At 36.6% G+C, this 53718-nt stretch overlaps 1 protein-coding gene across 1 annotated transcript; it reads left to right on the top strand.

Moving 5' to 3' along the window:
* The first annotated feature begins 6686 nt into the window (after positions 1 to 6686).
* Positions 6687 to 43897, top strand: DSG4 (desmoglein 4). Its single transcript, XM_023207493.2, has 16 exons — positions 6687 to 6863; positions 14981 to 15016; positions 16539 to 16670; positions 18560 to 18715; positions 19067 to 19211; positions 20843 to 21009; positions 21246 to 21380; positions 22297 to 22482; positions 29427 to 29698; positions 31050 to 31189; positions 33614 to 33832; positions 36630 to 36926; positions 38100 to 38239; positions 38393 to 38456; positions 39886 to 40121; positions 41804 to 43897. The coding sequence occupies exons 1-16, from the start codon at positions 6816 to 6818 to the stop codon at positions 42569 to 42571; spliced, it is 3141 nt and encodes a 1046-aa protein (XP_023063261.2). The 5' UTR covers positions 6687 to 6815; the 3' UTR covers positions 42572 to 43897.
* Positions 43898 to 53718: the final 9821 nt, after the last annotated feature.

Genomic DNA, 53718 nt, shown 5'->3' with positions numbered 1-53718 from the left:
GGGCAAGGACTTCATGTCTAAAACACCAAAAGCAACGGCAGCAAAAGCCAAAATTGACAAATGGGATCTCATTAAACTAAAGAGCTTCTGCACAGCAAAAGAAACTACCATCAGAGTGAACAGGCAACCTACAGAATGGGAGAAAATTTTTGCAATCTACTCATCTGACAAAGGGCTCATTTCCAGAATCTACAAAGAACTCAAACAAATATACAAGAAAAAAACAAACAACCCCATCCAAAAGTGGGGAAAGGATATGAACAGACATTTCTCAAAAGAAGACATTCATACAGCCAACAGACACATGAAAAAATGCTCATCATCACTGGCCATCAGAGAAATGCAAATCAAAACCACAATGAGATACCATCTCACACCAGTTAGAATGGCAATCATTAAAAAATCAGGAAACAACAGGTGTTGGAGGGGATGTGGAGAAATAGGAACACTTTTACACTGTTGGTGGGATTGTAAACTAGTTCAACCATTATGGAAAACAGTATGGCGATTCCTCAAGGATCTAGAACTAGATGTACCATATGACCCAGCCATCCCACTACTGGGTATATACCCAAAGGATTATAAATTATGCTACTACAAAGACACATGCACACGTATGTTTATTGCGGCACTATTCACAACAGCAAAGACTTGGAATCAACCCAAATGTCCATCAGTGACAGACTGGATTAAGAAAATGTGGCACATATACACCATGGAATACTATGCAGCCATAAAAAAGGATGAGTTTGCATCCTTTGTAGGGACATGGATGCAGCTGGAAACCATCATTCTTAGCAAACTATCACAAGAAGAGAAAACCAAACACCGCATGTTCTCACTCATAGGTGGGAACTGAACAATGAGCTCACTTGGACTCGGGAAGGGGAACATCACACACTGGGGCCTATCATGGGGAGGGGGGAAGGGGGAGGGGGGAGGGATTGCACTGGGGAGTTATACCTGATATAAATGATGAATTGATGGGTGCTGACGAGTTGATGGGTGCAGCACACCAACATGGCACATGTATACATATGTAACCTGCACGATATGCACATGTACCCTAGAACTTAAAGTATAATGAAAAAATAAATAAATAAATAAATAAAAAGAGCATTAACTATAAAAGAAAGAATTGATAAATAAGGACTGAAAATAAGAGTTTCTAGTCATGATAAGAACTCATAAAAAATTTAAAAGATGAACCACAGAATGAGTTCAAAATATTTGTAATGCATGTAACCAACAAATAATACATGGATATGCATAACGTAGAGCACTAAAAATTATTTTTAGCAAAGAGAACAATACAGTTTAAAAAGGGGGAAAACACTTTAATATGAAAATATTAAATGTTTATATTGATATTTAATATTAATAACATTAATTAAATAATTTAATGTTAATATTAACAATTAATACTAATAACAAAGGAAAAAATCCAAATGACAATAGACATATGCAAAGATGCCTAACAGCAATAATCAGAGAAATGCAAATGACATATAATACTCATCCTACAAATTGGCTAAAGTTTAAAAGTCTAAGAATGCTTTTGATATTGGTGTTGGTGAGCAAAGAAAACTCTCCTTAAACTGCTGATGGGAGCTCAGTTGGTATTCTCTAGCAGGTTAAAAAGATGTTAACTTGGCCGGGCGCGGTGGCTCAAGCCTGTAATCCCAGCACGTTGGGAGGCCGAGACGGGCGGATCACGAGGTCAGGAGATCGAGACCATCCTGGCTAACACGGTGAAACCCCGTCTCTACTAAAATACAAAAAACTAGCTGGGCGAGGTGGCGGGCGCCTGTAGTCCCAGCTACTCGGGAGGCTGAGGCAGGAGAATGGCGTGAACCCAGGAGGCGGAGCTTGCAGTGAGCTGAGATCCAGCCACTGCACACCAGCCTGGGCGACAGAGTGAGACTCCGCCTCAAAAAAAAAAAAAAAAAAGATGTTAACTTATGACCCAGAAATTCCACACCTTGACACAACCTAGGGAATTCTGACATAAAGGAGACATGAGGAAGGAAGCAGAGATGATGTGATTGCTGGAAGGAGGACATAAGCCAAAGAATGAAAGCACCCTCTACAAGCAGGAAATAGCAGGGAGATACATCTATTCCTTAGAACCTCCAGCAGGAACAAACCTTGCCCAAGAGTCATTGTGGACTTCAGACCTCCAGAACAGTAAGATAATGAATTTGTGTTGTTTTAAGTCACTAAGTTTGTCATAACTTATTACAAACTTCTGTATTGTAACAAGTTATGACAAATAAACTAATACAGAAAGCAGAATTGTTTATAGAAACCTATCCTATGCAAAAACAAAATCATTATCAATTGCAAAAAAATCCAAACAAATTCAAAAGAAAAAAACAAGTGAATTGTGACACATATGACAGAGGCTCATTTCTCTCATATACAAAAGTATATGAAAGAACCAGCATTAAAGACATCAGCAGCCCAGTGGAAAACCAGGAAAAAGGAAATAAATATTTCAAATAAAAAGAAATATAAATAATCAATATCTCTCCCCAGCCCCTGGCCCACCCCATGAAGAGATGCTAATCTTATTCACATTAGAAAAATGTTCTTGACTGGGTGACGTGGCTCACGCCTGTAATCCCAACACTTTGGGAGGCAGAGGCAGACAGATCACTTGAAGTCAGGAGTTCAAGACCAGCCTGACCAACATGGTGAAACCCAATCTTTACTAAAATTACAAAAAAATTAGCCGATGTGGTGGCAGGTGCCTGTAATCCCAGCTACTCAAGAGGCTGAGGCAGGAGAATCGCTGGAACCCAGGAGGTGGAGGTTGCAGTGAGCCGAGATTGCAGCACTGCACTCCAGCCTGTGTGACAGAGGGAGACTCTGTCTCAAAAAAAGAAAAAAGAAAAATGTTCTTGTTTACCTGGTGCCATTTCTCCCTGGGCCACCCACAGGGCCAGGTGATTACCCTGATTCAATAATTCTTCAACTTCAGCCTGCCACCCCAGAATTACCTAAAGAGCATGTTAAGAATGAATAACTCTAGATCTCATCCCCAAAGATTCTGATTCACTAAATTTGGGGCCAGGAAATCTGCATTTTCTACATAATGGCCTAAGAAATATATTTCAAAGAATACTGCCTACCTTTTGACCTTCCTATTGCTGTATTTCTTCTTCAGACATCCTGAGCTGACCAGATTCCATAGTCGAGGAGGCCAGAAATATGACGAACAGCATCAAAGGTTAACCATGTACATGATACAACTTTGTCATAAGAGGGGCACTGCCAGAGTCACTGAAGGAGTCAGAGTGACATCTCAGTAATTATCACACAGTAGAATGGCTGCCACTGTGGTCATCGGGAGGCAGGAGGTAAACTAAGATGATATTTCCGAGATAAGTATGTAGCAAGTATGCAATAAGTATGTAGGTAATACGCTTTATTTAATATAAAGTTAGAAGCCTTGCTATTCTGTCTCCACTTATTTGGAATATATCCTATATCTGTGAAGTCACAGAGATAATCAACAAGGCATCTCTGTCAGGATGTAAGTATGATTTTAGGGTATAAACTAACATAATCTTTACGAAAATAACATCACTAGGAAACTGATGTTTAATCTCTATGATTTCTAACACCCACTAAATAACCTGGTTGGCCGGCCCCTTGTTGCCATACACAAGTTACCTTTAATGAGGGGACAGAATGTTTATCTTCAGTGTGGTAGGTGAACAGACATGTATTCACAGCAATTACTCTAGGTCAAAACCTTGACAAGCCTTGTTTACCTTTTGTCCCCTGCTCCCCAGGCCCAGACTAATTGAAAACCCTTTGCTTGTGTCAGCTCTAGAAACAACTTGTGCTGCATTTGACCAACATACTTTAGGACCATAAATATTTTTTAAATTTCCTTTCCCCTAACTCCTGCTTTCAAGAAATAGAATTGTCCTTGGATACTTGAATAATATCCAGTAGTAATCCTAGACTAGAATAATTTGATGGAAAAGTTTGCCCTAATGTCATTTCCACAATATCTTTGCCTATATAAATTAAATTTCTGTTTTTTAAAGAGAACTTGTATTGGTACATATTGAATTTCTTACCTTCTATAGCATTGATTTGAAAAGTACGTGTGTTAAAGCTCTCACTATATTCTATGCAGATGTGATATGGACAATAAAGGTGTCTTGCTACTTTATACAACATTACAGAAGCATAAGAACAATAATTAAATATCAATAGCATCCCTGAAAGTCAATGTATGGTTTCATCTGAGCAAATGAAATGTCACTGGTTTGACATCAAAAATAAATACTATAAAAAACTTACTAAAAAATATTCTGCTCATAGAACCAACAGTTCAGTAAACTCTAAAGTATGGGAAAGTCTTTTAAAGCTAATAGTGTTAAACCATCAACTACTTTGCCTTTACATACATAGCTAATAATGAAAAGTGACTTGGTATTTATACAAACTGACTTTGAAAGAGGAGATGGAATTCTTGCCTGTCTTTGGCCCTAATAAACCATACAGCCTCTCTGGACTATCACTATCACATGGGTAGGAGAGAGGGAGGATAGGAGAGATTGGATTATATGATCTCTGTGATTATCTTTAAGCATTAATGTTTTGTGCTCTGTTTCTATAATGACTGATACTCTTCAAGAGAAACAGAAGTAGCTACTCTTTATCTACACAAGCTGAGAACCATAGCCAAGTTTTGTCTTTGAGAATTCCACTGTAAAATCATTCCCTGTGGGAAACAGTAGCTCACACCTGTAATCTCAGCACTTTGGGAGGCCAAGGCAGGAGGATCACTTAAGCCCAAGAGTTTGAGACCAGCCTGGACAATATAGCAAGACCTTGTCTCTACAAAATATTTTAAAAATTAGCCAAGTGTGGTGATATGCATGTGTAAACCCAAGTACTTGAGAGGGTGAGGTGGGAGGATCGCTTGAACTCAGGAGGCAGGGGTTGCCGGGAGCTGTGATCAGAACACTACTGCACTCCAGCCTGGAAAACAGAGCAAGACTCTGTCTCCAAAAAAAATTTGAAACAAAAGATCATTCCCACGTATCTCCAAGGAGTAAAAAGAAATGAAATGACGGGGCTTCAGGTAGTCACTCCTTAGTTATTGAAGAATCTTTTAAATATGCTCATGATTATAATCTGTATTCAAATTCTGGATACCACTGAAATCAGGAGTTTCAAATGGAGAAAGCTAGAGATACCCACATAAATGATCTAGTACCTATTTCTATTGTTTCCTGTTTCTTTTCTTTAAAATCCATCCTATAAACAGCATTCAACTAGATAGAAAATCTTATATTTCTGAAGAAATCATTTATAATGTAAACAAAAAGTAGAAACCTTTGTGAAATATTTCCTTCAAACACAACAATAGAGAAGAATGTTGTTTTTCCCTTGTGAAAAGCAATGTCACATAAGGACCTAGTGTTGTTTCATTAATTCTCTTAAGCAAATTAAATCATCTAATTCAACATGACATGAAATAATGCAAAAATAAATTCCTTTATCTGTCTTCCAAAAATGCTAAAACTACTTTTCTCAAAAAAGTAAGCAATACTTAGAATACACTCTATTACGAGGGTCAACCTTGTTTCTGAATTACAGTGATGGGATAGTGAAGACAGGAAGCAGTCTCCCTTTGAAATTCTCCAACCAACATGTATTATCTATAAATCAGAGAACAGTTAACTGCATTTTCTTTTAAGTTTATTGATGTTGCTGCCAGCCTGCAATTTTTGTGTCAGGATACTCTATAACCTGTTTCAAACCCATACCAACAAAGGAAAAGGGAGACATGAAAAAACGGAAACAATATTCAAAAATATCCAGATCCCACTCTGGGCTTTTTTTCATTAAATTCTCATGTTTCCAACTTCAGTTTCTCCTTGATAAATGTTTGTGATGGTGTAAAATGTGTTCTTCACCCACACTATGTACTTTTTATCAGCGGTAATACCATGAGAAGTGAGAATGCTATATTGTAGTTACTTTAAAATGATTTTGTAAATATCATATTTTTTGACTGAATAAGGTTTGACTGAATAAGCAAGAAAGAAAATGCCAAAGTATGGAAACAAACATACTGGTACTAGTTAAATAAGAGTTCCTTCATCTTAACTTTGTTATTTAAGAACATCTTTAAAATTGAGAGTGCAGTTCAACTACAAGACATTTTAAAGAGAGAAGCAAGAATCAACTGAATTGAGACGAGCTTCATTATTCTATCTTTCTTCCTATACCATACTTGAGGCCTGATGACTTTCAACAATGGCCTCTGCTAAAAGTATCATTCCTTGAAGTGGGTTCTGTAGTGGACATGTGTGTGTATGTGTTGTCAGTATATGTAATTTTGCTTTTACAATGTTGGCAGTAAGAAGCAGCCTTCTAATTTTATTCAGCATGATGATAGGCCCTAGCATTTTAATTATTTTTTATGTTGTGAGTAATTTATTATTCATTGGCTATCTTCCCTGTAAATCTTGTCCTAGCTCTATAAGGTTTTTCTTTGGTGTCCAACAAAGGGTTTCATTGCAATAAGAATCAAGGTGTGTCTAAAATCTTACCCAGAGCCCAAACAATGCCAGTCTTCCAGACCAGCCTGAGAGTTTGGGGTGGGGAAACAGAGTCATTATACAGTATCTTCATCTCTCTGCCCAGAGCACCAGAGTTATCACCCATGCCCTCCTAAAAGGGTGTCTCGAAGCGTATTTTGCTGTAGAGCAGAATTCGGAACCAAGAAGACAAGGGCTCAAATTGAATCTCACAGGATTTGTACACAAGAGAAACCCAAAGGAATGGATTGGCTCTTCTTCAGAAACTTTTGCCTTTTGATCGTTCTAGTGGTAAGTAGAATTTAAAGAGGTGGGAAGGAAATGCAGCCTCAAGGTCTTGTCTCTGTCAGCGGACGGGCTTTCTACATGGGATTTATTCCATTTTTAATCCCCTTCCTACAAACAGAGTTCTAGAAGTCCAGCCTCTGTTAATTTCAAACAACTCTCTGTGCCTTGAGGAACAAACTGCCATGGAGAAGCAGGATGAGAATCTGGCTGAATTAAATTTATATGCCCTCAGAGACATAATCTACTTCACTTTAAGTGCTAGGACTATTTTAAAATTTTTAATTGGAAATAAAATTCATATTCTATGGTCATATAAATAAATCAGATAGATTGCTGTGAAAACTCCCAGTGCAAATGGGTTCTAAATTTGAAGGGAAGTTAATTGAGCCCATTTCTTTTCAACAGTTATCTCCCTATGAGTTTCTTTCAAAGTGGAGGAATGATAGCCATGTTGAAATTACATTGCAACTAATGATGAATATTTAAGTCATGAAAATTTTTTCCAGTCAGATATTGCTAAAGAAATATGAAGCCCAGCCATCAAGACGAACCTTTTCTCAAATTATTAATACATTCCTACAGACCAGCAAAGAAATATTTAAATGACTTATTTCTTTACAGTAAACATGGCATTTTGGATATTATATTACTTTCCTCTAATCTGTGGGTGCTCAAGGTGTGACATGATTTCCAGAGAGGCAGCATACATAGCAAGTATCCTATCCTAGAAAGAGAGAATTCCAACTCCAAAGAAGAACAGAGTTCCAGTTGGCCAATCACCAAACTATGGCCAATTCAATTAGAAAAGTTTTGTTTAAAGAATCAGTTATACTAGACTAGACTTAAGTCTACTGATGATTAAATGATAGAACAATTCAGTCCAAATAGCTGAGAAAAATAAGTGGGAAGATAAGAGGACAGGATTATTAGGAATTGTACAAATTTTTCAAAGTAAATTAAGATGAGCGCATTATAGTTGGCCACACTTCAATCTCCCAGCAGTATCCACATTAGTGCTACAACCTACACTTAGAAAATGATTCCCATCCTATTCTTAGGCAAGTGGCAATTATACCAGACTCCTCTGAACATCAGTTGTGAGAAACAGAGAATAGCTAGGGCTGGGAGAGATGGGAGCACATCATTCTCCAGTAGGCACAGTGAGAGCTACTCTTCTGGAATTCACATATCTAAACTTCAAGAGCAGCACAGGAGCCAAACACTGCCAAAGGACACACAACCCCAAGCTCAAAATGGAACATGAGAACAGTGGTAGAATATTGCATCCTCTGAGTTTAGGAGACAGATTATTAAACAAGACAATTTTTGAAAAATATTTTTAAACTTAAAAACACAAGCTAGAAGGGCAATATTCTGTTACAATGATCATTATTTATTTACTGCATAAAATAAATGTTACTAAAAGAAGAGGCAAGAATCAAACTTGGTCTTCAATAGAAATAGTAAGTTATTAGTATATACCTCTTGTTACACTTCTACTGAGTTTTTCATGCTTTGACTCAGATAAACTTTTGGTTTTCTGTAAGGAAAACTGTATGTGTCAAGATTTTAGAGGCCACTTCTGAGCACTAAATCTTGCCTCCCATTGCCTTCTGCACAGGCATGTTTTATGATAATATTATTTAATTGAAGAGTTAATTATTCTCCTTGATCTTGAAAGAGTATTGTATTTCAGACTCAGGATCTTTTTTGGTAGTATTTATTTATTTTCCTTGGTAACACTAGCGTTTTTAATACTTAATTCCTCCTACTCCTCATTGATATTGAAGTCTTTGTGTTTGACATTTCATGGTAATTGTGAAAAAGTTCTTTATGTATTTTTTTCTTTATGCATGTATAATAGATCCCTTACCATATCAATCAATAATGTCTGGAATTGGGAGGTAGAGACTTCTAGCATGTTTCAAAATTGAAACAAATACAAGAATTGTTTAAGGAGAATCAATATGATGTTATAGATATTATAAGAAAGTAGGCATGCCTACTTGTCTTTAATTTCCTGAACTTGAACTCTGCCCCTTCTTCATTAACTAAATCAAAGACTTTCTGGGGCATCGTTGCAGCTTACACTAATGAGGGTGTGGCAGCCTCTCAGAGACTCCCAGGTACTTTGTGTCAGCTACATCTCAACCGCAAAGAGTACTTTAAACAAAGTTCTGACTGGCTAACCAGTAAAAGGTACTCAAAACTCTAGATTACAATAGGCCATTGATTTTATCACGAGTCATTTAGCATTTTCTTCCTAAGGATGCTTATCGTGTTCTTCTCCTATAAAACAGATAGGGGTGGTGAGGGACAATCAACAGTGAATCGAGACTCAGAGGTCCCAGGTTTGAATCACAGCTCCTCTTCCAAGTGGCTGTGTGACTTTGGCAAAAGCACCCACTTTCTCAGGGTTTCCATTGATCTCATGTGAGAATATATGGTTAGACATGATGTTATTAGGTTGCTTCTACTGTAGAAAGTCTGCAATTCTAAAATTATCTCCACTGAATGCTTACATAGTAGAAGTTCATTTCTGGCTCATAAATAGTTTTCATAAATTTGGCTGGAGAATCTGAGGATTTAGGTAATGCTACGGATTGTATAAATTTTATAAGGAAGGAATCACTTAAAGCAGGACAGTTATTAGAAGAGGCCTATATTATATAAAGTTGATAAAGTCATAAAAGACAATAATTTATCAGATAAGAATTTTTCTCTATGTGTGGTGACCATTCATGCTACACATGAGATGTAAACACTTCCATTAAATAGTCTGATTCTTGGAAGTAAAGAAGGTAGGTGGCTAAATATAGCTATTATCTCATTGCAAGTTGAGAGCAGGCATTAAAATCTGAAAACATATTTAAAACTAACTTTGCCACTAATCAATTTAGTTCTCTCATGCACTCAAATATGTTATTCTAAAACATGGAACAGAAATTTGTTTTTATTTACCTGTCAGGCAAATTTCTAGAAATATGATGGAGAGAAAAACACCTTATCTGATTTGGTTTGATATTTGTACTAAACAGAATACCCTAGATTGCTTTAAATGATCGGTTTCAGTACTGCTTATTACAGAAAGAATGTACTCATCACCCCAAAGGTTACATCAAAGTAACCCTCACCTCAATTATTGTTTTGTTGATATAAGTGGCTAAGAAATTACTAAATGTATTTTAAATCAGTGGATAAGTTTATATTTTTTGCCTTCAAATTTCTGCAGAGTCCATGGTGAGAACCTTATATAAAAAGTTTTATATCCCAAGAGATATCTGGTATTACCATGACCTATAACTTAGTATCGTTTTCTCAAGAATATCTACTTATTGACTTGCAAGATAGAAATTCTGCCCTAAAAAGATTTCATGGCCCTTGGGATTCCACAACCCTTTTCCTTTTTGAAAGATACTTTCTTTGTGTGGGGGAGAGCTTCTGGATCCTGAGTGCACAGTCCGATGACTCTTTTCTAGTTCTTAAGTATCCAGGAAGGTGTTCCTTATAGAGCAATGACACCGTTGTTTAAGCTGCAGTAATGTTTCCTTCCCTTCCCCAAGTGGGAGCACAGTTGGAATTCTTCACTTGTGGAAAGCAGCTCTGACTACAGGGTGTGTGACAACAGTGCCTGGAGGGAAATCTTTAGACATAACTTGCATGAGAAATGTTTGCCCTTCTTTTCTACACAGAAAATTACATGGCTTACAAACTAAAACGCCATTATTGATACACCTTCAATTATAAACAAAAGTGGTATAATTAGGCTTGAACTTGGCAACTGTACCGTAGACCTAGTAGGATGGTAACTGCTTTACTCAATTGTTATTATAAACATTATTCAGGCAAGAACTGCTTATTAATAAGTTGGTCCTACATATGCGGATGACTTCAAAACTGACTACTTACTTCAATAGCCTTATTCTGTAGCTACCACTTTAAATACACTCAGAATGTAAGAGAATAATATCTATTCCAATATTGCAAGAAGCATATATTATATGACTTAGAGTCTACATATCTTATGGAAAATCATCGTATTCTCTCTAGAAGTAAGTATTAAAAGAGAAAACAAGACCCATAAAAATTTCTGCAATTTTCTAAAAGTTAGATGACAATACAGAATGGTATATCCTATTATTCTTCTCTGGAATATATACATTATTACAGGTCAAAACTTGTCTTGCACACAGAGAACAGTGTCTGTCACATGCTTTGTCAATGAAAATGTTTCAATGAATGAATGGATTTAGTTTCTAACTTATCTTTCTTACCAAGTCACTTCATCATATATTTCCCACCCACATGTTGATGAGCAACTTTAATATGGTTAGTGAGCTTTAAAAAGAGCTTGACTGTTTCAAATTGAGACGAGGTGTTGGTTCTCTGAAGCTGCCAACCACTACATTTCCATTCTAACACCTGACATTAACAAAACATTTCACAGTTAACAAAACCATTTGAAGAGATTACAAAAGTCTTGAAAGGTAAATCTTACAAATTAAAAAAAAAAAAATGTTCATGGGATAAATTAGTCAGACAGCTCACAACTGGGACAGTCAGGATGTGAATCCAAAACTCTTTCCACTCTGCCAGCATTGACTCCATTCCCCTTTTGGGCCAATGCCCAACACTATACATTCTTTCTTTACATTGCCTAATTCATCCCAATATCTTTTTTTATTTTCCTGCTTGCCTCCTGTTTTAACATGTCACTCTTTCTAGGCCTGTGTCTTACTCTTCATTTCTTTCTCAGAAATTAGCACAGACATAAATTTTAGTTTCTTTTTTTTTTGTGAGATGGAGTCTTGCACTGTCACCTAGGCTGGAGTCCAATGGCACGGTCTTGGCTCACTGCAACCTCCGCCTCCCGGGTTTAAGCAGTTATCCTGCCTCAGTCTCCCTGGTAGCTTGGGATTACAGGCACCCACCACCATGCCCAGCTAATTTTGTGTGTGTGTGTGTGTGTGTGTTTAGTAAAGATGGGGTTTCACTATGTTAGCCAGGCTGATCTCAAACTCCTGACCTCATGATCTGCCCGCCTCAGCCTCCCAAAGTGCTGGGATTACAGGCATGAGCCACTGCACCTGGCCAAATTTTAGTTTCTTAAGCATTTCTATGTTTCCAGTAAAAGTCCTGTTCAAGTTTTTGCCATTAATGCAACCTATCGAAAGGACATCCAAAAATAAAGGGAAACAGGAAACTGTCATCAACCAGGCCCAGAGAGACTGTAACACACTTAGGATACCACACATCTCTCTGGGTTATGTTTGCTCCCTCAACAGCACGTGCCTCCAACTCCCTTTTCTAGTACTTTACCATTGTGATGACTGGCTCAGCCATTTCCATTCTGACACGTCTTTTACTCAGGGCCTCAGGTCAAGCCACATCAGCGGATGATGCCTAAACCACATATTCCTCTGAAAACATGACTTTCGGGATGGTCCAAAGGTAGTGAGTTGTCTCAACTGATTGTTCACAGTCACTTGCAGGTCAAGCTCCTTGTTCTATTCTTTCCCCTCTGTCTCACTATTGCACTTGATTGGTCTTAAAAAAGAAAAAATTTTAAAAAGACTTTTGTAGGCAAGGAATTTCCACAATTACCTAGGAGTCCACGACTACTTTTCACAGTTTAACTGAGGTTCATACAGTTATACTATGCTATGCAATTTAGGAGGCTGATGTCATTCCATGCTTCTTCCAAAACACTTATTAACAGGTGTTTCCTAGAAAGTGAGGGTTCCTGATAGGGCTTATGATTTCATAGGCCCTGGGAGTAATACCTGGCAAGTTCCTTCTGGGAGACCTGTACATAAAGTGACAGGATTTGGAGAGTGTGGCTTCTGTTACCCTCATCCTTAGAACCAGCTGAGCAGGGAGCAGAAATACCACAAATGTACTATGGAAGCACAGCACAGGTTCTGCTAGATGAGAACCCTGGGTTCTAGTGTTCCACTTCCCTGCCCTGAAAATAATTAAAAATAAAAAATTCAGGGACAGCCAAAGGATGAAAAGGGGCTTACACTCAAAAATTCTCAGAGTTACTTCAGTTGAGCTGGGCTCTGTAGAAAGGATAAGACCAAGGTAAAATGAACTCAAAACTCCTCATCCCTTTAAACTACAGACAAGTCTGCTTGATGTGGCTACTTTCAAATCCTTAAAAATGATAGACTAGTACTTTTAGATGTCACAGGGCACTATGAACGTGCCCTTGAAATCACAGAAGAAAACTCTTCCTTCATTCTTCCTTCCTCTTTACAAATGTACTGAGCATTTGCTGTGCCTGTCACTTCCACCTTGGTCATTCTATCTGGATCAGAGTCTGAAACAGGGAGAACCCAGGGGATTTGTCCAAAACCACACTACTGAGTTCTCGTGCCCACATGTCTCAAGAAATTTTTGATAAAACACATTGTTTTTTATTAGGCCAAATTATAATTTAAGGCTACATATCCACTATGAACTATAAATCATTGAACTTCGAAATATACATGTGATATCAGCTTAATTGTTACTATAATAGTCTTCAAATTGGGACACGTATTTTGCTGAATGCATATTCCTTTAAAACTCTAGTTTTAAAACTCTAGTTTTATTCTAGCATTTTCCAGATCCTCAACTTCTAGTCTTTCTTCAATTCAATCTACCTCAGCGTGCACCTGAAGTTGAGGTATCAAGCTAGTCCTTCTCTCCCAGATCCCCCTTAAAAAATCACACCTCTCAGCCATGGCAAACATTATTCTGTTGCGCTCCAGTAGATTGTGAAATTATCTGGAACACTAAGGAATAATGGAAAATATTGACGTCAGTATTGAGAAAGAGAGTTAATTTCAAAGCACTTAACAAATCCTTTTGCAAGTCATGATTTTCAATTATTTGTCTTCAACAAAATTAAAAGAGGACCTAAAGGAGTTGTCAAATTATACATCATTAAAAAATCATTTTGATGATAAATTGCCTGATAGATTTAGGTCATGTAATTCAGAATAAGTTTTAAGAATTTAATGACTCTGCTACCAGAAAAAAAATTCCAGTGTCATCTGTTAATATGAACAAGTTTCCCCAGTTTTTACAACTGAAAGACAAAACCAGACAAAATAGAATTGGTTCTGAAGCTTGTTTAATTCTAATAATAAGTAATATTTATTTATGAACTAATTTTTCTAAAACTTCATCCCCGTGTTTGCAATGCACTTCCAATAAAGTTTTACTTTTCATATTTAATTATATTGCATTGAAATTTCGATATTTGCATTTTGTTTGCTCAACTGTGAGCTAAGTATATTTGTAAAACTAATCCAATTCAGAGAAAAAATGTTTCTTTACACTTAGAGTTTCACAATGACAGAAATTTCAATAAAATAAAATTTCTATTCATACCTGTATTTTCATTACAGACAAGTATGCTAGACTGCTCAATAAAAACCTTAAAATACATTAAAATATGTTTGAAGCTTGAAAATATATTCCAGTAGATGAACCTATGGAAGGAATAATTCATCAATAGAAAGGTGATATAAGAGTTCAAGGAGCAATAGGAGTAAAATAAATTCCAACTGACAAAGAACTTATTCATCTGTTTTTCTAATGGATGGCACTGAGCATCAGAGGGCAATAGCATGTAGATTCTTGCATCTCCCACAGCTCCTCATACGTTCCCTCACCTTCTAGCAAAAATATTATTGACCATTTCTGGAACATCCGCTGACCTAGAGCCTTTACAACTGTGTTCTTGTTTCACTCTGGCTGAAATGCTCTTCCTCATCAATTCCTCTTATCAAACTAGCTTCATTCTGCAGAGTCCTTTCAAATCCCTACTCTCCTAGGAAGTCTTCTTGAAATTCACTTGGATAACTTGAGTTGCTTTCTCTATCCTCCATCAAGCCCACTGAGGTATCCTAACCTGCTGTATAGACTTATGTGTTTGTCTTCTCTAAAATGTAAATACTTTGGAGGGCAAAAAGTCTATTATTCATTTGTGTTAGCCATATTTATTTCATATTATCAACAAAATGTATATTTATAAATGAATTAATGAAAGAAATTGTCCATGTTTTTATGACATGGCTTCCTCTAAATTATGCAGATTTATGCTAATGTGGTATCTTCTATTAAAACAGGTGGTGATGGAAGTAAACTGTGAATTTATTGTTGAGGTAATGTACAATAAAATTATTTTCTCAATTTAAAATTAAAACACTGAATTTTGTAATGTGTTATATATAAAAATCAGAATATTTGAAATTGTAATTATCCAGATAAAAGTTAAGAGAAAGAATCTCTGGTGAACTGAAATAGCAATGGCAAAGCCCAGGCTCCCAAATCTCTATGCTCTTACGGCATGTGTTTGCAACAGCGTGTTGTCTTAGTAACTCCTGTTTATCAAACTATATGAGTAGTTAACTTATTTATGTTTTCCAACCACTAGCAAAGCAAAAGAAGCAAAGTGACACTTTAGAGTGGGAAGAGACTGTTTAGACACATTAGACAGAAAGATAATTACTGGTTCACCAATGAGAAAAAGGACAAACATTCAAATTGTATAATCACAGCTGAATGGAAAACATACAATCTGGTGCCATTTACAGTGGAACTCAGGACATAGAGCTGCTGTTCTCTATCTCTGGCAGAGCTTTATTTTATTACAGTAGTTAAATTTTCCTTATGATCCTCTCAAGTCATTGGAAAAAAATAAAATTACTTTTCTCATCTTTTTGGTGAAATAGGGAATAGGTGGTACATTTCAGTAAGTTGTATCAAAATGGGGAAATAATGTAAATACCCTGGTTGTAATATACGCTTCATTCAGTGAAACACCTCCTTCCCAAAAAGTGGTAATTAAATGAAGCTTAGCCTGAATAAACTTATAATCACCTGTGTTTCAGGGGGTACATTAGGACTTACAAAAATAAACACACACATATATATAGTTTATGCATATATACACATATGCTTGCACATGTAGTGACATTTCTAATCTCATTAAGAGTATGAAATTCTTAACTATACATCAACAGTAGCAACTTAAGGCTACAAAAGAAAAACCATATAGCAAGCACAGATACAAATGACAACATTGCAAAGCCTTATAGGTGTCCATGGGATTATTGGAGGAATCATCGATTCCTCCAATATTAATAATATGTTTCTAATTCCCCAAAAATATATTTGGGTGCTTAGCCACAGTGGTGTCCTTATCAACAGAAGAGAAAAAGTCTCTTCTCTCTTTTAGGTAAGCACAACTCACCAGCACAACTTTTATGTTATATGGGATGTGCATACATGGAGCAATGATAATCTTCAAACTCTGCAGACTATAAATTCTGGTGAAAGCTCAATGAAGCGTGAGGTAGGCAAGGCTCCTATATGGTGAAGATAGATTGATAAAAGGAAAACTGCCCAACTTATACAGTATAGCACACCATGAGCTCCTCAAGTAGCTAATCAAATTTGTTTCACTAGAATCAGATAACTGGAACCAAGATGATTCCAAAAGGAGTGGCAGCCAGGGGTAACCAAGCTGTATGTATCCAGAGTTGTGAATTCGTGAAAACGTTCTCTGTTCTTCAAATTCAATATCACTGTTTCTTCCAAATGCACCTTACAATATTAAATAAATGTCCTTTCTAAGTAAAATTGTTCTAACACTGTAAGACGCCCGAACCATTTTTGCTTAAGGTGAAGGAATTTGACATTGAAAATGGCACTACAAAATGGCAAACAGTCAGACGACAAAAGCGGGAGTGGATCAAGTTTGCCGCAGCCTGTCGAGAAGGAGAGGACAACTCGAAGAGGAACCCCATTGCCAAAGTAAGTGACGAAGCAAGCTGATGACAGATGCTTTTGCAGAGCAGGGAAGCTTTCAAATATTTCCAAGATTTGCAGCCTTCACTGCTCCACAGTTATTTTAGAAGACAGAATGTGGTCATTTGCTCCAGTAGCTGAGCCTCCCTGCACGATTTGAATATCATGTGCAGGGAGGCTGATGTGGGGCAGGCAGTCAATGCAAGTGATTCTAGAAGAAAGAACTGGATCTCCAGCACAACTGGGCTTTGTTCATCCATTTGTGTTCTGCTCATTATTGCTTGTCAATGTCATAGGAAGTGTATTCACTTAATGACAGTCTGAAGACTGGCCCTCCAGAAAGTCAAGCTAAGTTTACTGCACTTGATGAATTCACTCCGAGAAAGTAAGGATAGTATCAAAAGTTCCCACCAGATCTCCACACCCAGAAAATAAGAGAGTCTTAAAAGACTTTCACAAATAATGCCTACTGAAAGGAAGGAGAGTTAAAGAATGTGTAATACATTGATCCACGAGGGATGGGATCCACATTAATAGCTTCATTCACTCTTTCTGGGCATCTGGATCTTGAACAGTAAACTCATCTGCAGAATTCCCTCCTTCCAGCTTTACATTAAAACGCAGTAAGCATCAGCAATGATGATACAGATACAACCTTAGCTCAAGAAAACAGATTTATTCTCTCTCAGATGTTTTCAAATTGGAGGGATGCTTTTAAATTATTATTTTCATTCAACTCATAGTGGTAGCTTTATGTTATTCCACTTATATTGCATATTCTTTTCTTTATCTTTGCATTTTGGGAGGTTCTTAAGTTTTCTTCTATGCAAAAAGGGCCTTTGATTAGAGTTGAGATAACCCAAGTTCTATTTCCAGCAGTCTTTATTTGACTGTGAATGTGCGGGTAACAAATCTTACTATTTTACTGAATGCTCTTATCTTTAGTATATAGGTGAGATTTCAAAACTGTTCCAGTTTAAATTTACCAGCAATAGATAAAAAAGCTACTAAAGCAAAATCTATGTGGCAGAATATTTGCCATAAAATCTATTTGGCAGAAAAGTGGTGCAGTATGTTTACATTTATAAAATTATTACCAATATCTCTAACCATTATAGTTCTCTGATATTCTCAATTTATAGACCATTTTGACTAAATCTCAGACTCCAGCTTAGGTAGGGTACTTATTAATATGACACAAGTTTTTTTAAAAAAAATAGTAAAGATTGTAATTTCTTTTGTGAAGCTGTTTCTGTGTATGCTAAAAAATCAGAGAATTGAACAATGTGTTATTAATAACAAACCTAGCATCAAGTGTGTATGTTGTACACATTACCTCACATAATTCCCGCAACAAATCTGTGTGATAGGTGATATTATCCCCATTGTAAGCTGATCTGAGCAAAGTTAAATAAATTTTCCAAGGTCACACAGGACTAATTCATGGTGCCAGGTTTCAATCCAAAGCCCATTTGGTTAAGAAACCCATTCCTGGCCGGGCGCGGTGGCTCAAGCCTGTAATCCCAGCACTTTGGGAGGCCGAGACGGGCGGATCACGAGGTCAGGAGATCGAGACCATCCTGGCTAACACGGTGAAACCCCATCTCTACTAAAAAATACAAAAAACTAGCCAGGCGACGTGGCGGGCGCCTGTAGTCCCAGTTGCTTGGGAGGCTGAGGCAGGAGAATGGCGTAAACCCGGGAGGCGGAGCTTGCAGTGAGCTGAGATCGGGCCACTGCACTCCAGCCTGGGCGGCAGAGCGAGACTCCGTCTCAAAAAAAAAAAAAAAAAAAAAAAGAAAGAAAGAAAGAAAACCATTCCCTTCTCATTCCACTACACTCTTAAGTATTATCTACTATAAATTGAATCACAAACCTAGCTATTTTTCTCATAGATTCGATCAGACTGCGAATCGAACCAGAAGATTACATACCGAATTTCTGGAGTAGGGATTGATCGACCACCATATGGGGTATTCACCATTAATCCTCGCACTGGGGAAATTAACATCACTTCAGTGGTAGACAGAGAGATAACTCCACTTTTCTTGGTAAGTCACAGCCGTATGTTTTGATTTGTTCATATTAGTTTTCTTCCCTTTTTCAAAAAATATTGCCTTAAGATAATGGATTACTTTTGATAAATCATGGTAGACTGAACCCAAATAGAAGACTTGAAGGAATGGAAAGAGTGTGAAAATAAAAGTTTCTAGTTCAGGATTCTCTGGTGTGTTGCATGTACATGTAGTCAAGTCTCTTGATCATATTTAAAGTATTTGACTGTACTACAGTCTGAATTCGCTGGAAAAAAATGTTTCTTTGCCTATTTTCTGATATATTTTCAAGCATGTTACTAAAATTCCTTTGGTGGAAAAAGACAGCTTTTTTCCAACTTTCCACAGATCTATTGCCGGGCTCTGAATTCACGGGGTGAAGACTTAGAAAGGCCTCTTGAGCTTAGAGTCAAAGTTATGGACATAAATGATAACGCTCCAGTCTTTTCACAAAGTGTATACACAGCCAGTATTGAAGAAAATAGTGATGCCAGTAAGTAGAATGACATTCCTTCTCTGTGTCACAGCGTATCTACTTCTCTTGGTCAAAAGCTTTAGAAGACTGACATACAGGAAATGTAAAGGACAGAAAAAGTTACACTTGTATTTTGAATAAACCCCACATATTTTAACTTATAACTGAGCTAGAAAAGGAAATCTATGTCTAAAATTACAAAATAAAATATCTTCTTACTTGCGGAAGGTCCCTACAGGAATTTAGCAGGTGCTTAGCACCTTCCCTAGAGATTGTTACTGGGCACATGAACAACTAAATCCAAGTGAGCAAACTGAGGAATAAACCAGGAATGTTTAAGAAGGCTCCGTTCTGGTCTGTTACTCAAAATGTTTGGCTGACCCACACCAGGTAGAGCGTGATGGTGCAAGTACGTGCAATTGTACCCACCAGATCATTCACTAAGGGTAATCATTGATCTTCACAGACTACATAGCAAACTACATTCTATTCTCTCATTTTCTTTCATTTTTTTCCATTCCACTTAATTCCATTTCCAGTTCTAATACCCTCTGTCTTTCCTTTATATTAGTTCTCCTGAACTTCTCTCCTTCCTATTCTTATGCTTTTCTTATATGGCTACTTTCCTGCCTCTCCTCTCCCTTTGCCTTCTGACCTTGATTTTATGTCCTGCACATGAATATCAGTTTGTTCCCCAATCCTCTAATGTCCCTTTCCCTTTCAAATCTATGTCTGCCCATATACCTCTAAACAAATTTCGGGGGAAATAATAGGAAAAATAAATTTCAGGAGAAAAGGCAGATAAAGGTAAACACAAAATATTTTTTTAAACTAGGATGGTCCTCCCATAGAGAGGCAAAGAGATTTTGCCTAGAAGAGTGAAAGTCCAAAGTCCATCTTTGATTACTCATGAACACACCTCAAGACAACATTGGTGAAGGACGAGAAGGTGAAACCCACAACCAAGTCCCCCTGCCTAGGAAGCAAAGAACATCAAGGACCTGACAATTCTGAAAAATCTGTCCTGTAGATTGATGTCCCTGGGGATTTGCCTAGGATACCTATTCTTTCTACCTATGAGTAGTTAGGAACTTCTTGTATTGCTATGGACAAGTCTTCTTTTCAATAATTATATATTTGTGACTGTTTGGTAAAATGCTATCTTCCAGTGCAACCAAGAGTAATTATCTGCTTTCTGGATAAGTGGCAATTAAGAATATAGGTGTTCAATAAATAATTACAATGTTGAATTTAATTAAACTATAATCTTAATTAAGCTTTTGAAAATGATTTCACAAGACCATGGCAAAAAATAAAACAGATAAAAATCTGTTTATTCAGCTTTCTGATAAAGAATCTATTGAACTTCTTCTTCGTGCTTTAAAGAGAACTATGTTTTGCTACTAATTTAGCATGTAATCATTTAAGGAGTGCAAGTACTTTTAAAACAGTAAAGGGTTTTATAAAGTAAACCACAATCATTTTTGTAATCACTGGTAGAGCTGAAAGTTATGGTACTATATTCCCACGGACAACTCAAACAGAGAGAATTCAGGAGAAGATCAACCACTCTGTCTTCTTATGCCTTATGATTTGCTGAATTTATTCTAAGAGTCCCAACCATTCTCCACCTCCATTTCTATTTCTAGATGCATTGGTCGTAAAGTTATGTGCCACAGATGCGGATGAAGAAAATCATCTGAATTCTAAAATTGCCTACAAGATCGTCTCTCAGGAGCCGTCAGGTGCACCCATGTTCATTCTGAATAGGTACACTGGAGAAGTCTGCACCATGTCCAGTTTCTTGGACAGGGAGGTAAAGCCTTCTGTGAATGAATAAGAAATAAAAAATCCAATTTTGAAAAGACAAAGATAAAATGATCTATGTGTACCCTTACTCCAATATAAAGGAGGGAAGGAAAATAATCCATTTTTAATAAAAATTAAAAGCTCAATTATATAAATAAAGGAGTAGAGAAATAATGGCATTGAATGCATTGGATTCTATTCAAGACAAACCTAAGTCTTACATTCTTTTTCATCTTGATTAAGCAACACAGTATGTACAACCTAGTTGTGAGAGGCTCAGATCGAGATGGAGCTGCAGATGGACTGTCTTCTGAGTGTGACTGTAGAATCAAGGTTTTAGATGTCAACGATAATTTCCCCACCTTAGAGAAAACCTCAGTAAGTTTGTATTCTTATCATCCTTTTACCACAAGTGTCAATAATCAATTTGCTTTCATGCTGGCTCATGAGCCTGGTTCTGTCCTATGTATGGACATACTCAACTTTGTTGTGGAAACTTTGGAATTTCTTATGTATAGTAATATACCTTCAAACCGTATATTTGTCTTTGACTCACTACTCCAAACAAGCCTTCTCTGTGAAAGCAACGAACTGTCTACTCTATATACTCTATTCACAGAAACACAGAAATCTGTTGATCTAATTCTGGGAATGACATAGCAACATTAATGTTTTTGTACGTGCCTCATGATTTGCTGAATGAATTCTACTAGAGCCCCAAACATTCTCAACTTCCATTTTCATCTTAGAGATGAATGAAGAAGTATAAAATCCAAACTAGCAGGGCCAAATCTGACTTGCTGTCTGTTTCAGTTTAAAAACAAAACAAAACAAAACAAAAAACATGTTATTAGAGAGCATAGCTGTCCTCTTGCCTTTATATGTTGTCTGTGGGGCCTTTGTGCTGCAACAGGAGAGATGAGGAGTTACAACACCAATTCTCTGGCCCACAATATCTAATATATTTACCATTCAGCCCTTTACAGAAAAAAAATCTGATCCCCTGTCTAAAAGAATGAAGAAAATTAACAATAAGCAAAAAATTAAAGAAAGAAAAGAAAAAGAGACAAAGTGCTAATTTGACCTTGATTTTACATACAGCACATGAATGTCACTGTTATTATCTTGTAATCATTTTATTCTTATTTTCCTGATTGGACTATGGGCATTTAATAATGGTGCAAAAATCATTGACATAGTTTGTTGTTAGTATTTTAAATAATAATTTTGTGTTCTTAAGTACGTTTCTTCTTTTGAAAATTCATTGACTACAAAATTGATCCCCGCGTTTTAGTACTCAGCCAGTATTGAAGAGAATTGTTTAAGTCCAGAGCTGATACGATTACAAGCAATTGATCTTGATGAAGAAGGCACCGATAATTGGTTGGCGCAATATTTAATTCTCTCTGGAAATGATGGGAATTGGTTCGATATTCAAACAGACCCACAAACCAATGAAGGCATTTTGAAAGTTGTCAAGGTACAGTATAAGGATCTGCAATATTTTCTTCCGCAACATTTTCTTCCAAAGAAGTTTTAAATGACCTTAGAGACAGAATAGAATCTGCCTTCAGAAACAGTACTTCGTAACTTTGAATATTGCTTATATCAAGGGTCCTAAGTAACTACTGTGTCAGTCTGAGTCTCCTGGCTAGCAACACAAAATTTATTACCAAGAAAAATAGGAAGGCAGTTTTGTTCTGACAGTGTCCAGTATCTAGTTATGAAGATAAGGTAAGCACCCCCAAATTAGACAATGTATGGGAGTTCACAGTGTAATAATAGTACACATGTCGTGACATAAAACATAATTAATTGCCAAGGGAATGAAATATGAAATAATGAATGAGATAAGAAATGGTGAGATCCTTCTGAGCTGGATTTGTCTGGAAAGATTTCATGCAGGAAATAAGGCTTAAGCAAGATATTATAGCTAAGATTGCTAATGTGGGTAATAAAATAAACACACAGAGTGAGAAAACATGAAGCATGTTCAGGGCATGGTGAGCAACCCCGTGGGGCTGTAGTAGGGAGGTAATGAGAAGTCAGATCAGAGAAATGAAGCTGGAATCGATCCCCTGAGAACCTTGAAATACCAGGTTTGATTTTTTTTCTATAGATTAATTTTTCTTTAATTACTTGCTTTTAATTCATAGACAATGATAAAACTGAAAAATTTATAATTAGAAATGAATGAAACCACAAACCAGTAAGATTCGGATTAATGTTAATGTAATGAGGGAAATTGTTATTTTTTATCAAAGGAAATTGCTGCTTAACAGCATAACACTTATAGCCAGGAAAATATGTATTAAGACATATACGTACACACATATGTTTAGTTTGCTACACAGTGTGATTGTGGAATTTACAGTGTGATTATTCAGTTCTGTTACTATTTTTCTCTGTTCAAGCACATAGGCTGTTTTTGTGTTACTATAAAGTAATAGCTGAGACTAGGTAATTTATAAAGAAAAGAAGTTCAGTTGAATCGCCATTTTGCAGGCTGTACAGGAAGCAAAGTGCCGACATGTCCTTCTGGTGAGGGCCTCAGGAATCTTACAATCATTGTGGAAGGCAAAGGGGGAGCCAGTGTATCACATGACAAGGACAGCACCAAAAGAGAGAAAGGGAAGGTCCTAGGCTCTTGTAAACAATCAGATCTCGGAAAAACTCATTTATCACCAAGGGTATGGTGCTAAATCATTCGTGAGGGATCTGCCTAATCACCTCTCACCAGGTCCCACCTCCAACTTTGGGAATCACATTTAAAGATGAGATTTGTGAGTGACAGACACCCAAACCACATCATCAAGTTACTGTGAGGTTTTTTCAGATAGCGTATTAGGAAACCATTTAGCCTTCTGGACGCAAACATATCGTTTATTCATTGGGGCTTTCTCTTTTCTTTCTCAAGTATCTGAGTAATTTTAGTATTACTACTTTACCATGAAAGAACAACCATACACACTGAAATTATATGGTATATTAACTTATGAGCTGGCCACCAAAATTATGAAAAATATTTATATATAAGATTGTCATCCAAATGAATACACAAATTTTATAATTTCTTAAGTGAACACAAGGATTCAAAGAGCATATCATGGCCTTTCTATTTGGAAAACATTGCTTTGGGACAGAGGTCAGCAAACCATGATCCGGAGGTCAAATTTAACCTATCCCCTGTTTCATAAAGAGTTTTATTGGAACACAGTCACATATATTCATTTACATATTTTCTATGGCTGTTTCCACACTCAAGTGGCTGATATGAATACTTCAGATAGAAACTATATATGGTATGACCCTTAAAACCTAGGACATTTACTATCTGGCCCTTGACCAAAAAAGTTTTTCAATTCCTACTTATAGACCAAGGAAAGATTTGGGATATTTTCTAAAATAGCAATAACATCCGCCAGGCAAGGTGGCTCATGTCTGTAATCCCAGCACTTTGGGAGGCCAAGGCAGGTGGATCATCTGAGGTCGGGAGTTCGAGACCAGCCTGAACAACATGGAGAAACCCCGTCTCCACTAAAAATACAAAATTAGCCAGGTGTGGTGACACATGCCTGTAATCCCAGCTACTTGGGAGGCTGAGGCAGGAGAATCGCTTGAACCCAGGAGGCGGAGGTTGCAGTGAGCTGAGACTGTACCATTGCACTCCAGGCTGGGCAACAAGAGTGAAACTCTGCCTCTAAATAAATAAATAAATAACAACATGAGTTCAACTCTGAAAAGACCAAAGTTATCAAAATTATTATTGTATTAATTAAGTCCTGAGGTACTAAGCATCTGATCTAAGGCAATGGCAGTAAAAATTGAAAAAAAAAAAAAAAAAAGGAATGGATATAGGAGTCATTGCCAAATACAACATGAAGAGGAATAGAGGGACAGGAGGTCACCTCCCACCATATCGAATTCTGAATATTTAGTCAAGTTTTTCTTCCAGGGATCAGAATTTGTTAAACCTTGCATCCTGGTTAAAAATCAAGAGCTAGACATAACATGCAATTCTTACCTATGTTCTTACCATCTTAGTGACTGACTTTGTATATTATCTCATATTATGTAACTGTTCTTCACTTTTGGTCTGTCTCCCAACCTACTAAAATAATAGAAGAATTTTGTGCATAAAGAACTTGATCTAAATATCTTTCTATCCCCAGCACCTGGTCCAGTGTCCAAAAGATAGTAGAGACTCACAAAATTTGAGAATAGTATTGATGATAATATTTACCGGAAACTAATGGTATAGATATCACCCAAACAGAAGTCCCTGGACTTGACTGCATCATTTATAACTTCTGCATAAAATTATAAATATGAAAAAATTAACAATGCAGGCAATGTACTATCTGACTTATGTAATGTGCCTTCTATGATAACAACATTTTTAAAAGATATATTTAATTGCTAAAAAAAATTGAAATATTAATTTCATGAAAAATTTGTCAATGTAATTTGGATGTTGTGTATACAAAGCCCTATCTATTGTTTTCTGAATAACTTTCCAAGTCTCTTAAAAAGAGTAAGAAAAAATTTGCTTAAAAATACGAAAGTAATAGAGAAAGACTATTTAAAATGAAATTTTATGTGTGTGTTACTACCTAGCCAAAATAACTATTTTAGAGAACATAAGAGTAATTTTTCCATGTTTGACATTTTCAACAGCCAGAGGTCAGCCTCTCATTACAGATACATTTGGGATGAAGTTACTAATGTCCTCTTATACCTTCTCCATTTTCACTCAGGATACCCCTTAACTTGTGGAAACTGGCCCTTCATTAATGGATTTTTGACTAAGCTTTATATAACCCTTCTCTTAGTCTGAGGAAATTACAAAGATTCTATTCAAAGGATTTAAGGTGGTTCTTGCCTCTAATCCCAACACTTTGGGAGGCCAAGGCAGGAGGGTCACTTGAGGCCAGGAGTTCGAGACCAGCCTGGACAACAGGGTGAAACCAAGTCTCTACTGAAAGATGGGTATGGGGCGGTCACCTGTAATCCCAGTTACTCAAGAGGTCTGAGGCATGAAAATCACTTGAACCCTGACCGGGGAGGCAGAGGAAAAAAAAAAGATGTATTGAGAATTGCTATGTGTTAAAGACATGAAGGCGAATAAGATATGGTCCCTGTTCTCAAGGAATTTACAGTTTAACAAGAGAAAGATCTCAGAAAAATGAAAGTCTCTTTGTCAATAAGAGCCTCTCCTTGGCATTTATTGATAAGTGTATATGAAAACACCAGCAATATAAATATGTGTGTGTGTGTGTATATATATATATACACATACACATTGACTCCAACACTGAGAAAAAAGCAAAGCAAAATGCTACCCAATTGGAATTCTAACAAAAAAAAATTGATTCTCTATTTTTATAATAACTCTAACATTTATTAAGTAATTACTAAACACCAACTATTCTGTTATAAGGTGTATCCATAGGGTTCACATATTTTATCTCATTTAATCCTCACAACTCTTGGAAGAAAATAGGGTCATTGCTTTTTTTTTTTTTTTTTTTTTTTTTTGAGATGGATTCTCACTCTGTCACCCAGGCTGGAGTGCAGCGGTGTGATCATTGCAACCACCTCCTCCCAGGTTCAAGCAATTTTCATGCCTCAGCCTCCCAAGTAGCTGGGATTACAGGCATGTGCCACCACACCCAGCTCATGTTTGCATTTTTAGTAGAGACGGGATTTCACCATTGTTGACCAGGCTGGTCTCAAACTCCTGACCTCAAGTGATTCGCCCACCTTAGCCTCCCAAAGTACCGGGATTACGGGCGTGAGCCACCGCACCCAGCCAGTAATTCCATTTTTAGAGAAAGTGAAACAAAACTGATGAGGACAAATTGCTAGTCTCAGTTTACCCAGGTGGTAAATGGCAGAGACAAGATCCAATCAGAACTCTCTGGTCCCAAAGTCATATTTAACTGCCAACTTCATGTCTCACTGTGTAATCAGGGGCCAGTAAAATCAATTTTAAGAAAAAACTAGCACCCTGAGATTTTCCCTCCAAGTCTGTGTACCGCTATAAACTCCTTCCCAGCTGTGTGTGCCCTGCTTCTCTCTTCCCGACACATTTGTACCAGAAAATGAGCCTTCCTGGAAACAGAACACATGCTCAGGCAGATATTTGACCATTTCCCCAGTCCCCCGCTGTTGAAAAACTGCTATCACATCCTCTTTTGGATGGAGACTTTTTTCTCCCTCTTTCATACTTAATTTTAAAATGAATCAGTGTCCCCACTAGAATTAGCCGTGTCATATTAAATTAGAACAAAAAAAAATGGATGTGAGAATCTAAGCTTAGCTTCTGTACTACAATTTACAGAAGCCAAATCCTGCCAGAAGCCAGATACATTTCTGGATGTGTTATCTTCATCCTGAGGCCTTTCAGAGCCTCACTCTAGGTCACTGCAGCTCAAGCCCCCACCCACTCTAACACACGCCTGTGTACCTTGTTAAGCGGTTATTCTTCCTTTGTTCCTTAAACTTCAGAGACTGAGTTTCCCCAGCCTCTTCCTTTACTTTATGAAGAGACTCCAAGGTAAACCATTGTTTCCATTGCTCTTTACAATCCCTGACCTCTGAACACAATCAGAAAATCCTGACTAAAGGGCCCCACTTGCAAAGAATGAATAAACAATTTTATGCCTTTCCTCTATTTGGCTTTCCCTCCTAGAGGAAAGATTCACCCCAGACCAATTTCCTGCTCCTAGATTATGTGAAGATCTTTAATTGATACAACTTTAGACACATATTGGTATATTTTCATCACACTCTATTCAATGGGGAGAGAACTATTAATATTCTTACAAATAAAAGTGCATTTGTGTGTATACATAACAAAACCACAAGAGATTTCTCTATCAGAATAGAGGTTATCAGGCCGGGCACACTGCCTGTAATCCCAGCACTTTGAGAGGCCAAGGCAGGTGGATCACCTGAGGTCAAGAGTTCAAGACCAGCCTGGCAAACAGGCAAAACCCTCATCTCTACTAAAATTGCAAAAAATTAGCCTGGTGTGGTGGTGCATGCCTATAGTCCCAGCTACTTGGGAGGTTGAGGCAGGAGAATTGCTTGAACTTGGGAGGTAGAGGTTGCAGTGGGCTGAAATTGTACCACTGCACTCCAGCCTGAGCCACAGAATGAGACCCTGTCTCAAAAAAATAAAAAAGAAAAGGGAAAAAAAAGAGGTTCTCGATTTTTCATTTATTTTAAGATAGCATGGAATTCTATTAAATAGAAAAAGGTTGCAGAAGAAAGATCTCTTCTGGTTGAAAATTGATTTTTGAGTACATAATTTATATTCAGTTCTGTGCTAAATATCATGTGGAGTGGTCTATTATGTGGACCAGTGGACTAGGTATTATGGGGACCTGTAAATAGATGTGCAATAGGAATCAATATCCCAGACCTGAAGGGTTTGGGCTGAAATTCAAGTGTGGCATGCTGAGCCATCTCCCAAGAAGAACCTAAGTAAATTTCTGTGAATGTTTTTCTTATCAGGTCTTCTGAAAAGATGTAACTCTAAAACCTGAGGAAATATTCATGATGTCAGGGAGTTTCACTGAGAAGCAGAGATTTACCTCAGAGTTCTGCTGATGGCAAGCCTTGCTGATATCTTGACTTCTGCTGTTGGAAATGCATTGCAAGTGATGCTTACCTTAGCTTTCAAAACACTTCTAAGCAGACATTGCTCAGCAATTCTTTCTTTGCAACTACTTTTTCACTTGTGACTTTGCATGTCACCACATCAATCATTCTGCATCAAAAGATTCTATTTTTTATCCAGAATACCCATTTCAAAGGTGACTTTTCTCTGGGCATGGCATTTACTTATTTGAATATGCCCCATAAAGGCGTCTTCCTGTCCACCAGACCCAGCGACTATAATCATCATAAATTCTTTATAAGTTATTTACATCATTAAAAAAAATTACGTGTTCAGTGACATCATATATATTAGTGCTTTATTCTGCTGATTATACTTTCAAAAGATTCTCAGATGTGAGTTCTAGAAAGGAAATCTGGGTACTATTTATTTATTCATTCAATAGTGTAAACATTTTTTTCTTTTATTCTAAAGAATTTTTCATAAACACCTCATTTGGAAAATATCGTTTTGTACTTCAGCATTTTTGTATAAAAAGTCCAAAACTCCAAAATTTTATTCCAATTTAAAATCACAGGCTTAAATGATCTACATAGTGGACTATGCTGAAAGATAAACAGAATAACATATCTCAGATACCTAATGCAGTAATAAGTAAATTCTTTTTCATTTCAAAATCTAAACAACATATCTCCTGGACTTTATTCCTAGTGTGTGGTTTGCTTTACCATGGGTTCTTACTTTATCAAAAGAGAGTTCTTTGCTGTTTCAGAGTGTTTTATTTTCTTTCATTTCAGATGCTGGATTATGAACAAGCACCTAATATTCAGCTTAGTATCGGAGTTAAAAACCAAGCTGATTTTCACTACTCTGTTGCTTCTCAATTCCGAATGCACCCAACCCCTGTGAGAATTCAGGTTGTTAATGTGAGAGAAGGACCTGCATTTCATCCAAGTACTATGGCTTTTAGTGTGCGGGAAGGAGTAAAAGGAAGTTCTTTATTGAATTATGTGCTTGGCACATATACAGCCATAGATTTGGACACAGGAAACCCTGCAACAAATGTCAGGTACTGCAAATATTTTCTTCATGTTCTATGGTTCTATCCAGTGTTAATTCATGTAGCATGTGCTAGTATATGTTGGTTGTAATAGTTTTGGAAGGTTTTTTTGCTTTTATTATTCCTTTGATTTAAAAGACTATTAGAGCATTTGAAATCTTAGAATCTTAACAGTGTTTTAGAGGCTTCAATAATGTAAGGGCTCCAACTAGTTATAAAAGTAATCATGTCCAGTGAGCAATTGTAAGATCAAAGAGCCTCCTAAATTACTTCGTGAGTCTTTTTGATCTTTTGTGGCCAGTTTGTACTACCCTGGACCTGGGCCGATTAAGCCATACTGTAGACAATAAGACACCATAAAAGTTGAGTCACCGCTTGTTTTCTTAAACCTGTGTTACCTATGACTTTGAGACTAATTTCAATTCTCTGCTTAATCTAAGAGAAAAAACACAATCATAGAAGCTAAAAACAGTGTTTTAGAAATTTGATAGGCATAAGGAGAGTCAGAAGAGAAATTAAAAGGTAGTATTGGGGCATGAGATACGTAGATATGTGAATTATATGTGAATTAGAATGGTGTAAAATGTAAAATATTCTGGAAATAACCACAGTGAAGTACACAGGTCTTCTCTATATCCTGCCCTTCTCTATCTCCTTTCCTTCTTCCCAATATTCTTGAAGTAAACAAAGTCTACTGACTTATAAGTTACTTTGATGTTCACAGTTTTAGTTATTAAATCAGTTAACAGATTGACAGACTCAAAAAAACCTGTGAGGTCTGCCAGGATGGGTGGAGGTAAAAGCAGTTCAGATAAAGGAACAGAAGACTTGAAATTGTGCCTGGTAGAGACCAGATCTTCTTCCAGTGAGGTCAAGCACTTTAAATCTATCATCTGTAACAAGATCCAGATAGACACACTGAACGGAGGATACCACAACCCCGCAACAGGCCATCAGTGAGGTGCTCTGAAATCAACATGGCGGAAAAGCCACAAAAAAATCCTAAGTATACCACATGTGAAAATAAATAAGCAATATTTGTTTCTGAAAATGAACAAAAGATGTTTTATATTGCTATTATTTAATAAACAGAGCTGAAATAAACTCATACATTTTATTAACAGTTATACTAGGAGCCAGAAAAGTAAGAATGATGAAATTTTAAAACTTGCCGATCTGTATATTAATGTATATATTATTGAATTTTTATTGATATATATACACTTTTTATAAACCAAGGCAATCATCACTATAAAACATAAAAACACAATATTTAAGTTTTCCACATTGTAGCTCTTATGTGATTTAATAGTACTAACTTTCATAAAAGCATAATAATGAATTTTTTATTTACAAACAGATATATCATAGGGCATGATGCAGGCAGCTGGTTAAAAATTGATTCAAGAACTGGTGAGATACAGTTTTCTAGAGAATTTGATACGAAGTCAAAATATATTATCAATGGGATATACACAGCAGAGATCCTGGCTATAGATGGTAAGAAAATTTATTTTCAGTATTTTAAGAAAACTAATACTATTATATTAAGTATTATGTTACTCTAATGCTGATATTTGAGTTACTCAAACATTTTTAATGGTGTATATAAGACATATAGAAAGTCCTAAGCACCTTAAATCAAGAATTGAAGTCAATTAAAATCATAATTTACACTTAAGCCATAGTTTATTTCATCTACTTGCAAAAATGAGTTGCATGTGGCTTAAAGCATAAACGTTAAAATATAATTTATCCTCTGTTTATAACTTTGTCTCTTGAGTACGGCTAATCTCACTTGTAGAGTATGTTGGGAATGTTTACTTAAAGTAAGGGCTACATGCTCTCCAAAGTTCATATGGGGATCACCTTGTGAATATAATTATTTTAGAGCCATTAACACTGAACTACAGTGAATACAATTATTTTAGAGCCATTAAAACTGAACTACAGTGAGAAGCTTGTGTGAGTGTTGCTTGATTAGACATATTTCCATAGTAAGAGGCTATGGATCAAGAAAGCACAGGTTATTCCAAATATAAGATCCATATTAAAAGTCGTAAATGCAGATGCACTGACTTAACTTGTGAGTGAGCCATTTCTCACGTGGAAAAATCTATTAAGCAGTCCTCTTGGTGAGTAGCAACAGGATTTGTTTATTTATCAATAGTTAATGATTCTATGAAGCAGTGTCTAGGTGACCAGCTGCTGTAGAACAAAACAAGAGAGAAAGGTCAGGAATCACTAAAGAAGGGGAAAGATAGGTGTCCAAGATACATGCCTAAAGTAAGACAGATACTGTAGGTTTGCATTGAGTTTATAGCTGACCTTTCTAGTATAAAAACAAAAATAAAGATAAAGAAGCAGCATAAAATTCAAAAACAAACCGTGATAAAACCAAACCAACTATCGTCCATGCATCCTGAGCTTCACCCTGTGGCGAGTAACTTTTAATGCCTGGGTCAGTTTTATAAATAACATTGTCCTATTTATTATCAGTATTCTGGAAGATCTAATTTGAAAATGGATTCTAACCATGTTGATTGCACCCTATGTTTGCATATTGGTCATATGTGAAAATCTTCAAATGCTAGAACAAATAATTAGTCATTCCAAGCAAATAAAGAGAGAGAAAGTGCTATCAAAATGTACCAAGAGAAATCCAAAAACAAAGCTGGTTGTTTATTCACCTAAGCAGAGTGTCTGCACTGGCACAGAGCAATCTGAATAGTTGGAATAAGTTTGCTTCAGCACACACCATCATCAGGTGAAGAGACAGACCTCTAGGAAGAGCAAACTTTATTGGGGAGCAAATGCTATAAGCAATAGCTTGAGCTTTGGTTGCCAATCACAAGGTAATAGAAGAGCTACCAAAGATCAGAGAATGACAAATAAAACAATCTGTGGAATAATCTGATGGCTCTCTAATGAGAAACTAAGTGAAATCGACATCTTTCATCACCTGATTTCAGTGAAATCAGGTCCAATGCTGAATAGGGTATATAAACATATTATACAAAATCATATAGACTATACTAGGCTCTCAGTTTATTCTCATTCAGTTACCTCAGTGACTACTACTTAGGCACACAGAAAATGTCTGTAAAAGGAATTTATTGCTTTCTCAGAAAATGACCTACTAAAGTACCCTAGAGATGACAATGTTCTGGTTTAAAAGTGAGAAGCCTAAGATTTTTTTCAAGTTAAAAACAAGCAAAAAAAAATTCTTTATTCACTGTAACAGAACATAGAGTAGAAAAGTGAACTAAAAAGCTCCTGTACTCCTAATCTTTAGTCTTTGGCCTTTTCTGATAAATTATACTATCCAAAAACTTGTTTCAAGTGGATTAGGGAAAAATCTAATAGACTTATATTTATTTTCAGAAATGCCATTTCTGAAAGAAATAGCGTGTAACCAATGCAATTAAAATAAACAGTGAACAAAGAAGAAAAACATCACAAGTATTTATTTCAACTGTACTTATTTCTACAAACACAGGACTCAGTGAGCATCCTGAATGGAGGTCCATAACTGATCCGGGGGTCTAATTTATGGGAACAGGGTGAGACTAGAAAGCAGTAAACCTTCTCTGAGGAAGAACATTTGATTTTGTGCCTTAGGATGTGTTAGAATTAGCAAAATGAATTGAGGATGGAAAACATTTTAGGAAGGGTGAAAAGAATATGCCAGAGTCCAGAGTAAAAAGAGAAACTTGTTTAAAGAACTCAAAAGAAGCAGTGTGGCTGGAAGGTAGCACACAAAGGGAAGAGTAACTTTGGGTCGCTGAAGCGGGCAGGAACCTGTCAAGCCTCCCAAGTCATGTATATGTTTCCTACAAGTTCCATGGCATCATCAGGGGATATGAGAAAGAGTTTTCTCCCTAACACCATTTACCTCAACACCTATGACACTTACTCTTTCAGATGGCTCTGGAAAAACAGCTACAGGAACCGTATGTATTGAGGTTCCTGATATCAACGATTACTGTCCAAACATTTTTCCTGAAAGAAGAACCATCTGCATTGACTCCCCATCAGTCCTTATCTCTGTTAATGAACATTCTTATGGGTCTCCCTTTACTTTCTGTGTTGTTGATCAGCCACCAGGTACAGCTGACATGTGGGATGTCAGATCAACAAATGGTAAGTGAAATGTAAGCTTGCTTTTCGGACTTTAAGTCCCAAAGCAAAACAATTACCAAAAAATGTGTCAAGTCACTTAATAAAACATTCTATTTCTGTTTCCACAATTCTTGCCATATTAACATTAAATGAAAAAAATCTTTCATGTACACAGAGGATATTTGACAAAATTTTGAACTGAAATAAGAGTCAAAATGTTTCATTAATATTGCATTTACAAATAGTAGTAGATAAATATCAGTTTACCCATCATTTTGAGTAGGTAGGACATTAAACCAATATTTATTCAGTTTAAAATAAACAAAACCATTAACAAACTCATAAATTAAGAATGTCACAATTCCCTATTCTGAATAAACTCAGACAAATCACATAAACGTCTCTGAAACTCATATATCCCATAGCTACATTTAAACATTTACTACTCAGGAGCACATAAGATCAATTAAATTATTTTTAACAATAACTATGAGTTCAGACTTATTTTTAAGGGTAAAAATTTAAATCCGAATTGCTCAGTATTAGAGGAATGATTAAACAAATTATACTACATATTATTAAGATGTGCTAATATACAGCCATTAAAATTAGAATTATACAAAGTATGTAGATACAAAAGAATGCATAAACCAAAGAAAGTAAAGTGAAAAGCAGATCACAAAGTTGTATGTGTATGTATCTTGACTATAGCTACATACAATTGAATGGCTGACATCGATAAAAATTAAGAATAAATTTCAGATAACATAACATTTTATCTACCTTAGGTTCTTTTTCCTAAAATGTTAAGTGCATAATAAAAAAGAAAATGCTAGGAGAGGATCCCATTTGGGCTTAGATAGCTCCCTAATCTCATATTCATGTGGGGCTACAGGGAAAATCTCATGGGCTAGTCGGTGGCCATCAGACTACAGAGCCCAGGGTGAAAGGAAACACTTCCCGCCTCTTTGAGGCCACCAAGCGCCTCTGTTTACAGAATGGAGGAACCCTAAAATATGGTAGGAAAAGTACTACCAATAAAGACTTGGTCAAAGTGAGCAATTAGGCAATTTGTTTTTACCATCAAAACTTTAGCTCTTTTCAACAAAACCACTTTAATATTTTTTAAAGTTAATCACATTAAAGCAATTCCATTAATATCAAGTCAACTCTGAATATGCCATCTCCTATAAAGCTCAATAGCCCATTCAAAAATAATAATAATTGCTAACCACTTTTTTCCTCATTCAGATCCTAGATATTATGATTATACACATAAGAAAAAATGTTCTGCATGGAGGTATAATATTATAGTTATTACAGGTTTGCCAATAAAAAAGATAACCACACTAGGTTATCTTTTTTAACCTAGGATAATCTAGGAGATAATATTCCTAGAGACCTGTTTCAATGCTGGTGTTTTAGAACAGAATGAACTTTACTTAATGTGCTGTGTGGCATTGTCTTATCTCATTTTTACCTTGTGCACAGGTTTTGGTAGACACCAAATCTGGCTTGCTATCTAGCTAACTGAGGATAATAAACCATCATAATAAAAAATATTGTGTGCTATGGATCAATCAGTTACTATTCATGGTTTAGCTGTAAATTTAATCATCTCTTAATACTCCTTGTATAAATAAATAAATTCCAACCAATATTTTAGACAATATGTTTTATAAAAATTCATAGGCAATGATAGCACAAAGAATTAGGCGAATTTGAACAATTTTAAGTGAAAGGGCAACAATTTTGACTCAGATACATATAAACAGTCTTAAGGAGGTTATTGTGTAAACTGTAATCCTAAATAGAAGACTTCCAATATTTTCTTTCAACTTAATATTATTTATTCATTGGGCAAATATTCATTGAATGTATATTATATGCCAAGTACTGTTGCTCCGGAAAGATGCAACAAGGTCCTTGCCTGCATTGTAGAAGTAGCAATCCAGCAATAAGCAATACTTATTTAAAAATTAGTTATAAATGTTAGAAAAAAAAAAACAGAAAAAGAGGCTGGGCGCAGTGGGTCATGCCTGTAATCCCAGCACTTTGGGAGGCCGAGGCACGTGGATCACGAGGTCAGGATATCGAGGCCATTCTGGCTAACACTGTGAAACTCTGTCTCTACTAAAAATACAAAACAAAATTAGCCGGGCGAGGTGGCGGGCGCCTGTAGTCCCAGCTACTCGGAAGGCTGAGGCAGGAGAATGGTGTGAACCCGGGAGGCGGAGCTTGCAGTGAGCCGAGATCGTGCCACTGCACTCCAGCCTGAGCGACAGAGCGAGACTCCGCCTTAAAAAACAAAAAAAAAGAAAAGAAAAGAACAAAAGGTCAGGCACAGTGGCTCATGCTTGTAATCCAAGCACTTTAAGAGTCCAAGGCAAGTGGATCACTAGAGCACAGGAGTTCAAGACCAACCTGGGCAATATGGCAAAACCCTGTCTCTACTAAATATATATATATATTAGCCAGGCATGGTGCCACGCACCTGTAGTCCCAGCTTCTCAGGAGGCTGAGGTGGGAGAATCACTTAAACCTAGGAAGTCAAGGCTGCAGTGAGTCATGTTTGTGCCACTGCACTCCAGCCTGGGCAATAGGAATAACACCCTGTCTCAAAAATAACAATAATAATAATAATAAATTAAATGTTAAAAAAAGTACAAGGTGCTTTATGACTAAGAAAGCATGAAAAATCAAGTGTTTTAAGTCAATGTTTGGTATTAGGGAGAGTTAACCACCACCACCCCTCTCCCCCCCAACAACCAAGGAATTTCCATTTATTTTCTGTTCTGTTTCCTCTCTTCCATTTCAGCTACCTCAGCAATCCTTACGGCTAAGCAGGTTTTATCTCCAGGATCTTATGAAATCCCAATCCTGGTGAAGGACAGTTATAACAGAGCATGTGAATTGGCACAGATGGTGCAGTTATATGCCTGCGACTGCGATGACAACCACATGTGCCTGGACTCTGGTGCCACGGGCATCTACACAGAGGACGTAACTGGTGACACGTATGGGCCTGTCACTGAAGACCAAGCTGGAGTTTCAAATGTTGGTCTTGGACCAGCAGGGATCGGCATGATGATTCTGGGCATCCTGCTACTGCTTTGTAAGTGCTCAACTAAATCCTTCTTTTCAACAATTCTTCAAAATAGGACTGTAACGAGGTTCGCTGGGATGGTTAGGTTCATGTAGCCATTTCTTTTTGGTATCTCTAGCAATTTTTGAGTGGCTTAGAAATAAACAATGGGGCAGACAAGGATATGCGCTTAATCCACAACGATAACTAAGAAAGGCTAGAGTGAGGGAGAGTCCTAAAAATGGGAAACACATGCAAATCACTACAGCAGCTTTGATATTCTCTTCTTTTGTATCTGTTTTTAATTTTTAATTTTTGTGGGTACATAATAGGTATACATATTTATGGGATACATTAGCTGCTTTGATACAGGCATGCAATGTGAAATAATCACATCCTGGAGAATGGGGCATCCACCTCCTCAAGCATTTATCCTTCCATTCTTTATCTTTAATTAACCCACTTAGTAAAATGCATGCCATGCTAGAGAATTAGGAAACTATGAAAAGCAACTAGAGTGGGCCCAAAGAACTAAACAGAGTGTATTCTAGAATCTTAGAAAACTTAAGCAGTGTCTGTATTTATGGATTAAAATATAGAATTGAGGTGATTATTAGGGTAACAAATAGGAAATTTCCTCTTGGAAGAAACACTTGGATAGCTAAACATTTTTGATGGCTTTAATTTTTCATTATAGTCTATAAACAAGTCTTAAAATAATTGTCAATACCTCCATTAAATTTAGTGAGTATTGTTTGACTTCTATTTTAAGTGTAACTGTAATAAGGATTGAAGAAAGGTCCTATCTCCAGGTCCTATAGCTGAATCCTGTATTCAATCCTCTTGATAACATATATTCATGATGTGTTTAACTTACATGTGTGTGTGTATCTGCCCCAACCAGCTCAGGAGTCTTAGACTAAAGACGACCTTACTTTCCTAATCTGTCAGTAAAGAAATTCAATTACCTGATCTCAAACTCCTTGCCATCTAGCGCTAAAGTTCTATGTGATTTGGTGGTGTTGTATTTATAAACTTGGATATATATACTCAATCCTCTAAGGGAAAAAAAATGAGATTTTCTTACATATATTTGTATTTTTGTTCTAAATATAATGCCACCAAATGCTCCCCAAAATGATTCATCCAGTGACTTCCTAAACTGAGCAATTTGTGTAAACTCGTTGTCACTTTCTTGAGCAGTGGCTCCACTCTTGCTGCTACTATGTTGCTGCAAACAGAGACAGCCTGAAGGCCTGGGAACAAGATTTGCTCCTGTGCCTGAGGGCGGAGAAGGAGTGATGCAGTCTTGGAGAATTGAAGGGGCCCATCCGGAGGACAGGGTGAGTGGACTATCACCTTCCAGAGAAGTGTGGAGTTTCAGTGGAAATTAAGCCTGTCTTAACAATTACATGCTGCACAAAAATGAACAGATGTCGGTGTTTAAATGTTTAACATAAAGCATTTGTTTTTCAAATGTTTATTTTTCTTTTCAGGATGTGTCAAATGTATGTGCGCCCATGACAGCCTCAAATACCCAGGATCGGATGGATTCCTCTGGTCAGTAGACACCAAAATCTGCTTTTCCTTTTAAATTTTTCAAAATTATTCAACCAGACCAACTTCATGTAAAAGTATCTTAAGGAAAAGTCTGTCAATATTTTGACAGTATAATTAGAGGAAGTGTAACCTGTTTGAAGTAGCCACTTTTTTTTTTTCTATCTGAAACTACAGACAGTGAAGTATGACACAGCAGTTAAAAGAACAAACTTTGGAAGCAGAATGCTTGGGTTTGATTCCCGGCTCTGCCACTTGCTTAAGGGCTGCATAGCTTTTATCCGAAATGCACAGCACCATGAGTTTGAGTTTGGCTCAATCAATCTTTTTGTGCCGTGGTGATCAAAAAGTTTCAGACATAGGAGCATTTTGGATTCTTGATTATTGGATTTGGGATGTTCAACCTGTAGTAATAAGTCCTTAGTCAAGACATTTAACCTCCCTGGGCCTCAGTTTCCTTATCTTTGAAATTGTGCTTATGAGAGTACCTACTTTAAAGTGTTGCTGTGAGGAGTAAATAATGCATATTATATATGTAATATATCATACATATATTGTATAGATTATTTTATTATGTATAACACACATGTGTATGTGTGTGTATATATACACACATACATATATAAATATGTATATATACATATATCACAAAATATGCGTTAGAATAGTGCCTGGCACAGAGTACATGCTACTGTAGTCATTATTTATAATACAAGCTGGTTTAAAAAAAAAAAAAAACAGAGCTAAAGAAAAGGCAGTAAATGTACTCTAATAATACACTGAATAACTTTTCTTAAATTCAGACAAGCTTTTGCCTCAAGAGAGCGTCTTAACCTCTCCTATCTTACCAGCCTCACGTATATCTAAGAATATTGAACACACTACTTAGCTATCTGGCAATGATTGCACCAAATAGAAAGGGTGCTTAATTCTGCAGTGCATGTGAGCTTTCTCTGATGGTTTCTTAGTATTCCAAGTTTGGCCCTTCGCATGCAAAGAAGCTCTGTGACTGAACATCCCTGTGAGCCCAGCTCCGTCCTGTTCCGGAGGGAAGGAGGACTATGAGCTCAGTTTCTGCAATCACGCCTCTGGCCTTGCTTTGGAGGGCTCCCTGATGGGTCAAGCCCGCAGCAGCCACGGCGGGAACGGGCGCCTGCCTGCAGCTCCTCTTGGCAAGTTCTACACCTTTAGGTCTAGGGCGAAGTCTGTGCAAATGTGGGAAGGCCACGTCCCACCACTGACTCCCTCTGTGTCATTAATTTACTTTTCTTTGGTCAACAACCCTGGAGATGTATCGGTGTAACTCGTATCGGTCTTTGTCAGCTTTTTAGCGCTGGGTGGTGGTGGCACCGCAGATGGCGGCGGCAGCGTTTTAGGCAGATAGCGCTGTAGGCAACTCGAGCGCTGTTCCACCAACATCCTCCCTTTTCAGAAATCTACACCAACACCTATGCAGCCGGGGGCACGGTGGAAGGAGGGGTATCGGGAGTGGAGCTCAACACAGGGATGGGGACAGCCGCTGGCCTCATGGCGGCAGGGGCCGCAGGAGCCGCAGGAGTCACAGGGGCCTCAGGGGCCGCAAGGAAGAGGAGCTCTACCATGGGAACCCTGCGGGACTACGCTGACTCCGACGTCAACATGGCTTTCTTGGACAGCTACTTCTCGGAGGTAATGCCCTGACACACAAAATCGTCTTGAGACTGAATAATAATAGTAAAATACAATAGCAGTAGACCTCTTCTGAAAACTGTTATTCTCAACCCTATCCCAAACCTGAATAAAAAATATTTCACTTCTCCTTAAAACACAAAATACTAATTTGCCGCAGGATTTCATATTCAACTGCCATAGCACATCTTAGTACTGTGAACAAGGCCACACCCCTCATCATTCTCCACTTCCCTTTTCCATATTTCTATCTTCTGTTTCCTTGATTCCTCACCTTGTTTCCCATAGCAGTAGCAAAGCAGGAAAATGTTCATCAAGGGGGAAAAAAGGTGCATTTATGACCTCTTTTTTTGATGTCCTTCATGTTCTCCGGGAGCCTCCAACAGAAAAGAGAAAATAAAAAAGACAGAATTGGGAACGAAAGGAGTTAAAACTCAGGAACACAGCATCACCACGACTTGTGCTAGATTAAGACCTAAGAGAGCTCTCCTATTCTCAATCCAGTGACTTATTCACCAACTGACCTTCACTAAGAAAAGGGGTCCAGCAATAGCACTGCTGGTATATATACAAAAGAAAGGAAATCAGTATATCAAAGAAATATATGCACTCCCATGTTTATTGCAGCACTAGTCACGAGGCCAATACATGGAATCAACCAATACAATCATCAACGGATGATTGGACTTCTAAAATGTGATACACACACACAATGGAATATTATTCAGCCATAGAAAAATGAAATCTTGTCATTTGCAACAACATGGATGGAACTGAAAGACATTGTGTTTAGTGAAATAAGCCAGGCATAGAAAGACTAACCTGACATGTTCTCACTCATTGGCGGAAGCTAAAAGAAAAAAACAAATTCATGGAGATGGAGAGTAGAATGACGTTTCTGGAGGCTGACAAGGGTAGTAGGGAGGAGAAACAAAGTGGACATGGTTAATAGGTACGAAAATACTGTTAGATAGAATAAAGAAGATCTAGTATTTGGTAGCACAGCAGGATGACTATAGTTAACAATAATTTATTATACATTTTAAAAGAACTAAAATAGAACTGGAACATCCCTAACACAAAGATATCATAAATGCTTGAAGTGAGAGATACCCTGATTACCCTGATTTTATCGTTATGCATTGTATACCTGTTTCAAGACATCCCATGTGCTCTGTAAATATATACAACTATTATGTATCCATGGAAAAAAGAAAAAAGATCATGGGTCTATCAACAAAAAAAAAAAGAAAGAAAGAAAGAAAAAGCCCTACAGACATTGAGTTGGCCTAACAGAGTAGCATCAAGAGTAAATAAATCCCCTCATGAATTCCTATTTAGTAAGTTTACTCGGCTTAAATAGCAACCCATTTTATCTCATATTTCAGTTAGCCTGCTTTACTCCCCATCTGGTGATACATGAATTTCACCATTATTCTTTACAAAAAAAAAAAATGCTGAAGATGTTGTTGCAATTGTAAACTATATCTTAAAATTGGTAGTTACAAATACTATCACAGAATGTGCATGAATAGTATCAATTATTTTAATGAGTGACTGATACCATTATTCAGTTTATTCCGTAACAGCTTAACTCAGAAGTCTCTCTGAGGGATTGCTGTTATTCCTCCTTATTTTAGGGGAAAAGAAATTTCTAATTCTGCACTTCCTTTTAATTTTAGAAAGCATATGCTTATGCAGATGAAGATGAAGGTCGACCAGCCAATGACTGCTTGCTCATTTATGACCACGAGGGAGTAGGGTCTCCCGTAGGTTCTATTGGTTGTTGCAGTTGGATTGTGGATGACTTAGATGAAAGCTGCATGGAAACTGTAGATCCAAAATTTAGGACTCTTGCTGAGATCTGCTTAAACACAGAAATTGAACCATTTCCTTCACACCAGGCTTGTATACCAATCAGTACTGACCTCCCTTTGCTTGGACCTAATTACTTTGTCAATGAATCTTCAGGACTGACTCCCTCAGAAGCTGAATTCCAAGAAGAAGTGGCAGCATCGGAACCCGTGGTTCATGGGGATATTATTGTGACTGAGACTTACGGTACTGCTGATCAATGTGTGCAACCCACTACAATTATTTTTGATCCTCAACTTGCACCCAGTGTTGTAGTAACCGAAGCAGTAATGGCACCTGTCTATGATATTCAAGGGAATATTTGTGTACCTGCTGAGTTAGCAGATTACAACAATGTAATCTATGCTGAGAGAGTACTGGCTAGTCCTGGTGTGCCTGACATGAGCAATAGTAGCATGACTGATGGTTGTATGGGACCTGTGATGAGTGGCAATATTTTAGTAGGGCCAGAAATTCAAGTGATGCAAATGGTGAGTCCAGACCTTCCCATAAGCCAAACCGTTGGCTCCACATCCCCAATGACATCTCGACACACAGTAACACGATACGGTAACATACATTACACCCAACAGTAAGTGCTTTATGGTCAGTGTTCTCTATGGAGACCTTGCACCTTGTAATCACAAATACATCCACCAAAGATATATAATGTACCATATATATTAACAGTCAACAAATACTCATATATTCTAAGGTCAATGCCATTATTTGATTGTACCATTTTGAGGGTGAATATGGCTAGGCACTTTAGATAAGCCTTTTAAAACTTCTTTCTGATTTTAAATAATGTGTCAAAAAATGTGCAGAAAATGTATCGCATCCCTTGATACTGTCTAATGAATAGCACATAACTCACATTGTGAATCCTATGGGTCTTGAGGCCTGTAACACCAATCTTGTCAACCAAGATGCCTTGTTCTTGGAAGTTACAAAAGAAGCCCTGTCCACATCCACCAGCCATATTTTTCTTTAGAGAAATATTTATATTAAAATTTTTAATTGAAAAATTGAATGAAATGTACATTTCTGAAAGGAAATTGAAAAGGAACGTAGAGTATCGGTCAATGTCTTCAGATATCTGAAGTCATTTGTCTCTTCAAAAGATTTTTCAAGATTATGTGCTATTAAGCAATAGGTCATGCTTAATATAATAAGAAAAGAGTTTGCCAACTGAAAGCATCGCTGGAAATGGTTCATTGAAGAAAAAAATATATATTTTTATTGAACTTTATTGATTTATAAGATTAACTGTAAATTAATCTAGAATAGCAAAAAAAATTATGACAATCCTAAAGTTGAAAGAGTTATTGAGGAAATACTAGAGTTTTCCCCACTTACAGGGAATTTTTTCCCTACTGTTGCCAATTATGTCAGAAAAATACATGAAATATGGCTTAATCAATTTCATTGAACTGAATCATAGAGCTTTCAATTGGCAAGCAGATATTCTCCAAAGGCACTCTGTAGTTATTCATATATTCAACAATATTTACTTAGAAGCAACTAGGTGTTGAGTGCTAGTCATGGCTCTGTGAATATACAGGTGAAGCAGACAGACATGGTTTCTGCCTTCATAGAGTTTCTATTCATTTCTAGACTTAAAATAAAACTCTGGGATATGGCTTTAAGTTCCTAACAACAATAATTAACCAACTATTTAAGTCCATTACCAAGTTGTGTTTCTGTTTGCAACACTACTATTTATGTTGAATAAATAAAATGGAAACACACATCATAGATTGCTTACTTTTAGTAGGCATAAAGCTGACTTGAGAAAAAGAAACTAGCCAGGTAATTTTACTTAATTCTGTAAAATATGTATAGAGCAGCAGCAATAATGTGACTGAGATAATGTAAATGAAATAAACTTATTTTCAAGGCCTAATCCTTTTGAAAGGAAATAATTGTAGTGCTTCTTGCTTATCTTTTGCTCTTTTATGAATAAAACTATTGTAGAAGTTAAGTCATCTCAGATAACCTCTTACCCAATTCTCTCATTTTCTAGACAAAGAATCTAGAAATAGAGAGGTTAAATGACCCCAACCAGCTAGTTGTGCTGCAAAGCCTTGAACCCATTGTTCAGATACCCTAGCCAGTTTGCTTTTTTATACTATAACTTCATCAGATATGAAGAGGACCCAAATTTGCCTATTGCATACTCTTTGCTATTCCCTAATTGGAAGAAAAATTGTCTCTCAAAAACTTAAGTGTTATGAAGTATAAGCACAGAACAGCTAAAACATTGTAATGCTAGAAGGTTATTTACGTATTTCCTGATATTTTCTGAATTATGTATACTGCCAGCTGCTACATCCATTTCTCACTTTAGTATATTTTACTACTCTATAACTGATGAAATCCATGGGGTGGCTAAGGAGCATTGGTCTCATGGTGATTTAACACTCAAGCAACAACCAGCCACATAGCGTCTGGTACACACTCCATTCTGTGGCAAATCCTGACATGGGCATTTCTCTCTTAAAGTTTGCATTGGATGGCTTTTGTTAACTCAAAAACCGACACATTGATGAGACTGCAGAGAAAAGGGGACACTAACACAATGTTGGTGGGAATGCAAATTAGTCTAACTACTGTGGAAAACAGTTTGGAGAATTCTTAAGGAACTGGGAGTTGAATAGCCGTTTGACCTGGCAATCCCGTTATTAGGTATAAACCCAAAGAAAAATAAACTGTTCTACCAACAGGACACGTGTACCCATATGTTCATTGCAGTGCTATTCACAATAGCAAAAACATGGAATCAACCCAGGTGCCCATCAACAGTGGATTGGACAAAGAAAATGTGGTACATATACACTATGGACTACTATGCAGCCATAAAAAAGAATGAAGAATGAAATCACGTCCTTTGCAGCAACATGGATGCAGCTGAAGGCCATTATGCTGAGCAAATTACTGCAGGAACAGAAAACCAAATACCTTATATTCTCACTTATAAGTGGGAACAAAACATTGGGTTCACATGGATATAAAGATGGAAACAATAGACACTGGGGGCTATTAGAGGAAGGAGAGAAGGAGAAGGGCAAGGGCTGAAAAACTGTCTATTGGGTACTATGCTAACTACCTGAGTGATGAGTTCAGTCATACCTCAAACCTCAGCATCACGTGATACAGCTTTGTAACAAACCTGCGCATGTATTCTTTGATTCTAAAATAAAAGTTGAAAAAGAAAAATAACAAAATAAAAAATTTTTTAAACAGGTATCTTTTTTATATAATGATTTCTTTTCTTTTGGGTAGATGCCCAGTGGTGAGATTTCTGGGTTGAATGGGAGTTCTATTTTTAGTTCTTTGCGGAATCTCCATACTGTTTGAATTTTTTTAACTACAAATGGATAAGTAGCATCATACTCTTGGTATATAGAAACACATGTTGTTGTTAGAGAAATTTGTTGAATGTATTTTAAATTTCTGTTATCGTTTAAGATTTAAAACATGTTAAAAATTATAAAAATGAACTCAATAAGTTTTCTCTTCTAGAATAGAGTGACTATTTTAAATTTGGATTTTTTTATATTTTAAACTGACCAAAAGAGTGGAAAATGACCTGCAAAACTACAGTTTGCATTCTATTAGGACAATCATTCTAAGAATTATAAAATAGTCAAAACACTATGAGATTAAAGAAATGAAGAATAATACCAAGCATTTAACTAATAGATTACTTTTTTTTTTTTCTTCCTTTTGAGACAGTGTTGCTCTGTTGCCCAGGCTGGAGTGCAGTTGCATGATTTTGACTCACTGCAACCTCCGCCTCCCAGATTCAAGTGATTCTTGTGCCTCAGCCTCCCGAGTAGCTGGAACTATAGGTGCGCACCACCAAACCCGGCTAAATTTTTTGTATTTTTAGTAGAGACGGATTTTTCCCATGTTGGCCAGGCTGGTCTCAAACTTCTGGCCTCAATCTACCCACCTCGGCCTCCCAAAGTGCTGGGATTGCAGGCGTGAGCCTACAATTTTTAAAGGAGGTGAAAACACCACTTGAGAAAGGGTAAGAAAATGTTCCCGTGAGCTTTTTTTCTCTTTATCAATACACAAAGACTTAAAGCTGCTTCCAAAGAAAAGATTTACCTCTAATAGATGCCCTTCTCCATACTATCTGTGGAAACAAGAGCTGAACAATGTAATTTTCTCTCAACATTGTTAGTAAGGAAGAACTCTTCCGCCATTCCAAGGTGATGAGTATCATTCAGATGCAACTCAAGCTTTCAAAATTGACATGTTTTTTAAATGTCATCTCAAACAAAACAGCATAAACCAATATTCTCTTTACTGCTTAAAACTCAGGGTGTTAATTTGTGTAAGAAGTAAAAACGATATCGTGTTTATGTTAAGGTTTGAAAATGAACCCAAAAGTTCAAGAAATTACATTTTATAAATAAATATGATAACATATAGTCTGAATCATTTTTCCTGCCCTGTGAAATTACTGGAGGGGGTAGCATCATTACATGAATTAATGGGTAATTTTGGAAAAGTTTTAGGTGAAGGGAAAGGAAAACATTAAGAACACAGAATTAATAAACTTGTTCAAGAAAAAAAGTTACTTTCTAAAAAAATTCTTCTTTGGAACTAGTTATTTCTGATCACGGTGTATTAATTACTAAATGTAATTTTTTATGTATTTATTTAAAAACTACATATGATGAGGAAACAATGTTTTATTTTCTCTTTGGTGAATGTAGTATTTCATATGTAAATACAGACAAATTCAGAAAATCTTTTCCCATTTTATTGATCATAATCTTTATTATTATGTGCACAGTACAGGGGCATGAATTCACTTGTAAATTAAAATTTAGAGTAATTCATTTGTTTTGTAATGATAAAATGTATCAATAGAATTATTATTGTATTAGTAAATGCTCATTACAAAATAACACATAAATTTAATGAACTCCATAAATTATTGTAGACATTGCAATTAAAAAATTAAGTATCACCACAGAATACTATGAAACCATAAAAAAGAAATGACATCACGTCTTTTGCAGAAACACAGATGGAGATGAAAGCTATTATCCTTAGCAAACTAATGCAGGAACAGAAAACCAAATACCACATGTTCTCACTTATAAATGGGAACTAAATGATGACAGTACATGGACACATAGAGGGGAACAACAGACAATGGAACCTATTGGAGGGTGGAGAGTGGGATAAGGGAGAGGATCAAGAAAAATAACTAATGGGTACTACACTTAATACCTGGGTGACAAAATAATCTGTACAACAAATCCCCATGACACAAGTTCACCCATGTAACAAACATGTACATGTACATGTACCCCTGAACTTAAAATAAAAGCTTAAAAAAAATTATCTCTTCCCACTGGATTCAATCTTGGGGCATGAGATTTAAGAAATGAATTTAAAATAAAATAGTACCAAGCATTTAATTAATAAATCAAAATTTTAGAAAGAGGTGAAAACAGTGCTTGTGAAAAGGGTAAGAAAATTTTCCTGTACAATTTTTTTTCAGTGATTCTCTATTCACCAAAATTATTACTATTGTTTCTGTACCAGAGAAACGATTTCTGTAGAATAAGGAAAGAATAATTATTTTCAATCAGGGGAATTGAGGAAAGATCCTTGAAGATGATGTAGAATTTTGTCTGATGGAAATTACAAAGATATAAAAGTCAAAACACAGGTAAATCCAAAGACTATTAAGTAGCCAAATTAAACTTACTTAAAAACGTCTGAAACAAAATAGGAATTTTAAAATTATCATATAGTCAGTCATTATTAAATGATGGTTACTGCATTAATTACTCAAAATATACTATCCTACCGAATTATCAAAATAACACTATGAGGTATGATTTATACCCATGTCATAGATGAAGACACAAAAGCTGAGCTAAGAGAAATCCTTTTTTATTTTTTGAGATGGAGCCTCACTGTGTGTCCCAGGCTGGAGTGCATGGCACGATCTCGACTCACTGCAACCTCCACCTCCGGGGTTCAAGCAGCTCTCCTGTCTCAGCCTCATGAGTAGTTGGGATTACAGGTGCATGCCACCACACATGGCTAATTTTTGTATTTTTAGTAGAGACAGGGTTTCTACTAAACCAGACTGGTCGCAAATTCCAGATCTTAAGTGATCTGCTAGTCTTGGCCTCTCAAAGTCCTGGGATTACAGGCGTAAGTCACCGCACATGGCCAGAAATCATTTTTGTTAGAGCTTAAGTGGGTAGCAAAATTAAAATCCAAACCCAGGACTCACTCCAAAAATGTTACTGCTATACACCAAATTCTTTTTATTTAATTCTGGAAGAATATGTGAAAGGCAGCCTATAGAAGGATCTCGAATCCAAATAGGAGGCTGGATTTAACTTAGTAGGAAATTGAGAACAGTGAAATTTTTTGTGCTGGCCAATGGGCAGGCCCAATTTTATGAGGTGGCACTGAGATGGCCCTTAGGAATCCTCATGATAGTCTGTCTGTGTTCTGTTGAGACACCCACGTGGCTTGTTCACTGAGGTGGAGAGCCTAGTATTTGTCTCTGTGGAAGTCAGGATCTTCTGATAAGTCACCATTCCAAGCCTAGGAAATCCTTTAGCTCACCACTGAGGTGAGCAGGTCCTTGATGTTTCTAAAGTGATTCCAATTAATCATCCTACTTGTTAGTCAAAGTATTTGCACATTGAATGCCCTTCCCGTTTTTTATCACTTTAAGTGAGGTGTTTGGACTAATTGTAGTTCCTAGAACAGGGCCTGCTTTCTCATACCTCTGTCACGCTGCTCCACCCTAGTTTCTTAATCTGGAGCCCTCTCCACTGCCCTCATCTGTTTGGCTTTTCCTTACTCACCTCAAGCATTGCCACTTCCCAGAAGCATTTCTTGTTATCTCTTCCACCACCCCAGCCTGCTTGGGTGCTGCTAATAGTTTCTCTTCTATTAGGTTGATATATGATTAGGTATGCTGATAATTCTGACTATTGTTATAGCTAGCTCTCCTTTATTCCCTTCAGAAATTACCACACTACTTCCCTGTGCTTGCTAGCCTGTGAGCCCGTTAAGAATAAGGACAATGCATTTCTCTTTTCTGTATCCGTGGTGTTAGAATGTCTAGTATATAGCATGCATTCATTTAATTTTAGAAGTGAAAAGTATAGTCAAGTTCTCTCAAGCACCTGAAAGTAAGTGTCTGCAGTTCAACAGTGTCGCCTCTAGATAGCAGCCTTCTGAATGATCTCCAAAAAGCTTGTGTCAATGTCACCCTTTAGGAGAAGACGCAAGCATGTGACAATCACATTTCCGGAGAAATTGATCTTTTGCAGAAAGATACTAAAATAAAGTCACGGAAAATAACTTCACGTGCTTTTTGAAAGAAATTGTGGTATAGACGGATAAACTAAATTCTAAAAATGCTACAGAGAAAGTGAAGCTGGGAAACGTAGTTCCACAAAGGCCTTAAAAGTGGGTGATGGAAGAGCAAAATTGACAATTGGTAATTATCAATACAGCACAGATACCCAACACAGCCAGTTTTTAAAGCAGTGGCAGCAGATTTGCTTTTCCTACAGTTAGCCAAACAGAGGTATTAGAATGTGAATTTAGTGCCAAGAGTTTGTCATAGAATTTTTTCTAGCATACTTTTCTGTAGCTTGATTTTCTCACGTTATCATGAACATCCTGTTGTGTCAGCACATGTTTATCAACCTCATCATTCAAAAATCTGCATAATATTCATAAATTTGCACCACACCTATTTAACCATTCTCTTATGACCAGAAAATTAGGTTGATTTCAGTTTTTGCTGTTACAAATAATGCTACAATGAATATTTACATATCTAATATAGACACAATATACATGTACATATAAGAACAAACACATGGAAGTTGAAATATTTGTATAGGATAGACTCTTTAAAGAGGGATGCCGTATCAAAGTATATGGACACATAATTTTTATAGCGTTTTCCCAAATTTTTCTGTCAACAAGAATGTCCATTTACACTTCTGCCAGCTGTTCTTGACAGGGCTTGCTTAGCCATAGACCTAATAATAATTGATGTTATCAGCTTTTTAATGTTTAATAATCTAATAAAGATTATAATTGCTTGATATTACTCATCATTATACAGAATTTGGCATTCAATAAATATTAGTTGATAATAAAAGAATAAATTAATCAATCAATATTATAAATTACCATACATACTTAAGTACATTTCTAGTCTCTCTTCTATTAGACTGATATATTATTGGGTACGCTGATAATTCTGACTATTATTAGAGCTGTAGTATACTGTTTTCGGTATGTTTTATTATCTGGTAAGTACAGTCCCCATCCATTGACTCTTCTTTTATTATTATTATCTTGGGACTTCTAATACACTCAAGTTAAAAGAAATTTGAAGGATATGTTTAGAATTAATTTAAATTAAATTGAACTTATACATTAATAACTTTGATGTCTTCAAAACTCCGGCATTAATTTGTAACTTTGCCTTTTCCATTATGACATTTACATAGGATAAATGATTTAGAAGAATGTTAATACTTCTGGAAATTTGCTGATCACTGAGAGAGGCCATTGATAATAAGATTGCTTTCATTAAAGCCATTAGTTGATTAATAGCTTTTCTTTTCTTTCGAAGTTATTTCTTATGTATAAATTCAGTAACAAAAATATTATATAAGAGGCAGCAAAATAGAGCTCTCAGTATTAAGAACCAGATAAAAGTTATTTATTTTAATCACATTTTCCAAAGCAACATGAAAGCCAAATAAATGAATCCTAAACTTTAAACTTACATGTCATATGGAAAAATCCCACTTCCAGAAAGCCAACTTAATATCAGTAAATATGAGATAATTTTCCATTTTTATCATAAATGTTGAAATATGTAAACGATTGCTACAGTATTTTAAACATAGACTAAATATCAAATACAGATAATGAAAATTAATTTACTAAGACAACTTATTTAAATTCTATTTTAGCTTACTTGAAACAACAGTAGGCTGAAGAAACCCAGTTGATAATGAGAAGGAATTACTGGCAGCAATTTTGCCAATGCTTTTATGGATTGAGAAAGCAAACAAATAAAAGATTGTGAGATGTCTTATTATTTTTGAAAATAATAAGGTAAAAGGCAATAAAACTATTCAAATAATTATATAAATTATACACATCCATTTACATATTTATATATAAATTTTTATAAATAAAATTATATAAATCCATTTTACAGATAACAGTGTGTATTGTCTGGTTACTGAAGTGTTGGCAGGCAGGTAGCATGTGCTAGCACAAAGTGTTTGTTCACTAGCTGAATTGTGCATGAGAAAGGTGGTGTCAGGGTGCCAATATATAAAGTAGATAAAGTGAGTTGAATGAAAGGGGAACAAATGAAAATTGAAGACTACCTGTATTTATTGCTGTTGGCATAAAAGATTGACCCTGAGCATTGAGAAAACTCTTCTTAAAAAGCGGACCACAAAATATAAATCAAAACCACTGTAAGACAGCATCTCACTCCAGTCAGAAGGGCTTTTGTTAAAAAGTCAGAAAATAACAGATGTTGGCAGGGCTGCATGGAAAAGTGGACACTGATACACTGTACGAATGTAAATTCCTCCAGCTACTGTGGAGAGCAGTTAAGAGATTTCTCAAAGACCTAAGAATTGATCTACCATTCCGCCCAGCAATCCCATTACTGAGTATACACCCAAAGGAAAATAAATTGCTCTACTAAAAGGACACATGCACCCATATATTTATCACAGCACTATTCACAATAGTAAAAACATGGAATCAACCCAGGTGCCTATCAGTGATGGACTGGATAAAGGGAATGTGGTATGTATTCACCATGGAATACTATGCAGCCATAAAAAGGAAGAAAATCATGTCCTTTGCAGCAAGGTGGATGTAGCTGGAGTGATTACCCTAAGGGAACTAATGCAAAAACAGAAATCCAAATACCACACGTTCTCAGTTATACGTGGGAGCTAAACATTAGGTACCCATGGACATAAAGATGGGAACAATAGACACAGGGCCTACTAGAGTGGAGGTGGAGGTGGGTGTGGGACAAGGACTGAAAAGCTACCTATCTGGCACTGTGCTCACTGCCTGGATGACAGTCATACCCAAACCTCAGCATCACGTAATATACCTTTGCAACAAACCTGCACATGTACTCCCTGATTCTAAAATGCAACTTTTAAAAAATGAAAAAAAAAAGAGAGAGGAAAACAAAAAAGGACCATATGTTGGTCAGAAATTCACAGAGCTAAGGTTTTCTGAGATTGATAAGATTACCGAGTTAAAGGCAAGAGAGAGGCTGAATGTGTGTGTGATAGGGAGGCAGCAAGTTTGTGTGGTGAGTGATGGTGAGGTGTTGGCACAAAAGCCACCATGCATGCATGTAATCAGAATAAATATTGATTGACTAGGAAGTCTTGTTAAATACACATTATGTATTTAACAAGGAGGCAATGACTGAGTGAGGACTTTGATATCAGTGTGGCATGAGCCACCACATGTAAAGAACATGAAACTAGATAGGAATTATAAAAAAAAAAAAGTAAAAAGTGTTTACTAGTATGTGTCTAGCACTAGGCTAATTGTTTCTAAAAATTTTTCTTATTTAATGTACCTTATGATCTTTCTTTTATAGATGAAGAAAATTGAAAAGAAAAACTGTAAGGAAATCACCGTGAACCAATTCCAATGCTCATTCATTCATTCATTAAATGTTTTTTGAGCATTTTCTTTATTTGCCTATGAGCTAAGGGCTAGGGATAGAAAGGTGAATTAGGGTCCTTACCATCAAGGACCTCGGTCAGATTCAGGAAGAATTAAAGGGTTGAAATACAGTATGAGATACAGTTATATAAGGGGGTATGAATGAGAGTGTTAAGGGAGAAGAGAAGGGGGGCCTAGCCTTAATGAGTTGGGAAAGGCTTCCCATAACAAATGACCTTTGAGCCAAGCCTGGAAGCCAGGCCAATAGGATGGAATTGGAGAGAAGGAGAGAAACAGGGAAGATGAAGAAAGACTGGCTTCTCTGACAACTGGAAGCAACTGGTAAGGCTGAAGAATAAAGGCAGATCATCACAAGACAGGAAGGAGTCAGAAACTTGGAAATGAATGACATGCTAAGGAATTTCCATTTTAATCTGAAAGTTAAATCTGAAAGAGAACCATTGAAATGCCTAAAGGAGAATAGTGAATTTGAAATCACTTGTGAAGTTTGCCTTGGCATGCATAGGAAGAGAATGAAGCTGTTGATGAGAAGACCAGCAAGGAGTTGTTTCAATGAACCAAGGCACTGAAGAAATAATATGCTTTCCATCTACACATCTTAACCGTTGGGATAACTGAATTATTAGCTGCCCACATCACAAAGTCGTACTATAATTGTGCATTTCACATCATCAGCAAATGGTGGTCACAAAATCGTACTATAATTGTGCATTTCACATCATCAGCAAATGGTGGTAACGAGTGATGCTGGCTATATCCCAAAGGTGGCGCTGTAACCTAAAACACGGAGCCCAGGAATTGCCCTGCAAGCTGTAAGGGTCTCTATGTAAGACTATCTGCTGAAGGAGCTGACTCAGACCTAGTCCTCCACCTCAAGAAAAATATACCTTCTACATTTATAAGGAATAGAAATGAAACGAAAAGAAAAATTCTGTTAAGATGTCAAGGTTTTTTTTTTTTTTTTTTTTTT

The sequence above is a fragment of the Piliocolobus tephrosceles genome, chromosome 18 (genome assembly GCF_002776525.5).
Source record: "Piliocolobus tephrosceles isolate RC106 chromosome 18, ASM277652v3, whole genome shotgun sequence".
Lineage (NCBI taxonomy): Eukaryota > Metazoa > Chordata > Mammalia > Primates > Cercopithecidae > Piliocolobus > Piliocolobus tephrosceles.
This window is presented reverse-complemented; position numbering and strand designations above follow the sequence as displayed.

Coding starts and splice junctions, on each gene's coding strand:
- DSG4 (XM_023207493.2), top strand. CDS start 6,816: ATGGATTGGCTCTTCTTCAGAAACTTTTGCCTTTTGATCGTTCTAGTG. Junction 19,212..20,842: donor TGAAGAAAATAGTGATGCCA/GTAAGTAGAATG, acceptor TTCTATTTCTAG/ATGCATTGGTCGTAAAGTTA. Junction 31,190..33,613: donor AGAGATCCTGGCTATAGATG/GTAAGAAAATTT, acceptor TTACTCTTTCAG/ATGGCTCTGGAAAAACAGCT.